Source organism: Schistocerca gregaria, chromosome 2 (genome assembly GCF_023897955.1).
Source record: "Schistocerca gregaria isolate iqSchGreg1 chromosome 2, iqSchGreg1.2, whole genome shotgun sequence".
NCBI lineage: Eukaryota > Metazoa > Arthropoda > Insecta > Orthoptera > Acrididae > Schistocerca > Schistocerca gregaria.
The window spans coordinates 748,201,687-748,273,775 of record NC_064921.1 but is presented as its reverse complement, the minus strand read 5'-3'; the positions used below and the strand labels follow the sequence as shown (position 1 = coordinate 748,273,775).

The window sequence follows — 72,089 nt, the reverse complement described above, 5'->3', positions numbered from 1 at the left end:
TTGTCCTTAGCGTAAGTTAGTTTAAGTTAGCTTAAGTAGTGTGTAAGCCTAGGGACCGATGACCTCAGCAGTTTGGTTCCATAAAGCTTACCACAAATTTCCAATTTTCTTACAACTGGCCCCCTCATAATGATGCCCGTTGGGAATAGTCTCAAGCTGCTTGACCGTAGCCACCACCACGTGGAGCTGTGAACAAAGGGTCACAAACTTAGCTCGCATCCGAAAACAGCATTCACATTCCGTTTCCACACTAAGGACGGTGGAAAATTTCACTACACAGACACGAGAGAAATTTAGGTGTAAAGTCAGAAGCACACAGACAAATCAAAAAAGTAGCTCGCTTCTGCGTAGAAGATCGTAAAGTGAACGCACAAGCGAACTACCCAACTAGCGCAGCTTGCATGAAGCAGCTACTGACTACTAGTTCTTCGACTCTAATCCTCCTGGCATCCGTCAGTGTAAGACGTCGTGCAGCATCCTACAAGAAAGACCCAACTCCTGAAGTGGGCAGTGAGTACGTGGCAGACCGACTGGGACAAAAGTTAAGTGGGCCAAGGAGTCCACCAGCTGTTCCCTTGCATTCACAAATGCCTAGCCCTTGGTCATATAAACTCCAGTAGGGTACGGTACATTACCTAACGAGTTTTGTCTCATTTCCATTTAAAACGTCTGCTCCTCTTTGCAAAGCTTGATTTCACGCACATGTCTTCATTGTGTAGAGCATACTTTATTGCCTGTGGAGTTGATTATCACCTTGATCACCGTCCGTGAGGAGTTTGGCGATCAGGTATTATGTTGACTGTCTCCATCGACGGATCAACAAACCATCTTCAGTTTTCATTATGTTTAGAACGATAGGAGTTTTGATTTTCTCTGTCAATCGGTCTTTAGCTGGTTTCTCAGGTAGTTTTTTTAATGCGCCTGTCTGTGCTGACAAAGCAATTCTCGGTGTTGGGACTTAAAATTTCTATGAGGAGTGTGCAAGAGAAAAGGTACGAAACAACACTCTGGATATAATTGAGGTTTTTATTCAATAGTAATCACCAGCGGCCTGACCACTACTGCCCCACTGTTTCACGAGCCAAAGAACTCGACGTTCCCTGAATTCCTGTGCCTGTGACAGGAGCCAGTCCTCCACTGTGGCCTTCAGCTCGTCGTCCGAATTCAAGCACTTCACTTTAAGGTTGTTTTCTCATGATGGACTTGCGCACCTTCAGAATTAGTGTGCTGCCTCGGTTGTGGGGAAGCTAGACCGACTGCCCTTTTCCGTGGCCTGTTCTTGTTATGTATCAGAGAGCGAAGTGTATGATACTATAGGTGCCTGCGTTGAGACCCCTACCTTTGTCGGGCTGCCGGATCGTGGAATACGAGGGGCAGGCCGGTTGGTGTGCTGGGTGTTAATAATACAACATTAGCAGAACTATAATTTACTAGCTTAACGCCCGCTGCTTCTCTGGCGAAAACTGTGTTGCCTCCAGAGATTTTGTTTTTATTTAATCGAATTTTTATGTTGCCCACAATTTTCAACAACTTCTAGGCTCTTCACGCTAGTTAAGGCCATATAATCATTGAACTTACCGAATGTACTTCTGACCAAAAAGCGATTTTGGCAGCTCGAGTTCAACGTTTTTATTAATAATTCCCTTTCGGTTCTTGTGGAGATATTCCCATAGCAACTCCCATCCTCCAACATATATATTTTTATTTCTAACCGAGAACTAAAATACCAAATTTAGCTTTAAATATTTTCTTAAAAATTATTATCCCCTGTTACACTCCCTTGGGAGCTGAATTTCCAGATCGTTTTTTTTCTCCTAACCGAGAAGTCAAATACAAATTGTCATAGATGTAGCCTTAAAAAATCCTTTAGTAGTTCTTTTAGTAATTGTTTATTATCAAAAAAAGCTATCACCCACTGTTTTACCCCCTTAGCGGTTGAATTTCCAAAAATGCTGAAACACGTATATTTTTATTTTCCGCTGAGAAATCAGATACCAGTTTTCGTAGTTTCTAGGTTCAAAATTTCCTTACTAGCGACATACTTTCAGAAAGCCTTTCATCCTATATTTCATCCCCTTAGGAGTGGAATTTCCGACAATCCCTTTTTTAAACGATGCCTACAGTGTAAGATCCACACCCTCTCCAAACTTCAAGTATCTATCCTTAGTGGTTTGGGCTGGGCGCTGATGAGTCAGTGAATCGGTCTTACACTATTTCCAAAAACAGTGAATCACGTATTTTTTCTTCTCTTACCGAGAAGCCGAACACCAATTTTCAAAGATTTAGCTTTATAAATCCTTTCACAATGAAATATTTTCATAAAACGTTTCATACCGTATTCACCCCCTTACGGGTTCAACTTTCAAAAACAGTGACATGCGTATGTTTTATTTCTAACAGAGAAGCCAAATACAAAATTTCATAGATTTAGCATCAAAAATGCTTGCACAATGAAATATTTCCATAAAAAACTTTCATCCCCTATTTCGCCCCCATAGCGGTTGAATTTCCAAGAACAGTGAAACACGTATTTTTTCGTTTCTAACTGAGAAGACGAATTTAAATTTTTACAAAATTCTTTTTAAAATTGTTTTCATAATAAAATATTTTCACAAAATATCTCATTCCTCTTTCATCTCTAAGGGGTTAAGTTTCTAAAAACCCAGAAACACGTATTTATTTGTTTCTCACCGAGAAACCAAATACAATTTTCGTATATCTTGCTTCAAAATTGCCTTAATAGCGACATTATTTAAAAGAAACTTCCATTCTTTTCTTCACCCCCCTCCCCCTTAGGGTTGGAATTTCGAAAAGTCCCTTCTTAAACGACGCCTGCACTATAAGATCCACACCTTCTCAAAATTTCAAGTCCCTATCCTTAGGGATTTGGGCAGGGCGATAATGTGTCATTCAGTCAGGATATCGCCTTTTATATGTAGGGATTATGTTAAAGTTCACAGCCGTGTTTTTTCTGCACGGCGATGCCCAGGCCAGCGGTGTGGTAGTGCACGGCCTCGTAGCATGCTGACACTGTCACGGCAATCTCGGGTGACATAGCTCCGGCGGCGTCCGTTCCCATAAACACCGTGTCAGGCGAACGGCACGTCTCGCTGGCGGCCAGCGTAGCCCATACAGCAAGCGTTGCTGCCCGGGACAGCGACTGTGTGTTACCACAGCAGTCTCGTGGCCAGCGAAGGGGTGTACTCGGGTAATATCTCAGCAGCTCTGCAGTATGGAGATGAATAGTAGCATAGCCCTTCCACCAAGAATGGCCGAGGCTGTCGGTGACTGCTTACAGCTAATATTGGTGGATGGGGTGCAGCATGGGTTAGCACACCTCCAGAATATTGCGACAGGCTGACGGTGTGCGAAACGCAATCAGTTCGGCTCACCAAACCTCTCTCATCACCAACTTGCGTCTCCAAGTCTTCTCGCAAGTGGTTGAGAGGTCGGCAGATCTCAGCGACCAGGTATAGCAGACCGGACAGGTAGCAGTTTCGAAGGCCCAAGTCATCTTGGCGAACAGTAGCAGTGGATTACTAGTTCGGCCTCGTAGCCTGTGTACTGCAACGCAATAAGGTTATGGAAACCCGAGTGTTTATTACTGTTCATCTGAGGCAATGACGCTGAAAGGTTACAAGCCATTTTTCTTGGCTCCTTTCATTTACATGCTAAATTCATCTGCCTCTTGTCACGACTGTCAACAGGCAGGACACTTTAGTTTCATCATGCTCAAAGTCTCATGACGTTAGTTAATGCTGGGGAACGTACTGGGTGAGTATAATTAAGCTTTCCTTACTTGAGAGGGCCCCCATGGCAAAAGAGTGATGGTAGGACATTGAAACTATGTGAAAACATTTGTAAGGACATTCTGAAGAGCAATATCGAATAAACCATTCAAAGAAACACATTTTAATTTCCACATGGGTGGCATTTGTTAAATGCATACCGTGTTTACTTTCCAGGTTACAAACGTTGCTCAATGTGACGAGCATTTGCATCCGCGATAGCCTGGAACCGCACTAGAGATTGCTCTACTGTTGCCCGAAACAACGGTAGATCATTGAATGAATGTTCAGCTGTCTTGACACAACTCGTGGACTGCCTGAAGATTACACATTGCGTCCTGCATTCAGAGCAGTGACAACACTATCAACAATTTGTGGCGCATTTGGTAGTCGGCCTCTGCCTGGAACAATTCCCGTTTCAGCAGTTAATTCGAATATATTCTGCTCTCAAACATAATGGCATATCTCAAGCAGAATAATCTCTCTATGCCAACCACCTTCGGTTCCGAAAATACTGATCAGGCGAAACTCAACTTGCGCTTTTCTCGCATAACATGCATGGATAAAGGCAGTCATGAGGATGCAACATCAACTATTATTGACAAAAGCAGGATTCTATGAAGAGTAGAACAAAGAGGATTTCTTGGTAGAGCGGAGGCAGAGTGCTATGTATGATGCAGAGTCACCTGACAGAAGCGGAAGTAACATCAAGTATATCCCAATGAACCTTTTGGAAGCCTTGCTGTTATTGCGTTTGTCCCGCATCTACACAGGTCGGCATGGTTACTATAGATGTGGCACGATTAAATTAACGAGTGGCCTGATACGCTTACTGCCGCCACCTCCTTATCTCCCTATCCCATCCGTCACACCCCTGGGAACGAATATGTGTACATCAAGAGCCTGAGTGCACTCACATCCATGAGAAAGAGTGTAAACTTTTATTTTCGTAAATGTTTGCAAATCGTGTAACTTGTTGTTCATGTTCTACATAATGACCTGGCAGCTAATGTTAATAGCAATTTTTTGTAGATCATGCAGTTATTTGTAATCAAATACTATGTGCAAAAATCCTTCATGTGGATCCAGTCAGGTTTTTGTAAGATTTCAAAACTGTGCTAAGATTAGTGGCTTCCTTTAAACACGCAGAAATTTAAAATTTTGCACTTGAAAAAACGCAGGAAAATATAGTCTGGTCACATTAGTGTGACCATCTATCAAAAGCCTAAATAATCACCTTTTGCAGCACAGGCCTTTGCGAGAGGTACAGGAAGAGAGTCTTTGAGGTTCTGGAAGGTACGTACAGGGACATGGAGCCACGGCAACTGCACTGCCGTGACCAGCTCAGCTGGGTTCCTCAGTTAGGGAACAGCACAATCGAGATGGTCTCATAGATTCACGATTGGGTTTAAACCTGGGGCCCGGGGAGTACGGTGAACTCATCCTGGTGTTCTTCGAACCACGCATGCATACTGCGAGCTGTGCGACACGTTGCACTTCCTGCTGGAAAATACCATCACGCTGAGGAAAAACCAACTGTATGTAGTGGTGGACATGGTCCCTGGATAGATGCATACCTGTATTGGTTCATTGTGTCTTTCAGAATGACGAGATCATCCAAGAAAATCCACATTCCCCAACACTATAATGCTCCACCTCCAGCCTGGACCCTTCCGACAATTGTTGCAAGGCCATACTTGCCAAATCCCATCGGTCCGATAGAGCATAAAACGTGATTCATCTAAAAAGGCCACCAGTCGTTGTTCAGTGGAAGTCCAGTTATGGTACTGGTACACATATTCCAGCCTTCGTCGCCGATAAATAGCAGTCAGCATGGGTGCATGAACCAGGGCCCGCTGCAGAGGTCAATACGCAGCAACATTTGCTGAACAGTTGATGAGGAAACACTGTTGGTAGTCCCTTGGTTCATCTGGGTAGCCAGCTGCCCAAACGTTGTATGTGTATTCGCCCATACTCATTTCCACAGCCGTCGTTCACCCCTGTCATCTCTTGTCGGTGGTGCGCCACAGTTGCCTCGGCACCGGTATTGGATGGTGCGATTTTGCCGTGCACCATATACTTCAATGAAGGTGACACATCAACAGTTTACGGACTTAGCCGTTTCGAATTTTCTCCACCTTTGGCCCGAAATCTAATGATCATGTCCTTTCGGACGTCATATACATCTCTCTGTTTTCGCATTACGACAACGACAGCACGACAACACGCTTTACTTACCCTCTACTGCTGGTGCTGTCACCTGACGTATGTGTGTGGTTATTCCACGATGACGTCGAGCATAAGCGGCGGTCACATTAATGTGAGTGGACTGTGACTAAAGAATCAGTCATAACTGGAATCAGTAAACTCAGGCAATAAATGTGGCATATTTCGGTTCATTGACAGAACAGTTGAAACGTCCCCTTAGAAAAATTATTGAATTACTGTGCCGATAAATCTCTTACATTATTTGATTTTCATATAGCTGAGCAATACTGAACGTACTCAGACATTTCGCTCTTTACCTATTCGTTACTCGAACTACTGGAATACAGCGAGCGCCACTACTGCCAGCTAAATAAAAGATTCAAACTACTGAAGGCACTAACTACTGATAGGCATAGTTAGCAAATAGATTTTGATAGCCGGCCGCGGTGGTTTCGCAGTTCTAGGCGAGCATTCCGGAACCGTGTGACTGCTACGGTCGCAGATTCGAATCCTGCCTCTGGCATGGATGTGTGTGATGTCCTTTGGTTAGTTAGGTTTAAGTAGTTCTAAGTTCTAGGGGTCTGATGACCACAGCAGTTGAGTCCCATAGTGCTCAGAGCCATTTTTTTAGATTTTGATAGAGAACAAACAATGTATTTACCTTAATAGTGCTCAAAAGTCATAAATATATAGCAGTTCATGACATCCAGTCTTACAAATGTACTGTTTCTGATGGACACACTGTAAGTAGGCTGTTTAGGTTTTTTTTATTGGTAACGCCACATAGCGCTCTTTATGAATCCCGCCAGTTCTGCTGCAATTCAGGTCTGTCGTTGACAAGACTGTAAAATTCAAGTTGTTCGAAATGTTTCATCATTATGATGCTATGTTTTACTTGGTCTTGTGTAGCTTGAGACCAATATGCTGAGAGGAAGGCATGATAAAATTCTCCTTCACTGTGACAATCGTGAATGACCGATCGCATTCTTACAGCTGGCTCATTCTCCAAGTAGCCACACATAAATTCTAATCTGTGCTCTAATGATCAGTTAAGAGGAAAACAATGAGAGAATTGATGGAGCCACGCTTGTGGATGAATGTCGTTGCCAGAATTCTTAAACGTTTTGAATTTACTTGTAGTAATGAACAGCTTATAGTCAAAATCATCGTGTCGGCGAGTAGCATATCGGTCATTGTTACGTCGTGTCGGCGGTTCCATCTCAAAATTCAGTGCACCTTGCCAATTTCTTTCATGATTTCCGAAATGCCCTGTGTTATTATTTTGTGGCTTTTCCGTATTTCTAAGTTCCTCTTCCCGTGTTGGAGCGCGAGTGTCCTCTGAAATATGTAATTTTTGTATTACCTGCGTCAACTGATCTTGTACTTCCCGGATTTCTCTTTTGTATTGCGTGTTAATTTGATTCTGATTTTGTTTGAATTTCTTAATTTGTTCATACTCTTCTGTGTCAGTGGTGGCTACAGGTCATGTGTCATTCAGATCATCATCTACCTAAATTAGTGAACTGATCCGAAAGTTCGGCTACTTTCTCCGATAGTGAACACATTTCCTCAGTGTGTTTTTCTGAACCAAGTTTCAGAGTGTCCATTTGTGTTGAAATCGAATCTACTGTGTCCTTTAAATTTCCTGAGTTCTTGCCAGTTGCGTAACCCAATCGGTGGATGCAACTGAGTCCATTTTAGCTTGCAAGGTGTCGTGATTTTCACGAACAATAGTTCGCAGTTCTTTTATGGCTGCTTTGTGATTCTGTAATGCATTTTCATGCCGCGAAAAAATAGGTTGAAAATGCTCACAAATTTGTGTTTTTACGTCATTATAGATTTTTGACATTTCGATTTAATGTTATGTAACTCAGTAGTTAAATCTTCACGTGTTTGTTCAAGTGTGGTGTCTAACTTCCGAAGATTTTGTTCCATTGTGTCTAACTTTTGAAGATTTTGCTGTGTTTGTCTCTGATTTTGTTGCATTTGTTGCATTAATTGCAATAATAATGTATTAGTGTCTGGAATCTGTTCCTCTATGCTTTTCGGCAGTGCATTTGCACCGGCAACATTCACATTTTGACAAGCAGAAAATGTGTCTTGACTTATTTGAGAAAACGGTGAGGACGCAAAACCTGAATGTACAGTATTTGCAAGATTGTGTCCTGTCATTTCGGATTCCTGACGCGAGCTGTTGCCGACCGATCGATCGATCATGCTTCCCTGTTCACTAATTGTTTCACTGCCTACACCATTATTTGCATCCTGCTCCATTTCCCTATGCACTATTACCAAATTACTACTTTGAACATTAGTTAATTCCTTACACGGTGGCGCTAACACACTGCTTTCATCTTCACTGTCATTTCTCAGTTTACTTTGGAGCCTAGTATTACGTTTTTCACACGGCATTATTGTCACAATATTTCACACGACAACACAGAAAAACACAATTTGAAGAGCAAAAATAAGAGAACACATTAACATAGCAAATAATATCTAGTTAATTGCAAGCGCAGCTGCGAAATACTTGGTGCAAATCTACATGCATGCCACAACTGTTTTACTGTACAACAGTGAAAGACTACAACTACAAAGGAGATTCTCTCTACAATTACGCGCCACCAATAAACAAAATCTACACTAATTACACAAACTAAAAGAAAATATCAGAAGATTCCAGTGAGATATCCTCGGCTAAAGGTCGACATATGAAGCGTCCCCTTAGAAAAATTATACAAAACTGTGCTTAAACTGACACACAATGTTTTTAGCGCAACGCAATCTGACTTTCAAAAATCCCTACAAAAGAATGGCCCTGACTAACATTAACCTATACGTTTCACATATCACTTACCTCACACAAATCTTGGTTACTCGAACTACTGCAATACAGCCAGCACCACTACTGCCAGATAAATAAAAGATTCAAACTACGGAAGGCACTAACTACTAATGGGTATAGTTAGCAAATGAAAGATTTTAATAGAGAACAAACAATGTATTTACCTTAATAGTCAAAATACATATAGCAGTTCATGACATCCATTCTTACAAATTTCAAAACTCCGCCATCTCTCTCGCCACATCCACCACTGCTGGCGGCTCACCTCCAACTGCGCAACGCTACGCGCTGTTAACATCCAGCTGCCCAACACTACAATGGCGAGTATTACAACAATGCCAACCAGCCACTGACTGCACACAGCACAGCCAGTGATTTTTCATACAGAGCGCTATGTGGCGTTACAAATATAAAAACCTAAACAGCCTACTTACAACACGTACAGATCATCCGCTCTCAAAACTCCTTTATCTCACTTCCCCGCATCCACCACTGCTGGCGGCTCACCTCCAACTGCGCAACGCTACGCGCTGTTAACAGCCAACAGCTCAACACTACAATAGTCAACAACAATGCAAACCAGCCACAGGCTGCACACATCACAGCCAGTGATTTTCATACAGAGCGCTACGTGGCGTTGGCGTTACCAGTATAAGAACCTAAACAGCCTACTTACACAGCATAGGAATGCAGTCAGTCTACATAATGAGGCTACCTACAAAATATTCGTGTGACCCATTCTACAATGTTGATCAGTTGTATGGGATCTACACCAAATAAAACTAAATGGGACAATCTGGCGTACAAAGAAGGGCAGCACGAATGATCAAAGTCTGACACATGGGAAAACGTCAAGAGAAAGTTGAAAAACTTGAGTTGGTAGACGCTTGAAGACAGACACCAATTATCTCTCGAAAACCTACCTACGATATTTCAAAAATCTGTGTTAAATGAAGAAACTAGGAATTTATTGCTACACACTACGTCTGTTCACACAGGGACCATGAAAACAAGACTGCACTAGTTGCAATGCGCACAGAGGCACAGAGGCACTGCAACCCTTCTGCCATGAACTTGACAGAGGTTTGCAGAGTATGTTTGTAGATGTATGTCAAGTGTTTTTAAGTTGTTCATTCCCAGTTGAGTCGTCATATTGTCACCATCACACTGTTTTGCTGCATACCTCGAAGATCTAACTTACGGACGATTGTAATGGCACCAGTATCCTCACAAAAATTTGGCGTGGCTGAGCATATGTACATGAAATGAAAGAGTTGTGGAAACGTCCGAGTAATACTGTAAGGATATGTACTGTGCTGTATTTATGTGTCATAAATCACCAGCTGCCCTGGCCCCACCTATAGTCTCGTTATCAGTACGTCTCCTACCCCCTCCACGTCTTAACTCACTGGACCACGCTGCAGAGATGTGTGGCTGCCTTGTGCGTACCTGTATACCCCAAGGCAGACCGCACTGAAATTGTCTTGCGAATCTTATTATCGAGTGCAAAGGTTATCTGAGAAGTCTACATTAAAAACATTACAGTGCTTAAACTGCACAAGCATTCATTAACACTTTCACGGGCCGTAATGCAGTAAGACTAGGTTCTATTCTGTTACAAGGTGAAACTACCAGCTACATACGTGAAGCACAGGCCAATAATTTGTGTACCTGCTAGAGTCCTTCGACAGTATGCCAAGGCGAATCGTGAACGTGCCCGTATATGAAGCACCAAGTCGTGCGGAGAGCTGAGCGTTTTCAGCTCCATCTGAATTATTGAGTCTGGGGCAGAAAGCTATTTTTATTGTATCATGTATTAGTAGTTGCCTCCTATTCCATACCCGGACACATAATAGAAAGAATACCAGCTTACACGAGCAAATTTATGTGGTAACATTCAGTGGAATACACTATTTCGATTTCTTTAAGTTAACGCGGATAAAATACAGCGTGCGGAACGTTATCTACAACTTGTACGGAAACCAGACTGTACATCTAGGAGTCGAGGACACAAAAGCGGGTGAGGCAAGATTTCAGCCTACCCCGTGTTATCCAGTCTGTAAAGAAAATAAGCAGCAAAAGAAAATAACGAGAAATTCCGAAAGGAAATTGAAGTTAAATAAGAAGAAATAAAATCGTTTAAGTTTGGCGACGCTATTGTAATTCTATCAGAGACAGCAATTCACTTGGAAGGTCAGTTAAACGCAATGGATAATATCTTGAAAAAAACTTGCGAAACGAGTATGAACAGAAGTGAAACCAGAGTAATGGAGTGTAGTCGAAAGAAATTATGTGGGGCTGAGGCAAATAGACTGGGAAAACAAGGCGCTCAAATCAGCAAACGAGTTCTGCTCCTTTTACAAAAACAACAAAAAAACTGACAACAGCAAAAATAAAGTGGGTATTAAAATGTACACAATGACAAGGCAAGGTAAGCTTCCCTGAGAAAGAGAAATACGTTAACAATGGAAATCAACTTAGATGTTACGAGGCATTTCGTGACAGTAGATCTTTAGAGTTTGATTTGTGTATAAGTAAAACGTGGACGACATACAGTACAGAAAATAATATGGATGGCTCTTTTGAAATTTGATGCTACAGAAGAATGGTGAAGATAAAATGTGGATTGAATAATTAATGAAGAAATAATGAATAGAGTTATAGAGAAAAGAATGTTATAGCACAACCTAAGTAAGAGCTGAGATTACTCGATAGCAAAAACCTTTGAAAACAGGAAAAATAGTTAATCGGGTAATGTGTGGGGAGAGTGGGGGAGCAGGGATTGTAATGGAATACTATAGAGGTATACCTCTAGGAAGCCTGAAAAATTTTTTTCCTTAATTAATTTGTTTCATTCGTTATACGAGGGCGTGGTGAAAAATAATGCCTAAGATTTTTTATGTGAAAATTCTTAAAGATTTTTAAATAAACAAACTTCTTTAACATTCTACTTATTATTCTTAACGTATCACGTTTTTCTTAACATAGTGACCCTGGCGGCGAACATATGTCACCCCTCGAGAGACCAGTTTGCTGATACCGTCACTGTGGAATGTTTGGCTTTGTTGACAGAGGCGCAGGTTCACCTCTGTTTACACTGCTTCATCACTGTTGTTGTTGTGGTCTTCAGTCCTGAGACTGGTTTGATGCAGCTCTCCATGCTACTCTATCCTGTGCAAGCTTTTTCATCTCCCAGTACCTACTGCAACCTACATCCTTCTGAATCTGCTTAGTGTATTCATCTCTTGGTCACCCTCTACGATTTTTACCCTTCACGCTGCCCTCCAATACTAAATTGGTGATCCCTTGATGCCTCAGAACATGTCCTACCAACCGATCCCTTCTTCTGGTCACGTTGTACCATAAACTTCTCTTCTCCCCAATCATATTCAATACTTCCTCATTAGTTATGAGATCTACCCATCTAATCTTCAGAATTCCTCTGTAGTACCACATTTCGAGAGCTTCTATTCTCTTCTTGTCCAAACTACTTATCGTCCATGTTTCACTTCTATACATGGCTACACTCCATACAGATACTTTCAGAATTGACTTCCTGACACTTAAATCTATACTCGATGTTAACAAATTTCTCTTCCTCAGAAACGCTTTTTTTGCCATTGCCAGTCTACATTTTATATCCTCTCTACTTCGACCATCATCAGTTAATTTGCTCCGCAAATAGCAAAACTCCTTTATTGCTTTAAGTGTCTCATTTCCTAATCTATTTCCCTCAGCATCACCTGACTTAATTCGACTACATTCCATTATCCTCGTTTTGCTTTTGTTGATGTTCATTGTATATCCTCCTTTCAAGACACTGTCCATTCCGTTCAACTGCTCTTCCAAGTCCTTTGCTGCCTCTGACAGAATTACAATGTTATCGGCGAACCTCAATTTTTTTACTTCTTCTCCATGAATTTTAATACCTCCTCCAAATTTTTCTTTTGTTTCCTTTACTGCTTGCTCAATATACAGATTGAATAACATCGGGGAGAGACTACAAGCCTGTCTCACTCCCTTTCCATCCACTGCTTCCCTTTCATGCCCTCGACTCTTATAACTGCCATCTGGTTTCTGTACAAATTGTAAATAGCCTTTCTCTCCCTTTATTGTACCCCTGCCATCTTCAGAATTTGAAAGAGAGTATTCCGGTCAACATTGTCAAAAGCTTTCTCTACGTCTGCAAACGTAGGTTTGCCCTTCCTTAATCTATCTTCTAAGATATGTCGTAGGGTCAGTATTGCCTCACGTTTTCCAACATTTCTACGGAATCCAAACTGATCTTCCCCGAGGTCGGCTTCTACTAGTTTTTCCATTCGTCTGTAAAGAATTAGGGTTGGTATTTTGCAGCTGTGACTTATTAAACTGATAGTTCGGTAATTTTCACATCTGTCAACACCGGCTTTCTTTGGGATTGGAATTATTATATTCTTCTTGAAGTCTGAGGGTATTTCGCCTGTTTCATACATCTTGCTCACCAGATGGTATAGTTTTGTCAGGACTGGCTCTCCCAAGGCCGTCAGTAGTTCTAATGGAATGTTGTCTACTCCGGGGGCCTTGTTTCGACTCACTTCTTTCAGTGGTCTGTCAAACTCTTTACGCAGTATCGTATCTCCCATTTCATCTTCATCTACATCCTCTTCCATTTCCATAATATTGTCCTCAAGTACATCGCCCGTGTATAGACCCTCTATATACTCCTTCCACCTTTCTGCTTTTCACTATCAAAGTAAAATCTTCAAAGTTTTGGAAACAGATGAAAATCGGATGGGACCAAGTGGGAACTGTAAGGAGGATGATCGATGAAGCCATGGCGTCGGATTCTTGCAGCTTCCGCAGCACTTGTATGTGGTGTGGCGTTGTCATGCTGAAGAAGACGGTGCTCCATGTATGAGCAGACTCTTCTGCGATTAGAAACTCGAGTACTGCATGGCGTTTCTCACACACTGACATAGTTACATAACGCACAGTCATGTAGCACACTACAGTTCCCGTCTTCTAGCGGCAGAGAGTTGCAACTTGCGTCATAAAATCGGGAAAGTCGACCGAGTAATATGTGTGACATGTAGGAAGAACACCTACCGAAATCTTTTCCCGAAACAAAAAGGTTTATGGTGCCAGTGCTATGAACAGAACGAGCGTGTTGAAGTATTGCTGGGAATTTAGAGGGGGCAGAGAAAATATTCATGACATGTAGAGGAGTAGAAGACCTTCCGTTATGACAGACGAATTGGTGCAAAAAATTGAGGGAACTGTTAGTGAAGAAATTTCTGTTATGTTTCCACAACTCTCCAGAACTCTCTTACACAGGACACTCACAGAAACACAGAGATGCCGGAGACTTGTGCAAGATGGGTCCCAAAACAACTGACAGAGTAGCACAAGACAAATCGGGTCAATAACATCTGCCGAGTTTCTTGAGCCACTTGAACTGGAAGGTGAGGACTTTATGAGTTCTATTGTGACTGGAGATGAATGTGTATGACGCATTACACTTGACGCAAAGAGACAGTTGTCACAGTGGCGTCACACCAGTGCTCTATCTGCCAAAAAATTCAAAACCACAATTTTCGGCAAAAAATCGTGGCCTCAGTGTTTTGGTACCGTAAATGTATCATTTTGTTCGAATTTATGCCTCAGGGAAAGACTTCGGGGTGCAACAATAAGGAAATGAGACTGATTTTCTTTGCAAAATGTGGCAACCCTGCAGGCTTGCTTAGGCACAATATCTTTGACCTTGGTCTATAAATTGCTTCTAGTCCAAGCGGCACATCGATGCAACTGCTCAGTTGTGAGTTGTGCTGTAATAAGTTAACACTTGTTTGTGTCTCTCGTCACGGAATTGGAACTGCATAATATTGTGCAACGGTATGCCATTTCTTTTTGCATTAAATTGGATGAACACGCGACGACAACTTATGGTAAGCTTGAGAAGGCTTTTGGAGAGGAGGTTATGTCAAGAGCTCAAGTTTTTCGTTATCATAAAATGTTTAGTGAAGGCAGACCAGAAAAACGCTCGCATGTCAAAGTCAAAAGTGAAATGCATGCTTGTGTGCTTCTTTGATTCCAAGGGAATTGTTCATAAAGAGTGGATGCCTCCTGGACAAACAATTAACCAATATTAGTACAAAGAAATTTTAGAAAGACTTCGTAAAAGAGTTCTTCTTGTCTGTGCCAACATTACTCATAATTGGATTCTGCATCACGATAATGCGCCATCCCATACTGCTCTGTCAGTACAGCAATTTTTAACCTCAAAACAAATTTCAATACTACCACAGCCACCTTATTCACCAGACATCGCTCCGTGCGACTTTTTTATATTTCCAAGAGCCAAAACGACGGTCAAGGGACACCATTTTCAAACAACACAAGATGTCCAAAAAGCTGTGACGAGGGTCTTGGAGGATATTACAGAAGATGAGTTCCAGAAATATTACCATCAATGGCAGAAGCGCTGGAAAAAGTGTGTGCAATCCGAAGGGAACTACTTTGAAGGAGACGACACTAAACTTGACTAAAACGGTAAGCAACGTTTTTTTTTTCACATCACCTCGTATCAATGCACAACTATGTTGTGATACCCGAAAAAAGAGCGTTGAAAACGGTAGGCAGGGTATATTGACGAGTGGAGTGTGCTTGTTTCACGACGACACCCGTTCTCAAATAGCCTTAGCCAACAAGGCGCTCTTGGGCTCATTTGGTTGGGATGTTTTGAACCACCTCCCGTATTCCCCTGATTTTCCGCCTTCAGATTATCATTTTTCGCCTTCCTGAAAGCATTCAAGAGCGGAATTAAATTTTCAACCGGCAAATAAGTGCAGAAAGAGGATCCAAAGTCGGAGGAGGAAATGGCGGGAGAGTTCTTTCTCGAGGGCATAAAAAAGCTTATACCACAGCTCACAACATGCATCGAATGGGATCGTGTTTGTGTGGAAAAATAGTTAACAAATGTGTGAATAGCATCTCGTAATTTTTTTTCAAATACACTTTATCTAAAGAATAGAAAATAAAAATCTAATACACTTACTTTTTGAACATGCTTCGTATCTTCTGCGATATTCATTCTTCCTCTTTGGTTGTATTTGGCACGTGCTCCTACTGCGATATTCTGCCGTTTCTTTTAATTATATTCATCTCCAGGCCTTATTATTTTCTATTTCCACTTCTGTTTGTTGCTAACGTCTCGTGCCTTTGGGTTATAGGGAGTAATTTCCTCAATAAATGTATACGGTGTAACAGGCCATCAGGCTACACTTCATCACACACACAAGAAGAATATATGTTACCCGGACATGGGCCCAGACACGCTGTATTGGCATGTTAGGACTCACTGTCCACAAATCTTAATAGTTTTCTTTTCATGCGGCACACTCAGGAACAGAACACTCTAGAGTGCCACATGAAAGTTACTCACTTGAATTGTTCCATTAGCATTTATACATGTATCAAGCCGCCGTCGTGTTGAATCCAGAGTGTACTGATGTAATTATGAAGGTATAAGCTGACCTTCGGACTCATCCGTTTGAGTTCTAGAGAAATGTACGAACACGACATGCCATACCAATCCTACGTCTTATCTTAGAAGATAGCTCAAAGGAAGACAAAGCAGTCTTAGAGAAGGGTTTTGACAATGTTAGCTGGAGTACACTCTTTGAAATTCTGAAGGTAGCTGGGATAAAACACAGGGAACAAAAGGTTATCTGCAATATCTACGGTCGCAGGTTCGAATCCTCCCTCGGGCATGGATGTGTATGATGTCTTAGGTTAGTTAGGTTTAAGTAGTTCTAAGTTCTAGGGGACTGATGACCTCAGAAGTTAAGTCCCATAGTGCTCAGTCCCATTTGAACCATTTTTTGCAACATCTACAGAAACTGGATTGCAGTTAAAAGAGTCGAAGGACATGAAAGAGAAGAGGCGCTTGAGAAGCAAGTGAGACAGTGTTACGACCTATTCCCGATATCATTCAGTCTGTACATTGAGCAAGTAGTGATGGAAACCGAGAAGAAACTGAGACACTGACTAAACTTCACATAGAAGAAAGAAAAACTTTGACGTCTGAGGATGACATTACACGAAGGCACTTCAAAAAGCAAGCCAAGTAAATTTAATATAGTGCTACACTACACTTCAAAATGTAGGAGGAAACAAGATGAGTTATACAAAATTTGTAGTTGGTGTGATGAATGGTAGCTAGATATAAATGTAGGAAACGGAAGTTGATGCAGATGAGTAGGTAAAAAAAAACTCGTAATGCCCTAATACAGCATTAGTAGCGTCCTGCTTGAGGCAGTCACGCGGTTTAAATATTCGAGTGTAACGTCACTAAGCTATTTACAGGGTGTTACAAAAAGGTACGGCCAAACTTAAGAAAATACGTTATGTGGACATGTGTCTGGAAACGCTTACTTTTCATGTTAGAGCTCATTTTATTACTTCTCTTCAAATCACATTAATCATGGAATGGAGGTACACGGCAACAGAACGTACCAGCGTAACTTCAAACACTTTGTTACAGGAAATGTTCAAAACGTCCTCCGTTAGCGAGGATACATGCATCCACCATCCGTCGCATGGAATCCCTAATGCGCTGATGCTGCCCTGGAGAATGGCGTATTGTATCACAGCCGTCCGCAATACGAGCACGAAGAGTCTCTTCATTTGGTACCGGGGTTGCGTAAATAAGAGCTTTCAAATGCTCCCATAAATGAAAGTTAAAGAGGGTTGAGGTCGGGAGAGCGTGGAGGCCATGGAATTGGTCCGCCTGTACCAATCCATCGGTCACCGAATCTGTTGTTGAGAAGCGTACGACCACTTCGACTGAAATGTTCAGGAGCTCCATCATGCATGAACCACATGTTGCGTCGTACTTGTAAAGGCACATGTTCTAGCAGCACAGGTAGCGTGTCCCGTATGCGCTCATGATAACGTGCTCCATTGAGCGTACATACTGACGAAACTAAAATGAGCTCTAACATGGAAATTAAGCGGTTCCGGACACATGTCCACTTAACGCCTTTTCTTTATTTGTGTGTGAGGAATGTTTCCTGAAAGTTTGGCCGTACCTTTTTGTAACACCCTGTATAAGTACACTGAAGAGCCAAAGAAACTGGAACACCTACCTAATATCGTTTAGGGTCCCCACGAGCACGCATAAGTGGCGCAACACGACGTGGGATGGGTTCGACTAATGCCTGAAGTAGAGCTGGCGGGAACTGACACCAATAATGCTGCAGGGCTGTCCATGGAAATGGAAATGAGCGTTTGGCGTCATAGGCCGGGAGGCTTCTTGCGGGGCAGCTCCGGCCGCCCATGTACAGGTCTTATTACATCCGACGCCTCCGACGCCACATTGGGCGACCTGCGAGCCGGATGGGGATGAAATGATGATGAAGACAACACAACACCCAGTCCCTGAGCGGAGAAAATCTCCGACCCAGCTGGGAGTCGAACGCGGGCCCGAAGGACGGCAATCCGTCACGCTGAGGTGATGGAGATCTCATCTGAACAGTTCGTTGTAAGGCATACCAGATATGCTCAATAATATTCTTGTCTCTTTGTGAGCAGGTTCTCGGTATGTGTCGTATGCCGCTTCCGCCACAGAACACACACGTAATCTTACATGCCACTTAGCTCGTTCAAACAGGCAAACTATTCAAGATAAAAACTGGCATCAGTGTGTTCTGGAGGAGACGCACCACATTTCGATTTTAGTTTTACGCGCGCCAACAAATTATTAAGGCGATTACGGATAGTTTATGAAAATGCGTTTTCTGATAATAGGGGTACTCACATGTACCGTTATAACCGCACGACCGAGCGGAGCAGATCTGCGTGCGAAATCGTGGCACTCAGGTGCGTAGAGAGAAGTCCCGGCCACATTCCTACCGCGCTCAAGTCGCCGATCAAAAGTGTCACGTGCCACTGCTTGCGGAAACAGGGAGCAGGTGCAGCGTGTAGAGTTTGGTCAGTTCTAAGAACTTGCGTGACGTGTACGCGGCGTGTGCATTGGTTGCATCAATGTTTCGTGCCGAAACCAAACACATATTATTATCGCTGCTACAGCAAGAGGTATTGTACCTATGAATATGAAAAAGAAGGAAAACATGGTACTTGGGTTAAAGAGTACAGGTATCGTCACAATCACGCTTCTTTTATTAAAGAGGAGCCACAGAATTACCCAGATAACTATCAGAGTTTTTTAAGAATGCACAATGAAACATTCGATGTATTACTGGACACCATCCAGGACAGAATAAGCCCTAGCGACACAATAATGAGGAAGAGCATTTTTGCAGGGGACCGTCTTATGGCTACTATTAGATTTTCAGCAACACGTCGCTCCATGAAAGATTTAAAATTTGTGAAAGGGATTTCTGCGTTGTCGCTGTCTAACATCGTCCCAGAGACATGCAAACCACTTTATGGTGCGCTACAGCCAGAGATTATCAGGGCAAACAATTTAAAGTACTGTTTATTTTATTAATAATTATTATTTAATAAATTGATCATAATTACACTGAAAAAACTCAAACAGCATCAAAATTATAGTGATGTCATTGCTCAAAAACTACAAAAAATGCTTGTTATTGTTATTACTCTGTTGTTGTTGTTGTCTTCAGTCCTGAGACTGGTTTGATGCAGCTCTCCATGCTACTCTATCCTGTGCAAGCTGCTTCATCTCCCAATACCTACTGCAACCTACATCCTTCTGAATCTGCTTAGTGTACTCATCTCTCGGTCTCCCTCTGCGATTTTTACCCTCCACGCGGCCCTCCAATGCTAAATTTGTGATCCCTTGATGCCTCAAAACATGTCCTACCAACCGATCCCTTCTTCTAGTCAAGTTGTGCCACAAACTTCTCTTCTCTCCAATCCTATTCAATACCTCCTCATTAGTTATGTGATCTACCCATCTAATCTGCAGCATTCTTCTGTAGCACCACATTTCAAAAGCTTCTATTCTCTTCTTGTCCAAACTAGTTATCGTCCATGTTTCACTTCCATACATGGCTACACTCCAAACAAATACTTTCAGAAACGACTTCCTGATACATAAATCTATATTCGATGTTAACAAATTTCTCTTCTTCAGAAACGCTTTCCTTGCCATTGCCAGTCTACATTTTATATCCTCTCTACTTCGACCATCATCAGTTATTTTACTTCCTAAATAGCAAAACTCCTTCACTACTTTAAGTGTCTCATTTCCTAATCTAATTCCCTCAGCATCACCCGATTTAATTTGACTACATTCCATTATCCTAGTTTTGCTTTTGTTGATGTTCATCTTATATCCTCTTTTCAAGACACTGTCCATTCCGTTCAACTGCTCTTCCAAATCCTTTGCCGTCTCTGACAGAATTACAATGTCATCGGCGAACCTCAAAGTTTTTACTTCTTCTCCATGAATTTTAATACCTCCTCCAAATTTTTCTTTTGTTTCCTTTACTGCTTGCTCAATATACAGATTGAATAACATCGGGGAGAGGCTACAACCCTGTCTCACTCCTTTCCCAACCACTGCTTCCCTTTCATGCCCCTCGACTTTAATAACTGCCATCTGGTTTCTGTACAAATTGTAAATAGCCTTTCGCTCCCTGTATTTTACCCCTGCCACCTTTAGAATTTGAAAAAGAGTATTCCAGTCAACATTGTCAAAAGCTTTCTCTAAGTCTACAAATGCTAGAAACGTAGGTTTGCCTTTTCTTAATCTTTCTTCTAAGATAAGTCGTAAGGTCAGTATTGCCTCACGTGTTCCAACATTTCGACGGAATCCAAACTGATCTTCCCCGAGGTCTGCATCTACCAGTTTTTCCATTCGTCTGTAAAGAATTCGCGTTAGTATTTTGCAGCCGTGGCTTATTAAACTGATAGTTCGGTAATTTTCACATCTGTCAGCACCTGCTTTCTTTGGGATTGGAATTATTATATTCTTCTTGAAGTCTGAGGGTATTTCACCTGTCTCATACATCTTGCTCACCAGCTGGTAGAGTTTTGTCAGGACTGGTTCTCCCAAGGCCGTCAGTAGTTCTAATGGAATGTTGTCTACTCCGGGGGCCTTGTTTCGACTCAGGTCTTTCAGTGCTTTGTCAAACTCTTCACGCAGTATCGTATCTCCCATTTCGTCTTCATCTACATCTTCTTCCATTTCCATAATATTGTCCTCAAGTACATCGCCCTTGTATAAACCTTCTATATACTCCTTCCACCTTTCTGCCTTCCCTTCTTTGCTTAGAACTGGGCTGCCATATGAGCTCTTGATATTCATACACATGGTTCTCTTCTCTCCAAAGGTCTCTTTAATTTTCCTGTAGGCAGTATCTATCTTACCCCTAGTGAGATAAGCTTCTACATCCTTACATTTGTCCTCTAGCCATCCCTGTTTAGCCATTTTGCACTTCCTGTCGATCTCATTTTTGAGACGTTTGTATTCCTTTTTGCCTGCTTCATTTACTGCATTTTTATATTTTCTCCTTTCATGAATTAAATTCAATATTTCTTCTGTTACCCAAGGATTTCTAGCAGCCCTCGTCTTTGTACCTACTTTATCCTCTGCTGCCTTCACTACTTCATCCCTCAGAGCTACCCATTCTTCTTCTACTGTATTTCTTTCCCCCATTCCTGTCAATTGTTCCCTTATGCTCTCCCTGAAACTCTGTACAACCTCTGGTTCTTTCAGTTTATCCAGGTCCCATCTCCTTAATTTCCCACATTTTTGCAGTTTCTTCAGTTTTAATCTACAGGTCATAACCAATAGATTGTGGTCAGAGTCCACATCTGCCCCTGGAAATGTCTTACAACTTAAAACCTGGTTCCTAAATCTCTGTCTTACCATTATATAATCTATCTGATACCTTTTAGTATCTCCAGGGTTCTTCCACGTATACAACCTTCTTTCATGATTATTACTCTGTGGTCACATAATTATCACGCTGGCGTTATACTGTAGTGAGAGAATAACGTCTTTATCAGGAACTAAAGTGTGGGATTCCGTAGGCGAAGAAGGAGATGGGGGAAAAGGTGCTGAAGCATGGCAGTGCGCTGACAACAGTCTGACATTACATCTGTTATTATCACAGAAATCAGTCTGCGAGTCAAAGTTTTCAGTAAACTTCGCTTCAGTACTGTATTAATTAAAGATTCAGCATGTATTGCCTGTGTAGAGTCCATACGTTGTAATTTCTTAGCCACATTAATTCCAGTAGCTTCAAATTCGTCCAAATCATCTCTTCTGAGCTGCTGCAGAGCACTGGTGCATGTTTTCATCATGTCGAATGTAGCTGATATCATGTTACGCTTTCGTTTCTTCTTTTTTGGAGGCTCTGACGAAGACACATGTATAGGTTCTGCTTCTTGATGTTCTCCCTGTTAAAGGTGAAATATTACATTACTTTTGTTTTCTTTTTGCATCGGTTCCCTACAACAAAAGAGGAATGGATGGACATTTCCAAATGATTCGCATATAAGTGGCCATTTATAAACAACGGAGGAGCATTAGATGAAAAACGTATATGCATTGTACTATCAAATCACTCTGGAGACCATTATTTCAATCGCAAGAATTTCTACAGCGGGTTTTACTCTGTTTGTTGAATGCACTTTACGAGTTCATATTTACAGATGTAGGGAAAAATGGAAGAGTATCTGATGAAGGAATCCTTTAGTACACAGAAGTTTTTCACGCACTGAAGAAAGCACGATTAAATTTGCCAAGTAACAATGAAACAATAAATAATATGACTTTTGTTGTTTTTTCCGTGGTAAAGCTTTTTCATTGAAAGAAAACATTTTACAACCTTGTTCTCACGAGAATTAGATCACGACAGTAGAATATTTAACTGCAGATGCTCACGTGCTCGAAACGTAGTGGAAACTGCTTTCGGTACAAGCGTTGAGGCCGCAGGGAAACTGTTTGCGTGGCTGTTGGCCATACTGTTGTTTCCCTTGATCCCTCCCAGGAGCACCGGCAAGGGGGGGGGGGCGGGGGGGGGGGGGGCAGTGAGCTATGGGGGCTATAGACCTCCCCCCCCCCCCCCCCGCCCCAATGGAGTATCATATTACAATGGATAAAATGACTTCAGAAAGCAGCGAATATATTACTTCAACAGATTCAATCATTTTTTATAATTATGTAGCAATATAGGTCGCAATGTATTTCAAACACATTTTAACAAAAGAATAAGAGCAGCTTATAGCTTACTGTCTAAACCAATAAATCATTTAACTTAAATGGGCGTCTTATTATTTATTAACATACACTGGATGTATATTAATGTACGAGTACCACTTACAATAACCAAGAAAGCTAAATATACCGCGTATGCCTACCAACACTTAAATTGCTGATCCCAGAAAAAAAACTTCGAAATCGCCGGACATCTGGGTCAAATCGTATTATTTTCCCGGGCACACTCATTCTGTAGGCACGTTTTTTACCAACAGAAACCATTGTACATCTTCTGGAGATTTCACTCTTGGCTTGGCAGCCAATTGTAACGAAGCTCCTGTTAGGATTTTTGATTGCAAAAGGCATTAAACCAATCGACAGTTGACGGAAGTTCATGGAGAGTCGTGCACGGGTGTCAAAAATGTCTGCAAGTGGTGTAGAGAGTTTGCAGGTGGTCGTACTTAAGTTCACATCGAGGAAAGAAGCGGAGACCGCCAATTCCCGAAGGGACAATCGCAAAGGTTGAAAAAATCGTACTTCAAGATCAGCGGATCATTCTCGATGAGTTCTGCAATGTTGCTCGTAAAGTTTCTCTAAGCACCATTCGCCGGACTTTGAAGTACTGGAATTTCGGAAGGTGTGCGCAAGACTGGTCGCAGGTATGTTGACAGAACATCATAAATGGCAATGCGTTGAAACTTCCCACAAATTCTTTCAACGCTATGCAGATGAAAAGGACAACCTTTTGGATACAATAGTCACAGGTAATGAATCCTGGGCTTTCCACTCCACACCTGAGATCAAACAACAATCATCTGAGTGGCGGCATTCTGATTCACCCAAGCAGCGAAAATTCTAATGAACACAGTCTGCTGTCTGGGACAACAATAAATGCTGGCCGGGGTGGCCGAGCGGTTCTAAGTGCTACAGTCTGGAACCGCGCGACCGCTACGGTAGCAGGTTCGAATCCTGCTTCGGGCATGGATGTGTGTGATGTCTTTAGGTTAGTTAGGTTTAATTAGTTCTCCGTTTTATTCAGACGGCCCATCGCAAAAATCTTCTTCATGTACTGGGCAGCCTCAGAAGGACCGCGGAAGATTGGGACGGGCTTAGCCAGCAATCTCGATCGTGTTGTGACCATCATGCCAAGGGGGATCAAAGCGTGTTGCAGTCAGCAACCACTGCACTGAATGTTACTCACAAGGGAAACTGCCCATCGCACCCCCTAAGATTTAGTGGTAAGTTGGCCCATTGGGTAGCCCGTCTAAAACTGAACACAGAACAAACACGAAAACAGGAAGGAGATGTACTGAACTGTGGAAGAAAGAAGCAAAATAGAAACAGTGAACGATCCATATTTAATATGTGCAATGTCGAGAGACGTTAAGTGTGGTCATTTTGTTGGACTGTGTAGAGGAAGGTGGTTTCAACTCTCCCTCGTAGCCGGCCGGTGTGGCCGAGCGTTTCTAGGCGCTGCATCCTGGAACCGCGCGACTGCTACGGTCGCAGGTTCGAACCCTGCCTCGGGCATGGGCGTGTCTGATGTTCTTAGGTTAGTTAGGTTTAAGTAGTTCTAAGTTCTAGGGGACTGATGGCCTCAGATGTTGTGTCCCATAGTGCTTAAAGCCATTTGAACCATTTTTTTCTCCCTCCTACTCAATTTTTTTCCACAAAAGTACGAACTGTCCGTGCGATCTTCGACGTGTTTGTTCGCTGCATTCAAATCTGTGCATGTGTCATGGTATAATGTCCGTTAGCAACAGCGACGTGTAACGAAATGACCTCCAGACGTTACGTATCTCCTATTAGTTCCACACAGGTACCACGTGTTATGCTTTTGCCTTCCGTTTTGGAAGTTTCGACTCCTGAATTCCTTCGTTGTAACATAGTTCACACCCGTTTATTCCTTGTTTTCATTTCTGTGAGAGGTCTGTGCAGCATCTCGCCTGCTATCATTATGTATCACCGAATATGAGTCACGTGGTAAGAATATATTAGCGTCGCAAGTATATGTGATGAACAGCGAGAGCAGGCAAGATGCTGTATACACTTATCTCAGAAATGAAAACAACAAATAAACTGGTGTGAACTATGTTACAACGAAGGAATTCACAAACTTCCAAAACGGAACGCAAGATGCATAATATTTGGTACCTGTGTGGAACAAATAGGAGGTACGCACGTCTGCGAGGCCTCTTCGTTACACGTCGCTGTTACAAAGTGACATTAATACACGACATGTGAACAAATTTGAATACAGCTAACAGACACGTCAAAGACTGGACGGACAGTTCGTAATTTTGTGAAAAAAAAAAAAAAAAAAAAAAGATAATGGACACGAGGGAGAATTGAGCTCTAACCCCCCCTCCCCCCCTCCCCCTTCGCAGTTAGACACCATGACTACACAACCACAACACGACGCTCATTGCCGGCCGCGGTGGTCTCGCAGTTCTAGGCGCGCAGTCCGGAACCGTGCGACTGCTACGGTCGCAGGTTCGAATCCTGCCTCGGGCATGGATATGTGCGATGTCCTTAGGTTAGTTAGGTTTAAGTAGTTCTAAGTTCTAGGGGACTGATGACCACAGCAGTTGAGTCCCATAGTGCTCAGAGCCATTTTTGAACGACGCTCATTAATGTCGCTCGGTATTGCACATATTAATGTGAACCGTTCACTGTTTCTATCTTGTTTCTTTTTTCCACAGTTCAGCACACCTTCTTCCTGTTTTCATGCTTGATTGCATTCAGTTTTTGACGGGCTATCCAGTGGGCCAAATTACTACTAAATGTGAGGGGGAGCGATAGAGAGTTTCCCTCGTCAGCAGTAGTTTTTTATATCATATTTGTTCAAACACGCCCACTTTCAAACAGACTGCGTTTATTATGGGTACTGTTCTGCTTGTAGTTCACATTTAAGCTTTCTTTGTTATAGTTTCGTGATGCTTATTGTTCCATTCCATATGCCCTTTAATCTAAGCCCAAACACGTCCACATACATTGCGCGCTCTGCAAAACATTTTTTGAGCAGTTATCATTCACTACTCAACGCCATTTATTACGGATTTGCTTCACCAAAAATCATTAAGTTGTTGTACAAATTCCTTGCTTAACTCATCCGACGTCCTATATCATTTTCTAAATCTGAATGCTTCGAGGAGGTGGCGCAGTGGTTAGCACACTAGACTCCCATTCGGGAGGACGACGGTTCAATCTTGCTTCCGGCGATCCCCGATTTAGGTTTTCCATGATTTCCCTAAATTGGTTCAGGTAAATTCCGGGATGATTCCTTTGAAAGGGAACGGTCGACTTCCTTCCCTAGGCCGATGAGACCGATGACCTCGCTGTTTGGTCTGTTCTACCGAAGCTTATTAAACACAAGAGTCAAGATATCGAACTTCTTAAGCCTTAACATTTTGTCAGTGTCAAAATCTTCTCCCTTACATTCTTCGATCTAATATTCTCTCTAAAAGATTTGTTTCATGTTCTCAGCTACATCACAAGTCGCAGAGAGGTGACGGCAGCAAAATTGAGTGTAGGAAGTGAGAGAGGTCAGAACAGAGAAGCGCTAGAGTCGAGCACAGAGAGGACGACTCCGAAAGTGTAGAAACTGTCTCCATGATAGACTACTAGCGAAATTTCGCACGTCCTCTGTAATTATTGAACTTCGTTCAGTACATTAACGAAGAGGAGCTAGGGAGGGCGGAAGTGGTGGCTTGCCTGTCGAGCTAAGCAGGAGGGGAAGGCAGTGTGGGTGGAGGTGGAGCAGAGCAGAAAGGTGCCGAATGCCACTTCCCCTATGCCGCCCGCTGTTAACAACAACACTCCAGCGCCACGTAAAGAAAAGGCAGGCGTGGCAGCGACAGGTTCCGAGGGAAGCCGAGCGCCGCCGAGGAACGCACGCTCGTGGCGACCTTGGCGACTGGCGCGCAAACTACGCAGTTACAAACTGGCTAGCTCCTCGTTTATTGATAAAACGGCTACCGAGCGTGCGCACAGCTAGACAGTTACACGCCGAGCTGTGGGGTTGATCCGTGTCGCGAGAGCCCAGCGTACAGTCGATACCGACCGATCTGTTCTCGCAGCAGCCTAAGTGGAGATCACGGCGGCAACAGCCTCCTGTCCCCCCTCTCGCCCCGCGGAGCCTTTGCGGTGTTGCCAGTGGTGCGTCCTCGGCGGGAGACGCTGCTAAAAAAGATCGAGGCCCAACAGTCAGTGGAGTTGTGTACGCCGACGGGAGCTCGCAAGACGCGCTGTAGCCACTCTGCGCCTTAGCCCTTCCCCCTCATAAGATGTCCGCGTCCCCCGTGGCCAGACAAGCGACGCAGTGCCAGAGCATCCCTTCGAGGAGGGTCGTTATAAACGACGCATCTCAGCTGCCTGCAGACTACTCGTCCACTCCAGGAGGAACGCTGTACTCGACTACACCTGGTGGTAAGATATTTCATAACCGGTCATCAGATTAGTAGTCACTAGCACGCACAATCATTGCCTTTGCTGACACCTCCTTCCCCACACCCCACCCTCCCCGAACTCTTTTGCTGGAAATCTTCAGTGATAATAGTGCCATCCAGAACTTATCACACCTAGATTTGATGGCTACAGAAGGTTTAAACGTCGGTGAAACTCTGAACAGCAGAACAAATGCCAGCATTTCATAGCTTGCACGGTTTACTTGCAACTCACTAATCTATCAACAGGCAAAGACAGCTTAGTTAGTACTCAAAGATTTGTGTGTATACATCTTAAAAGCTTTTTCCAAATGTGATAGGCACGGCAATCATTCTTTACCGGTTGGATAGAGTATAACTACTACGATGCCCTGGTTATTTTCCTCTGCGGTTTAATGTTGTTGACCAATAGCCTACTTCTCGCGTTCGGGTTCTTAAATTCGTTCTAGTATTGTTACTCACTCTCAAAAGAGATAACGTATTCAAAACATATACTCCAGTTTATGGTAGACGATGGAAATGTACTTTTTTGTTCTAACGTGTTATGAAAACTGTATAGTTCCATTGATGGATGAAAGTACGTGCGAGTTTCTGATTTTTCGCATTACCGGTTACTGTGAACAGCGCTCGCTTTACAAGATATAGCCTCGACGCAACACGTGGCTGGCGGATTAATGTGTATGAGCCAGTATCTGTACTTAGTTCTGAATTTAGTTCTTGTAATAAAAGTGTAATTTGATGCGTGATCGAAGATTAAGGAAGGAAACCAATTGCTTGGCGATTTAGCACATGATTTAGCGTCGATGCAACACGTGGCTGGCGGATTAATGTGTATATATCTATAATTTGTTCTGCATTTCGTTCCTGCGATAAGGGACATCACTTGCTTGGCGATAATATTTATGTATCGTTGTTTTCATTAGTTGTTGGTGTCTGTTCACAATAATTATAAAGGAAACAGAATCGGCCAGTATTTTATATGTTTATACACATTTTCCTTACGGGCTACACTGTCGCCTGGAGATGAAAGTTTCAGTTTATTACATCAGTAATAACTCAGTATCTCAAGCGGCAAGATATTACGTGTGTTTTTGTTCGTTTTGCATTTTTGTCAAGGTTTATGGCAAAATATCTGAAGTGTAAATAAAATTTCTATACTGATAACTCTTATTTACAATTCTATTTGGACAAAAGGTGCGTAGCTGCCATTAGTACACATGCGCTACAAGCTATATGAAACGCTATAATTTCCATCTGAAGACAGTGGGTCAGGTTCTTGAAACATGTGTGGCAACTAAAGTTGTGAAGCGACATATATTTCGCCCACATGATTGTATCATTTCTCACGGCGTTGTTGCTATTGTGTTGCGTGACTGCAAACAGCTGTGGGAGTCTGAGAGAAGTGGAAGGGAGCTTTGTCGATTTATAGCAGCGCCACGTGACTGCGTGACCCGACCTGTGGATACTTATTCACCCGACAGTTTCATTCTGTCCCCTGCTGTTGCATCGTGTTTATTTACTTCTGCTATTGCATTAATACTTTGGAGGTTACAGGTGTGCCTTTACTCCTGGGACACTGTGAGGCGCCTCATGGAGGTTACATATTTATTATTACCACTACCGTTGGGTTTGATCATGCGCGTATTTGCAGATGAATTTTGAAAAAAAATATATTTATGTAAATTCTTTTTGTATATAATTTTTTCGGTTTCTAACGGTGTCAGGCACTTCAGCGGCTGCAGACATTGCTCCTCATGGAAATCGAATACTGGTCTTATAGTCTATATGTGTGCCAGTTTAAAGTAAGAGGGAGTGCTGAAAAGTAACTCCTCAGAATTTTTCAAGTTCTTTTCTCAATATCGGTCGGTTGAGGTATTACTTGTCATGTATTTTGCGCAGTCGATTTAACTTTCGCGCTTCGTCGACGCAAGTTGCAACACCTGCCGCTAGAGCGCTCCGAATTGAAGCGTGTATAATAACCTTATGTGACGTGGCGATGTTTATTATGTCGGTGCTTAAACAGCGTGCTGTAATGGAGTTTCCAAACGCAGAAAAGAGCCTGCAATCAAATTCCACAGCAGATTGAAAGCTGTGTACTGTAATGATTGAATCGACATCAGTAATATGCGTCGTTGGAATGTTTGCGCTCGTCATGAAGAAAAGTAATATAGTACGTAAGCACCAAGTATTAACTTTTCAGACGGTTAGGTTTACATGGTTGGACTGTAGCGAAGAACGTGAACAGCGTATTATTCAATTTGCAGTATTCTTTTATCATCAGTTAGTAAACATCCCACAAACAAGATTTGACTGAGGGCACGAGTTACGGCTAATTCATTGCCTTTTCTCTTGTACCTGCTACTTTGGCTCTTACTGATGGGAGCAGCAAATGTTTTGTAGATCGACTGTATGTTACAGCCATAGGCCCCCGCCAGGGGGAGGAGCCACTTGCCCTCTATTCCCCCCCCCCCTCCCCGGTGTCTGATGTAAAGAGCTAATATTCATTACAGAATCCCTAGACACTGTGGATAACCATAAATTCTCTCGACCATAATAGGTTCTTTGTGCCATCTGTAAAATTTAGTTCATGTAGTATGAGCTCAGTTACTTATATAAAAAAATGGCTGTATTACAGTCTTGCCACCCGTCGTGGATAAATTTCTGTGAACGACCATGGTTGGATAAAGCAAATAGAACTTGCTGTGATGTTCAGGAAAATTCGTGGACGCTGTTGCGACGCTTGAGTAACTGCAAAGCTTCTCCTAGTAAGTCAGATCAATAGTAATGGCAATCTTCCGGCGTCAACAAAATCCACTTTCTTGGATAAGTGTGTAACAATGTGCACAAGAGATCTGTGCCCATTCATCAAAGGGGGCAGATAATGCTGCACAGACACTGCCACAAATAGAAGCAGAGTAACTCACTGCAAGTGCAAGAGATGTGCTTCTTCACCCCACCAACAATTTCTTGCAATGAAAAAGAAACAGCAACCGAATACCGTTGTACCCCAAATGCTGCAGGGTATGGAGGATGGTGCGAGCGTATGTACAACTTGAACATAGGCGTAAACTAAAGGGCGTATTTTACTCTTATAAAGCATATCGTCTGAGTTGCTGTGCGAAAATCGGGTTGTGCTTGCTGTAGAGTCCCTGTTGTTGGAGAAAAGTGCCACAAATGTACTGGACGAAAGTAGCTGACAAAAGCAGGTTATGGACATTTACAAGCCACCTATTGAACGTTTATTAGCCACTTACAGGAAAGTCCGTCAGAGGAAAAATGGTTGCAGGAATATTGTAATGTTCACCCATCGTTGGAATCAATGAAACAATGTCCGTAACTTATTTAAAAAGGAATGAACACGTGCAGGACTCACGGTTGCAGTCTACCACCAAGCAACACGTTGAGACTCGCTGGAATGCTTCGTCTTTCATGCAAAAATCCGTCTGTATGCATCATGAACAAACTGCTGAAGTTTTACGTGAATTCGGAAACTGGGAATTTGACGATTTATTTTCTCGAAGCATTTCAAGGGGATACCAAGGCTCTCAGGGCTCGCCGCGAAACAGGCTTAGGATCCGCCCGAGCATATGGCTTGCGTGGCTCCGGCTGTCGTCGGTAAATCAAAGGGATGCGCGGCGAGCTGCGCGAGTGGTGCGGACAACTTGCATTGACCAGTTGGCTCTCTGCACTCGTGCAGCTTGGTCTTGGTATTATTCATTTTCTGTGTTGTGGACATTGGTTTTTCTTTTAAAATGGATTGGACCGACGATTTCACTATTAAATTTATAAATATTTATGAACAGCATCCTGTGTTGTGGGATGCCACAACTCCCATTACAAAATCAAATCCAAAAAAAGTGAAGCGTGGGATTCCATCGCGACAGAACTTTGCGTGGATGTGGCCGAATTGAAAAGGAAAGCACGTGATGGAAAAACAAATTTCAGTTGTGACAAATTGTATTTCGAATCTGCTTTGAGTTTACTACTCGTCGTTTCAGCCATGAGCTATTATTCCACCCCATAATTCCATCAAGGGAGAAATTTCGCCAAATATTTCAAAAATGAAGACGAATGTAATTGCCTTATGTTTTCTTCTGAGGCCCTGAATAAAATTTAAATTGCTTTGAGTCTGCATGCATTTCTCGGAGACTCTCCAACAATTCTCCAGCCAAACCGAAACATCACACTGTTGACACGGATCTTATTTTCCACTTCGTACAAGGACAACAAAAGTTGACGTTCTTCGTTTTTCAAAAAATTATTTCTGTATTTGAGACTCATATCGCCAGAACAGCAAGTTTTGTCAGAGATGTTTCGGAATGTGAAGCAGTCCAGGCAGGTAAAGACGATACTGGGTTCTGTTTTCTCCATGGAAAACATATTTCTGTTCTTACAGAAGAAGTACGCTTCTCTATCGTCATGAGATGTCACATCTTCATCACTATCCGTTTCCTTCTACTAATTAGCATCGTCATCACTAAATAATCGAAGTCAGGCTCATTATCACCGTCGTCAAAGTCATCTGAGAATTCTCTGAGGCTTTCTTGGACACCCACATCAGTCTCGCATAGATAACGTTGCATAGAAGCTCTAGCTTTCCTAACCACGAAGAAACGATAACGTTCAACAGAAACACGGTGCACAAACACTATGGTACGTCTATGAGACCTCTCAAGGTCCAAAAATAAGAAAACATTGCAACAACGTTGCCACATTTCTGGCACGTGTAGTTTGCCATCCAATAGTAAGGTCTACTACATCTCACAGCGGTGTGTGAAATATCGCAAGACAAAAAACTGTCGCTGTCTGAGACCATCCGCAGTAGTTAAGGGCTAAAGGTCCCCCTAATAGTTACTGAATTTGTGGTATATTGTATGAGGAAATGACAAGTATTTCAAAGTTTTTGTTGGCACCCACTGATATCTGACGGCAGAACTGTTCTCACATTTACAGGTTTTGAAGGCGCCGATAGACATCGTTCTCTGTACGTTTTGCACATAATACATCGTGCCAGCAAGGAGGACAAATATGTTCGATCGCTTAGGGTTAATAAATTTGGTGCATTGTTCAAATAAATTTCCGTCTTTTCACAATTACATGATCAGGGCGTCAGTACTGATTAAATATTTACTCAACATAACTAATTAACATCCCAGTTACCTCGTAGGGCAGCTCACTGGAACGTGCAGAGGCATAAACTTTCTCTCTCTCTCTCTCTCTCTCTCTCTCTCTCTCTCTCTCTCTCTCAAGTTATCAGTAGTTGCTTTAGATGACACCTGTGGTACTAGAAATAATGCAAGCAAATTCATTCCCTTTATTTCCAATTTTTCGCTTAGGGGGTTTCGGGCGCCTGCTTTCAGTAATGCTGCTTCGCGGTAAATCTTTGACAATACTGAGGCACATCGTCTTCTTTAAACACGATCTCGTATCCAGTGTTTAAAATATGTAACCAAAATATAAGTTTCTTTTATAAATGCGTCGTTTTGCATATTTGGGTGTGCTTGTCGTACTGCCCTCACAACACAGTGGTCCTGTAGCTGGTAAACCCATGGCACAAGGAACTGCAGCATCGAATCACTGTCAGCTTTCACAACCTTGGTATCCCCTTGAAATGCTTCGAGAAAATAAATCGTCAAATTCCCAGTTTCCGAATTCACGTAAAACTTCAGCAGTTTGTTCATGATGCATACAGACGGATTTTTGCATTCCAGCGAGTCTCAACGTGTTGCTTGGCGGTAGACTGTAACCGTGAGTCCTGCACGTGTTCATTCCTTTTTAAATAAGTTACGGGCATTGTTTCATTGATTCCAACGATGGGTGAACATTACAATATTCCTGCAACCATTTTTCCTCTGACGGACTTTCCTGTAAGTGGCTAATAAACGTTCAATAGGTGGCTTGTAAATGTCCATAACCTGCTTTTGTCAGCTACTTTCGTCCAGTACATTTGTGGCACTTTTCTCCAACAACAGGGACTCCACAGCAAGCACAACCCGATTTTCGCACAGCAACTCAGACGATATGCTTTATAAGAGTAAAATACGACCTTTAGTTTACGCCTATGTTCAAGTTGTACATACGCTCGCACCATCCTCCATACCCTGCAGCATTTGGGGTACAACGGTATTCGGTTGCTGTTTCTTTTTCATTGCAAGAAATTGTTGGTGGGGTGAAGAAGCACATCTCTTGCACTTGCAGTGAGTTACTCTGCTTCTATTTGTGGCAGTGTCTGTACAGCATTATCTGCCCCCTTTGATGAATGGGCACAGATCTCTTGTGCACATTGTTACACACTTATCCAAGAAAGTGGATTTTGTTGACGCCGGAAGGTTGCCATTACTATTGATCTGACTTACTAGGAGAAGCTTTGCAGTTACTCAAGCGTCGCAACAGCGTCCACGAATCTTCCTGAACATCACAGCAAGTTCTATTTGCTTTCGTTATCGTGAAGGAGTAGACCACATCGAAAACTTATAAAATTGTACGACAAAAAACGTTCTTTGTGAAAAATCACCCAGGAACTGTACACGAAGACGAATATAAAAAGTAGGGTGTACGAAGTGTGTGTTGAAATATTCCTAGACGATATAAAACGGTGGAGCAAAGTGTAACAAAAACTTAACTACAAAATTTGAGATCAAGTTTCATAAAAGAGCTCAGAAAGGTAGAGGCTTTAGAAAGGAGCAGAAAAAAGGACGAATTGTATAAACCAATAAAGAGTTCCATGTACTATATTCATTATTGTATTACTTATTACTGTGTTACACCCCTTACTTTACATTTCGCGTTATTCTTCTCTACAAAGGCTCAATAGCAGCCTCTTACTAGCACATCGAACCTTCACGATTCCCAGAGGAGTGCAGGCGATTCACAAAGCCGTTACGCTCGCGTGTGGTCCGTCATTTCCGCTTTGTTTCTGCTGTTCGTTTCTTTGTTGCACCGACCCTTTGACACTCGGTCTTGGCCGGGTACCCGAAAGAGCCGTGGGTCTTGAACGCGCTGTCTGCTCCCGGTACAACTGAGCTCGACTCCCCTCGTGTGCGGGCAGCAGAATGGAGCGTTGGGCCGCAGGCGGCCTCGGGCGAGCAGACGTGGATCCACACTTGATGGAACTTCACCGTCACTTCAAAAGATTCTCCTCTGTAGTTCAAATTACGGCACTCACACGCGCCGTCAACGGAACGTCATTGACACGTCACGTCAACGTTCCACGGGAAGAATGTTTCGACGAGCCATTCACGGAGTCACGTGATATTTCTCAGTTGCTGCCGGCAAGTAACACCCCCATATTTGTTTTGTTTAGTTCAGCAAAACGGTCCATGTAGACATACCTTAGGCAAACCAACAACTTCTGCCATGATGATATTGAACGAGTAATTCTTTCATTTCCCTTCGTAATTCTTTTGTATCTTGTTTAATAGGTAAAAAAAAAAACGTTGTTTATACGTTCTGAAATATTTATAGAACGATGACTCTTAATCTTCCAGCCCCTTGTAAAAAGTGTGGAATTCCCCCTCACAGTCTCGGTTTTTAACATATTTTTAAAACTCAGACTCTTATTGCTCGTTGTTCCTGTTCCTCATCATCGAGTGCAATAGCAATCATTGCGACCTGCTTTAAACTAAAATTCGACATTTTATTAGGATCTACCATGATCTACGAAATAGTGCCTCTGGTGGGCATTTCATGAAAACGTCACGACGTTCATTCGACGTTGACGTGCCGTGAAGTCTGAATGCTCAGGAATTCATCTGACCCTTGACGATTACGTGACGGTGACGTTCCGGCAAGTGGAAATCAACCTTAAATGTGGCGCGATGCACTGCTCTGCTCGCAAGTCTCACAAGCAATGTGGATGCACCTAGATGTTTACATCAAGTGTAGTCAAACCTTCTTTGCCTATCGCCCACCTTTGTATTTTTGTTAGCAGTAAAATTTTTAACTGTCCATCAGTTCTACAGTAATGATGACTTATAAAGTAAGAAAGTAACTTTTTGTTACAAAATTTATAAAGCATAGTTGCAGCAAGTAAAGCAAATAATAATAATAATAATAATAATAATAATACTTGCCGTACCAAGTACTTCGTCAGTATTTTATGAAACCCTAATTAAAATATCTTTAATATCGTCCATCATAAAAGCTAGAATGGCCACTGGTGGGCGGTAGGTTTACATGAAGACTGGTGTTTATCATGCCACTGTTATCCATAAACTGCTTGAAAGCACACAAACAGAAGACCAGCTTAAAAGTAGCCTTTGTACGTAACCAATCGACAATGACAGCATTATTATGGTCAAGAAATCGTCAAGAATCTGTCTCACTGGTAGTACTACATAAAACTGAATTGAAAAAAATTATTCGGTATGCCATCTTTAACCAGCTGCAAGTAAAATATGAAGAAATAGAATTATGGAAATGTTATGCCTTTAATAATAAATTATAGCACCACATACGCAGCTTCCTGGGTAGTTGGCTACAACTCGTTTGAGAAGTTCATGTGTGTCTAGATATACAGATACTTGGCTCCTTTTTCGCGCAAACAACGTACTCGCTGATATTAACAGCAGAAAATTACAACTCGCGCAGCATTCGAAAATGGGAATAATTTCTGAAACACATCGTGCTAAGCTCGAAACATGTAACTTGTGCAGAAACTTATTACTGTATTTGAATCATCACTGATTCAATTAAAAGATTTCCAAAATAAAGTTACAGATGTCTACTGTTTCTAATAAAATCAGTTCGTACAACGTTTGAAACAATTGTTGCATTACGTGGTAGCGTCGTTTTGCTCATAGATAATTAGTCATAAACAATGTGTCGTGTACTGCTTGTTTCCCGTCGACACTTTTGTCAACCGTCTAAGTGCTTATTCGAAGGGTGTAATTGAATACGTTCCTCATATAACACGCCATGAATTTTCCACTCGACATGGAGGAAAATTTCATTTATGTCACTGTTGTGCTTACGATAACGCAAACACTAATTGGTAATCCGTGTTTCCATTATTACCGTCAGCGGCGGGACAGTAGTAAAACGAAGACACGTGTGAAAGTGAGGATACGGTGCGATTCTGCGGAATCGTGCCCAATCGAGGCTACACTCGACCTTGGGTAAATGTCGCTTAAGTGCTGCTGTTTCAGCAAGAGTTACGGCACGCACTAGCCGTTGAGATCTCACAGACAACACGTGTTTTCCCTTTTCGGATGGGATGTACTAGACTGTGGTGAGAATTTCAGCTCTTGCTCATCAGGCAGTAAGTATATTTATACTGATTTTAGGAAATTTTAAGAGCATCATATACACTTCGCTAAAAGAAGTTTGACGGCGCAAACGTAGCTTACTGAAACTTAACCGTAAAAGAGGAAATTTCTTCATAGATCATCTTAGTTAAAGGCTACCAAAAGATGTTATATCTTTTACCTTCCTTCTTTGAGAAACAAAGAAAAGGTTATTATTGGTTTTTAAGTTTGCCCTGTTGAGTTATTCGTTACTACATATGATACAATCTAAAGCAAAAACATCGCGCATTAATAACTATTCACTGATTGGAACATTCTGTATTACTACAGCAGGAGAAAAACAAACCCGATGCTAAATGCCGAACCCGTATGTCTTTGCTGTCGATCGCATACGATTGATGGAATTCTTCGGTATAGTTTATTTATGTTAAGTTACATAGGCTGTATCGACCGCGTGAAATATAATATCTAAGTAAATATAAGAGCATTCTCAGAATCCTTATTTGTAGCGACTAGATTACCTACCTCGTCATAGGGCGTAAGATATTGGAAAAACTTTTGCGAAGTAAAGCTATTGCACATTAGTATTCCAAGTCACGAAAGTCTTCAGTACCGTAATCAAAATTAATATTTCCCGGCTCAAGCTATCGTTCGGTCTCCTCTGTAAACCTACAGTACTTTCTTGTGAACCGAAACCTTTGTAGTAATACTCTGAATGCAGCGAACATTATACCGTGCTAAACGGTACTCTTGTTAAGTGGACGACTGCAAAATCCTTGATAAACAGGATACTCTTAAGTACGTTTGCTCCTGCTCTCTGCCTTTGACCTTCGCGCAACTGCGAGCAGTAAACTGCGAACAGTTAGCAAACCAACACAAACAACGACCTTGGGATTACTCGAATGTTCTTTTTTGGTGGGAGCGGTAAACAAACGCGGAGACAGAAATAAAACTTGCAGAGAGAGAGAGAGAGAGAGAGATAAACGAAACGAAACGGAACAAACATGGCGCGATTCGAGGTGTAGCTTTGACCACGTGGCCCGAACCGAAGCGCTCAAGCTAAAATATAAATTCGTATTGATCGTTGCCTTATGTTCCTTTACGACAATAATAATTTAATGCGCTTTTTTTCATTCTGTGACTCAAAATGGAAAAAAAATAATTTGGAAATTATTGTGCGTAACTTGTAGTAGTGTACGTACACTTCACCTTATTGTATGCGAAAGATGTTTTCGAGTTCTTTGCTTTCGTAAGGCAGTGCATTATACACGTGGAGGCTGTTTTCTAATGCGCAGACTGAACTGGTAGAAAAATGATGTAATTATAGGAGAAAATTTCTCATACTTTAGACTACACAGAGATTGGGGAGGTATTTGCCGGAGATAAACCGTGTGTAAATTTTCACTGCATTTATTTGACTTAGTATTACTTTAACTCGTTTACCCACATAGGTGCAATAAAATTTTCACACTTGCGCAAAATTATAACAGCAGCTAATAAATGATTTAGAAAAACTTAAACCGTGTAGCTTAGCAAAATCAGTCACATGTTTATAAATACAAATTAACAACACCTACGGTATTTATTAATTTTTAAATAAAATATTCAGCTCTCACAGTAATGCTTCCCTGTGATTATAACGACGTATATAAGCCGGATAGAATAGGAAATCACATTCTACAATTGGTGTGTGACATTCAACACAGCTGCGGATCTTTCATATTCATGGCTAAATAGAAATGTAATGACTGCTCTAACTGTTTAGAAGCCCTTTTCCATTTAATTTTTTTTTCTCTTTCCTATGTCCTGTTTCCATCATGCTTTTGAAAAGTGGATTTGATTTTTACAGATTAGATATGTGGATTCATGGGAAGAATGCCGCATATTTTGGTGTTAAAGCAATTACCTTAACAAAACCAATAGAATCACTTGGCTCAAGAATCATAACAGCTTCTGTAGTCCATGTGGACAGTACTTCTACACAACATTTTTTTTTGTGAACACAATAGAGTACATTCCTCATAACCAAAGTGATTTGCGTTTATTTTGCCACTTTAGAAACTAGGTTGAGGACAGTCATCAACATCAATTCTTTCCCTGAAGTGATTCTGACTTAATAGTGGAGCAAATACCCACAGCACAAAATTCCGAACATTGTATCACATCAATCATTCTCGTTGGTTGTAAAAAATGTCACCACACCATAGATTCATTTTGACACAGCCAGTGAACCCAGATGATTTTCATGGGTGATTTGTGCTGTGTGACGCAACCTGATGATGAATATGTATATGTGGGCAGTATGTGCTTGCATTTTAATCATGGATGAACATTGTGCACAACTGCTTCACAACCGGGGCAGGAGTGAACAAAGCCCAGAACACTCTTCAATACTTAAATATTTATACAAATGGTAATACACGTTTCAGTTCAGTTTCATCAATGTACTCATCATTACACTTGCAGTGTCATTTGATTTTAATGAAATATTGTTTTGTAGGATGCAGATGAAACTACTAAAATGGAAATTCCATCAAAGATGTACCACACCATCTTAATTTGGCTAATATAGTCATATGTTGAATTGTCCGGATCTTAAAATAACACTTTACGAATTGAAAATGTCATGCATATTTGCTGACATATTGCCTGTAGGTTTCTGTCTTAGGTTCTGAGACCAAGGTTTGTTCAACTATTTTCCTCATATTTCACCAGCACATGTGTGGCAAAGTCTGCCACCAGCAATGTAGGATTAACCTTTAACAACGCCAGCCACTTTTGCTGATGAAACGTCACAAAAATTGTTAAACAGATGTCAGTCGAAGAAACAGAGACAGAAGCCAGCAGGCAATACATCAATTTTCGAAGAACCTTATTTTTGGAAAGTAAGTCGCTTACTAAAACTAGATTACTTCTGAATGTTCCTACTTTCAGAAATTCTAGATTCAGTAAAGTTTTAGAACTGTAGTGTGTTTGTAATCTAGTGAAAGTCTTTGGAGACATGCTGCGTGATGCCTTTAGTCACCTTTGCACATACATGAAACTGCTTCACTCAGAATAGCCAGCCAACCCTTAAATCGCATTTTAGCCATAATACTCTTAAAGCATCTGACAATCACGTAGTTCATGATGCCCTTCATATAGTTTGAAAATGCAGAGTAAAAGAAAATCACATCTATTATATCTGCTGTTTGTTTCAGGCACAAGAATTGTGTATGACAGGGCATTCCTGATGCAGCTGAGGAACTCCCCATTGGCGCGCACACCACCAAAGAACCTCTCAAGTATTCCAAGTGACCTCATCAAGGGAGCAAATGTCCCTAAGGATGACATCAAATCAGGTTTGTGATAATCTCAGATTTATGTACGTACGAGTGTGTAGCATGAATGGTTGAATTATGCTTTCATGTAAGAAGTGTTTAAACATTTTCACTTATAGATTTAAGTTACACTGTGTTGTGGAACACATGGAAAACGATACTAAAGTATACTGCCAACTGTTCTTTCAGTTCATATCACATCTACAGTGTGGTTACAATTTCCACTTATATAGCCCTCTATGTGCTGTAACTCATAGTTTTATACCAATGAATTGTGCATGAACTGTATGAAGGACACTACAGTATGGCACAAGATTTCTCGCTGCAAACCATTTCTTGTAAGCCTGTAAATATTTTTTCTAATGAAATTAATATTACAGTAGTTCTTTGTCAGTGATTGTCTTTTCAGATTTTCAGAATTTTCCTAGTAAATTCTAAGGAGTTAAACATGTCATTGTCTGGGATACCTTGACCCAGGCACATTTGAGATCCATTGTTAATGCTAACTGCTATAAATTCCCTTCCTTTGCCCCCACTACCCACTCTGAGTATTATTCCAAGGTAATGTCTTATAAACAACTCTTGTTTTTGATAATATTCTTCTCGGGTGTGCAGCTGAATCATAACGTCACCTTGACACAATATTTCAGCGGTCCACCTGGCCACCATCTTCAGGTGAGAGTGCTGGAACACGATCTCGCGCGAACTGTATGAATCCTCCGGCGAGATTGTTACCAGCACTCTCACCTGAAGATGGCGGCCAGGTGGACCACTGAAATATTGTGTCAAGATGACGTTATGACCCGGCTGCACACCCGAGAAGAATAGTATCAGTTATTATGCTTGGAAAGCCTTCATAATCACAACTCTTGTTTTTCCTCTTTCTTATTTATTTTCATGCTTCTTCCACTCTTTCACTTTGTTCCCACCACCACACTCTGCTCCATCTCTGTACTACACCCCCCCCCCCTCCCCCCACCTCAAAGAGGTACTCTGGAGCTGTTAGTGTAGTAGTCCAGTCAGTGAAAGGAAATTAGTGAAAAATTGGCTTAGTTGCAGGTTTATGAATAAGTGTAGGGGGAAAGCCTGGCCAGTGGGTATGTTAAAGGTCAGTTTCATAATTTTTTGGAGGATAGAAGTGTGGAGGAAGATATGCCACTTGATTGTGGTCATGTAGTGTACTTGCCTCCTCATAGGTGTGCAACTGGAAGAGCAAGCATATGATTTCCTACTCTTATCTACCCCACTATGTCACAAGAAGCAACTACAGGCTGCTTAACAGAGTTATACCGATCCTCCATTGTGTACCTTTGGCAATGTAGTACACAGACATACCTGGGGATGTTTACTTTCCAAAAAATGCATTAGGACTACATGCTATACAGATACTAACACAAGACACACATATGATGGACAGAATCCATAAACACTGTTCTACACTGCTAGAGGGGAAATCGATTCATAGTCATCCCATACAACTATTGTAGGTTTCTTTCAGGAAAGCAACTTCTCTTTCCATAAGTGCTGCTTGCTTTTCATTTTGCAGACACTATTAACTATCCAGCATTTCCTGTCCAGTTCTATTATGTGAGTAGATAAAATAACACCACTGAGCTACTGTTAATCTAGTGGAGTTATTTTCAGTCTATTAAATAAATACTTATTTACAGCTGGTAAGTCAGCTTTTATGCAAAATGTGTTCCTGTAAACAATGGCTGAGAGAAGTGTGTAATTTGTAAGGATCATGTTGTGTTGGTGGGAAAAGGATGGGATTGGTAATTGTAGCACCTCACTGCTGTCTATTATTGAGAGCATTTTGTGAAGTCATCTAATGTTTTTGTTGCTTGATAGTGAATTAATGTTTGATCAGGAAGATACTGCACTTCTCTCACCATTAATTGTGTTACTGGTAGACTGTATAAATCTCTTCCATTCAGTAGTTGTGTGCACTTTAAATATGGCTACACTGAGTGGAATCACTTATTACACATGCACAGTATATCTTCCAAGATGGGGTGTGAGTATATCTGGTGGAATGGGACTGATTATGTTCGTGTCTGGAACAATAAACTGCTGGAAAGCATTGTCATGACTTACAGTGATACAGCTGAAGTTATTTAACACCTAGGTGACCTACATCTGCTGCAGAGGGAGACAATTTAAGCCTCTGGGCCTCTTCAGATGTCAGGGAGTGCTGTGAAAGTATTCCAGCCAGTGGTACTGGAGACAATGAAACTGACAGCATGTTACACTTGTGACAGGCTCTTCAGTATGGTAGACAGTTGACAGCTCCAGCTATTCTCCTTTTTTACATAACAGCTCATTTAACAACTGCAAATAAGTACTAATAAACTGAAAGTAACTTCACTGTACAAACACGAGCTTAGTGAAGTTATTTTTATCCAATCAGCTAAAAGATCTGCACGTAAATTTTGGGGAGGTATAGTCTGTGTGCAAAACAAACGGTCAGCAGCACTTTTGGTGGGGGAAGTTGCTACAGCTGCCACACTGGATAACTAAGAATCACTTTCCTCTACAGCAGTGTACAACAGTGTGCATAAATAAATAAATAGTCTGTCCTTATGCATTAGTATCTGTGTTCCATTTAGTGTTAATGCATTTTGTGTAAAATAAATACCCCCTGGGCATGTCTGCACATTGTGTTGCCAGTAATTCCTAAGGCCCGTTGCGGAGGATCAAGGTTCACTGCAGAAGATCAGTATAACTTCGTGAAACACCCTGTAGTTCCTACTTGTGACATAGCAGGGTAGACTGTGGGATCACCTTCTTGCTCTACCATTTACAGACCTACGAAGGAGCAAGTACATGACAACAATCAGGTGGCCTACTTTCCCTTGCATTTCTACCCTCCCCCCTCAACGGTGTTTCACCATCAAAACACATTTTATCCCTTAATATGGCACTGCTGCACTTAGATGTGGTACACACAGTTAATATTTGTTCTTAACCTACCACCTACTTAACATTAATTTTATGCCATTAAAACTGTCTTTAATAATATGTACTTTTTCCATCACTACAATGCAGAAACTATTAATTCTAGAGAAAAAATAAAGAGGACCCTTTTTTTCTAAGATAGTTAATGCAGTTTAATTTTGTATTGGGAAACATTTTTGTTACAATCAGTGGTTTTTGAAATATTAAAGAAAATGATAAAAAGTTACCTTCAAACAACCTCCTACACGCATGCTCACATACCACTGGACAGGATTTACAGTATGTTGCTCATGACATTCTCTCCTACCACTCCACCAAAATTTGGAACTACACGTTTCTCTGTTTCCTGATACAGTGTTTAAATGTCTTTTCCCATTCCATATTATGCACGGCATAGCCTTTTACATTTTTCTTTTCATCGCAACTGAAAGATCAATCATATGTTTAAATTTGTCTTTCTTGAACCTATTCCACCTCTGTTTCCATGTATGCATATATTGGTAGATAGTCTCATCTCTTCACAAATATTGTTCATGCGAAAACAGTTTGTGATGATAAGACGCCACATTCAGATGGATTACATTACATTAATACTTGTTCCATAGTTAATGAATATGACATTTTGTAATGATGTAGAACATGTCAGTTTTTCACACCTTTTTGCTTTGTGTGACCTACATCCTGCTTTGGGTGGAGTAGTTATTTCAGCTCGTGTTGAATTAATTGTATTTCCAACAGAGTACTAAAAGTTTGTTCCCAACAGATAAGTACGATTCTCAGCCACATACAGCCCCCCTGCGGGTCCGGGGGTTAGAATAGGCCCGAGGTATTCCTGCCTGTCATAAGAGGCGACTAAATGGAGTCCCTCCCCCTCAAGGGGGTAGTTAGCGCCTGCGTCCGGAGACGGACGGTTTCACGACCTATATTTGCGTTCATTTTGGTTTTTCACTTCTTCTGGTTTCTTCCTTCCTTTGGTTGGTTCCTTTCTTTGTTCTTCTCCATCTCGCTGTATTACTTACTCTTCTCTCTTGCCTTCTCCTCTCTTGCCTTCTCCTCTCTTGCCTTCTCCTCTCTTGCCTTCTCCTCTCTTGCCTTCTCCTCTCTTGCCTTCTCCTCTCTTGCCTTCTCCTCTCTTGCCTTCTCCTCTCTTGCCTTCTCCTCTCTTGCCTTCTCCTCTCTTGCCTTCTCCTCTCTTGCCTTCTCCTCTCTTGCCTTCTCCTCTCTTGCCTTCTCCTCTCTTGCCTTCTCCTCTCTTGCCTTCTCCTCTCTTGCCTTCTCCTCTCTTGCCTTCTCCTCTCTTGCCTTCTCCTCTCTTGCCTTCTCCTCTCTTGCCTTCTCCTCTCTTGCCTTCTCCTCTCTTGCCTTCTCCTCTCTTGCCTTCTCCTCTCTTGCCTTCTCCTCTCTTGCCTTCTCCTCTCTTGCCTTCTCCTCTCTTGCCTTCTCCTCTCTTGCCTTCTCCTCTCTTGCCTTCTCCTCTCTTGCCTTCTCCTCTCTTGCCTTCTCTGGTCTCCGCTTCGGTGTTTGAGACAGTATGTCCTTTCTTTCCCTCTCTCCTTTCTTTTTCCTCTTCTTCCTTCCTCCCTGTGCGTGCCTGAAGGCCGACCCACACGTTCGCACGCGTAGCCGGTGACGGGGTAACACGTAATTCCCCGCCCTGGGTAGACAAGTAAGGCACGCACGTACCCCCTGGTAAAGGCCAGGCCCAGGGAGGGGTGATTGCCTGAGCTGACACCTTCCGACCGTGCCGATTGGTCCCTCCGTCCGTTCCTCGGGAGGTGTGAACAATCACCTAAGGCGGGAGTGCCCTCTGAGAGGGTTCCCACAAGGAAGGAGCACGCCATCGGAGACGCTGGCAGTCATGGGGGATTCCTCCGCAATGGATTTCTCTTCTTCTTCTCTCTCGACTTCTGCCCACAAACGGAAACTTGACCAGCCACCAGTGACAAAAGTACTACCGCCTGCCCCACAGTTCCTCGTAGTTTCTCGATGTGAGGACGGAAAGGATTTTTCCTCTGTCAACCCTTTGGTTATCCAGAAGGGCGTAGATGCCATAACCGGATCTGTCAAGTCTTGTACCAGGTTGCGTAATGGTACCTTGTTACTAGAAACTGAGAGCGCCTTTCAGGCACAAAAACTGCTTTGGACCACACTCCTGTACACGTTCCCTGTCCGGGTGGAGGCTCACCGCACTTTGAATTCGTCTCGTGGAGTGGTCTATACTAGATCACTCGACGGATTGAATGACGAGGAGATTCAGTCTTTCCTCGCTGAGCAGGGCGTGACGGCTGTCTATAGGGTCATGAAAAAGGTCAACAATGACCTTGTACCTACCCGGACACTTTTCTTGACCTTTGACAGTGTTCAACTGCCGTCACGCATCAAGGCGGGCTACGAGGTTATTTCTGTTCGCCCCTATGTCCCGACACCTACGCGCTGCTACCAGTGTCAGTGTTTCAATCACACTCGCCATTCTTGTTCCAATGCGGCAACATGTGTGACTTGTGGCAGGGCTGCCCATGAGGGTGACTGTCCACCTCTGTCTCCTCGTTGTGTGAACTGTTGCGGTGACCATGCAGCGTCCTCCCGCGACTGTCCCATCTACAAGGAAGAACGCTGTATCCAAGAAATTCGGGTCAAAGAGAAAGTCTCCACCTCTGGTGCTCGCAAGCTATTCGCTAGCAGGAAGCCCACGTTGCTCCCGGCGAGGAAGTACAGTACTGTCCTCGCCTCTCCTCGGACTACCAGGGAGGTGGCGACGCAGACATGCGATCTGACCTTCAGCACTACGGTCGTCCATTCGGCCAGTGCTAAGATCACCCGGTCGACGTCTCCTCTTCCTCCCGTTGCCCGTCCGACACAAGCACCTTTATCAGCTTCTGCCAGGACGAAGGCCCAGAAGTCAGAAGCATGGGCCTTCAAGAAAGAACCGTCTCGTGCAGACCTTCTACGTACCTCGAACCCTCAGTCATCGACCAATCCTTCCACAAAACGGCCTTCCAAGGAGGCTCATAGGAAGCACAGTTCTCCTTCCCCGCCACGGCGCATTTCTCCTCCTGTGCCCCCCAGCGGTTGCCGCCCCAGGCCGTCATCCGTTTTGCCTGGCCGCACCGCTGGTAGCCGAACATCAGGCCGTTCACCAGCAGAGGAAGCTCCCCCTTCTGGCCATCTTCACAAGATGGCCGATGAACCTATAGAACAAATGGACGATAACTGTCAGCCTCCTGCTAGTGGCGGCAGTGCTCGCTCGAAGCCGGGCCCTCAGCGCCCTTCTCGATGACCCCTTCTTGCATCTTCTTCTTCTCATGATGCACTTATTCACTGGAATATTCGCAGCATTCGTTCCAACCGAGAGGTCTTGAAATTGCTGCTCCGCTCGCACCGTCCTCTCGTCGTAGCCCTCCAGGAAACGAAGCTACGCCCATGCGATCAAATTGCCTTGGCACACTACACCTCTGAGCGTTTTGACTTACCCCCTGTGGCAGGTATTCCGGCTCATGGAGGGGTTATGTTGCTGGTCCGGGATGATATTGTGTTATCCTCTCCTGCATCATACCCCCTCTCCGTGCTCAACTAGTTGGAACATCTCCAAAGCAGACTGGGGGCTCTTCACTTCCAGGGCGACCTTTCAGGATCAAATCTTCACAAGCTGCGATAGTCAGGCCGCACACATCACGGAAGTCATTCTCACTGCTGCTGAATATTCCATCCCTCACACTACTTCTTCTCCACGCCGCGTACCGGTCCCCTGGTGGACCGCAGCATGTAGAGATGCCTTACATGCTCGTCGACGTGCTTTACGCACCTTTAAACATCACCCTACAGTGGCGAATTGTATCACTTACAAACGATTACGTGCGCAGTGTCGTCGTAGTTTTAAAGGAAGCAAGAAAGCCAGCTGGGCTGCTTTCACAAGCACGTTTCAACAGTTTTACTCCTTCTGTTGTATGGGGTAGCCTGCGCCGGCTATCTGGCACTAAGGTCCACTCACCAGTTTCTGGCTTGACGGTCGCGAATGACGTCCTTGTGGCCCCTGAGGATGTCTCCAATGCCTTCGACCGCTTTTTCACAGAGGTTTCGAGCTCCACTCATTACCCCCCTGCCTTCCTCCCCCGAAAGCAGGCAGAGGAGGCTCGGCCACCTAATTTCCACTCCTCGAATTGTGAAAACTACAATGCCCCATTCACCATGCGGGAACTTGAAAATGCACTTGCCCGGTCACGGTCCTCCGCTCCGGGGCCTGATTCTATTCATATTCAGATGCTGAAGAACCTTTCTCCTGCGGGTAAAGGTTTCCTTCTTCGTACTTACAGTCGCATCTGGATTGAGGGACATGTTCCCACATGCTGGCGCGAGTCTATTGTTGTACCGATTCCTAAGCCGGGGAAGGACAAGCACTTGCCTTCCAGTTATCGACCCATCTCGCTTACCAGCTGTGTCCGTAAGGTGATGGAGCGAATGGTTAACTCTCGGTTGGTTTGGCTGCTCGAATCTCGACGCCTACTTACCAATGTACAATGTGGATTTCGTAGGCGCCGCTCTGCTGTTGACCATCTGGTTACCCTGTCGACCTTCATTATGAATAACTTCTTGCGGAAGCGGCCGACAGCGGCTGTGTTCTTTGATTTGGAGAAGGCTTACGACACCTGTTGGAGGGCGGGCATTCTCCGCACCATGCATACATGGGGCTTTCGCGGTCGCCTCCCTCTTTTTATTCGTTCCTTTTTAATGGATCGACAGTTCAGGGTACGTGTGGGTTCTGTCCTGTCAGACACCTTTCGCCAGGAAAATGGGGTGCCACAGGGCTCCCTTTTGAGCGTCGCTCTCTTCGCCATAGCGATCAATCCAATAATGGATTGCCTCCCAGATGATGTATCAGGCTCCCTTTTCGTGGACGATTTTACCATCTATTGCAGCGCGCAGCGTACATGTTTTCTGGAGCACACTCTTCAGCGTTCTCTTGACCGTCTTTACTCCTGCAGTGTCGCCAATGGCTTCCGTTTTTCTGCCGAGAAAACTGTCTGTATTAACTTCTGGCGCTACAAAGAGTTTCTCCCACCTTCCTTATGACTCGGCTCCGTTGCTCTGCCATTCGTGGAGACAACAAAATTTTTAGGTCTTACTTTTGACAGGAAACTTAGTTGGTCTCCACATGTGTCATATTTGGCTTCCCGTTGTACCCGTTCTCTAATTGTCCTCCGTGTTCTCAGTGGCACGTCGTGGGGAGCGGATCGAACCGTCCTACTTCGCCTATATCGGTCGATCGTCCGCTCCAAGCTGGATTATGGGTGCTTTGTATACTCCTCAGCACGGCCGTCCATCTTACGCCGCCTCAACTCCATACAACATCGGGGTTTACGACTTGCAATCGGAGTCCCGTCGAGAGTCTTCATGCTGAAGCCGGTGAATTGCCACTTACCTACCGGTGCGATATGCTTCTTTGTAGTTACACCTGTCGGCTTCTGTCAATGCCCGACCACCCATCGTATCGTTCCTTTTTTGACGACTCTCTTGACCGTCAATACGGATTGTATGTCTCTGCCCTGCTACCCCCTGGAGTTCGCTTTTGTCGCCTCCTTAAACACCTTGATTTTTCACTCCCTGCAACCTTCAGAGTGGGCGAGAGCCACACGCCACCTTGGCTCCAGGCTCAGGTTCGCGTTCACCTTGACCTCCGCTCGCTCCCAAAGGAGATTACCCCCGGTTCAGTATACCACTCCCGTTTTGTCGAACTTTGTTTGAAGTTCATTAATATGACCTTCATTTATACGGATGGCTCTAAGATCAATGACGGGGTCGGGTGTTCTTTTATTGTCGGGGCACAAAGTTTCAAATACCGGCTACATGGCCATTGTTCGGTCTTCACAGCTGAGCTCTTTGCCCTCTACCAAGCTGTTCTTTACGTCTGCCGCCACCAACATTCTGCTTATGTCATCTGCTCCGATTCTCTGAGCGCCATCCAGAGCCTCAGTGATCCGTATCCTGTTCACCCTTTCGTGCACCGGATCCAACGCTCTCTTCAGCAGCTGGTGGACGACGGGTCTCCAGTTAGCTTTATGTGGGTTCCTGGCCATGTCGGTATCGCTGGGAAAGAAGCTGCAGATGCCGCGGCCAAGGCTGTGGTCCTCCAGCCTCGGACGGCTTCTTGTTGTGTCCCTTCATCAGATTGTAGCACGATCATTTGTTGGTGCATTTTATCGCTGTGGCATGCCGATTGGGCTGCACTTAGGGACAAGCTTCGGGCCTTGAAACCTCTTCCCATAGCTTGGACGTCCTCCTCACGTCCTTCTCGGCGGGAGGAGGTCGTTTTGGCCCGGCTACAAATTGGACACTGCCAGTTCAGCCATCGCCATCTGCTGATGGCAGCGCCTGCGCTGTTCTGTCCATGTGGGCAATTGCTGACGGTCCGCCACATTTTAACGTCCTGTCCAGATTTTACTACGCTGCGTCTTGATCTTGGCCTGCCATGTACTCTGGATGCCATTTTAGCGGATGACCCAGGAGCTGTTGCTCGCGTTCTTCGTTTTATCAACTTGACACACCTGTCTAAGGACGTTTGATTATGCTCTAGTTTTTTAATCCTATGTCTGTTAATACATCTTTTATAGTGTTGTCTCTTTTAGTTGCTGTTTTAACCTTGTGCCTCGCGGTACATTCCTAAATTAGTCAGGGCGCTGATGACCATTGTAGTTGTGCGCCCTAAAACCACAAAAAAAAAAGCCACATACAGGGTGACAATTATTGAACTGTATGGAAAAGAAAACATAAATTAGTTACAAACTACACTGCACTTACCCTTCATTCAATATCTAAACGTCACTACAGACATTCTGATTTAGGTTATGACATGTTCGATATGCCTGGCATCATTGGCGATGATGTGGCGTAGATGAATAGTGAAATTCTGCATGACCTGCTGAAGTGTCGGAATATTGATGCTGTCAATGACCATCTGAATGGCTGTTTTCAGCTCAGCAGTGGTTTTGGGGTTATTGCTATATAACTTGTATTTAATGTAGCCCACAAAAAGGACTCGCATGTGTTCAGATCTGGAGAATATGGTGGTCAATTGAGGCACATGCCAGTGGCCTCTGGGTATCCCAGAGCCAGAATGCGGTCCCTAAAGTGCTCCTCCAGAATACCAAACATTCAGCTGCTTTCATGGGGTAGAACTTTGTTTTGCGTGAACCACATGTTGTCGAAATCAAGAGTCGTTTTGGAAAGTGGGGATGAAATCATCTTATTTCTTGACTGGATATTGCACACGACAGTAGCCCGTTAAGGGTGAAGAGTCTTCTCGATTGTGAAATGCGGTTTCTCAGTCCCCCAAATGCACCAATTTTGCTTATTGATGAACCCATCCAAATAAAAGTGGGCTTGATCACAAAACCAACCAACCATAAGCATACTAATTCCCATTGTGTCCCATGGCCAACTGCGCATTTTGAATGTCCTAACGCAAACCGTTCAAAACTTATGATGATTTTATGTCATATATTTCAATAATTGGGACTCTGTATGTAGCAGTTCACTGAAACAGGACACTTTTCCGGATAGGCTGTTCAACCATTGCACAGAAAGGGAAGTAGGTCTGATGCTAAAAACTACTTCCCCAATCTTACTTCTGACAGCTTTATTCAGAATTCTTGAAATAGCAACATATTCAAGTGTAGCTTCCATGTTTGTAAAAATGAAGTACTAACAAAATGTCAGTTTGGTTTTCAGAAAGGCTTTTCAACAGAAAATGCTATATATGCTTTCACTGGTCAAATAGTAAATGTTGTTAATAACTGAACATCACCCATTGGGATTTTAGTGATCTCTCAGAGGTTTTTGTCTGTGTGGATCATGAAATTCTTTTAGATAAGCTTAAATATTGTATGAGTGGGACTGTGCATAAATGTTCAGATCATATCTAATGGAAAGAATGCAGAAGGTTGAAATTAACAGTACATGTAACATGTAAAAATGGGCAGAGTCCTCTAACTGGAAAGGTATCAAGAATGGTGTCCTGTATTCTTAATACACAGGGTGATTCAAAAAGAATATCGCAACTTTGAAAATCGAAAACTCTGTGGAAGAAAAGGGGAGCTGCACTCTTTCTGTTGTCAATTGAGGGAAGCTCTGAAGTTTCATTTGGTTGCTCATTTGCTCACTAGGAGCGCTGTCAGCCACATAACCTTCATTTATGTTGTTAGTGCAAGGATGGTAACTGCTCAACAAAAAGTGTTTTGTGTTATTCAGTATGGCAGAAGTGAATCAATTACATTTGTTCAGCATGCATTGTGAACCAAGTATGGTGTTCAACCTCCTGATAGGTACTGTATTGTATGTTGGTCTAAACAATTCACAAAGAAAGGGTGTTCGTGCAAAGGGAAAAGTTCTGGACAGCCATGCACGAGTGAAGAAAATGTTGGCTTTATTCAGAAAGCATTTGCTTGCAATCCAGGAAAATCAACCCACTGAGCTAGCAGAGAACTGAAAATTCTGCAACCAGCCATTTGGTGGGTCCTAAGGAAAAGATTAGTGATGGAAACCTTATTGTCTACAATTGGTTCAAGACTTTTCCAAAGCTGATAAGGTGGAAAGAATCTAGTTCTGTGAGTTTGTCCTTGAGCAAATGGAAACAATTGACCGGTTCATTTCAAAGCTAGTGCTTAATGATAAAACATTTCACACATCAGGGAAAGTCAGTCGGCACAGTGTCTGTACATGAGGCACTGACAACCCATGGGACAGAAGCCACCATGAATGTTGTTCATCTAAGGTTAATGTTTTCTGCACCATTTCAGCCAGTAAAGTTTTTGGTCCTTTTTTCTTTGAAGGTACCTGTCTGGGAATGTTGCAGAATTGGTTTTTCCCTCAACTCGAAGAAGCAACAGGATATTGCAACAGGATAGGGCACCAATCCATTGGCACTTATCTGTCCGTGCCTATCTAAATGAAAGGTACCCACAGCAGTGGATTGGCCACTAGGCAGCTCATGACAGAAAACTTCACCACTGATCTCCAAGAAGCCCTGACCTCAGTGTCCTGTATGGTGTTTCTTCCCCCGCCCCCATCGAAAGTTAAAGATATGGTGTTTCAACCACCTCTACCAGCTAACATGGAGGAACTAATGCCCCTATTACATGATGCGCCAAAACCGCACACTTCTGCACCAGCGCCCCAAGTGGGCATATCTGTAACTACATACTGGCTCACTTAGACCTATCACACCATCCACTTGGGATATACCTGGTGCACATGCGCAGTAGACGGTAATAACATGCGAAACGCAAACAGAACTGTCTGATCTCTTATAAAGTTTTTCGTTCTACCGTGCGAAAATCTAGGCCGTATGATATATTGGAACATCATTCCTTCAAATTATTTCTGTGAGCTCAATGTTCCTATTTAATAAGAAATTGTCGTTTATTATCATTTATTAAGTAATTGTTATTCTCTTATTTGGGTTATTACTTTTCTGAATTACAGACTCAGCAGTTAATTTTATATTACGGTGCTTGGTTACACAGGTATATGTGTATCTAAATTCTCATTTAATACAAAATTTTGCACATGGAGGACCCACTTGTTTTTGGATATTTTACCCGGACAGTGACAGTAAATCTTTGGATTAGGGCAGAACTATGACGAAAATGAAAAGCCAGACATTGCTGGGTTCGACCCTGGCTGGAAAGAAGGAATGAAGACAGGAGAATGTATTCACTGCTTGTAAAAGAACTGAAGCTCGAAGATCCGCAAGGATTTTGGAATCCTGTGAGGATGGACATGGCCTGTTTCGAGAACCTGCTGTCTATGATAGAAGATGGAATTAGCAAGTGTGGCACATTCATGAGGGAGGCTCTCTCACCTTCTCAAAAGTGGGAATTAAATCATATGTTCATGTGTTTTGTGACCACACCAATAACATACCGGTACATGCCCTGTTATGTTGCAGACTGGTTGTAACATTACGTTTCCTGGTGACTGGGGAATCTTTTAAGTGTTTGGCTTTTAGCCACAGAATAGCACAGTCCACCAGTTCAAAAGTTGTTGTTGATATATGCCATGCAATTTGCAAATCTTTAAAGGCTCAGTACTTAAAGGTGCACTTGCGTTATTTTTCCGAGTTTGGAAATTGTGTATGTGCTACTCATCATTTTGCAGTCCTTATCTGTCGCACAGACGTTCTCACATATCACTGCCAGTTTCTCTTTCCGGCATGCTAAAATAAAGCAACAGATGAAATCAAATCAAACATGAGCCTTCATAAGCTAAGGCAGTACAATAGAAATCGAAAATCACCATTTATCATTATAAACAGCCAGTATAAAAAAAAAGCCAGCTGCGAAAAAAAAAATTTCTGCATTTATGAAAATCTACGTACTGAAAAAATGCGGAAAATCCCCAACCTGAAAATCTGAAATTAGCCACTAGCCACCTAACAATAAGCCAACAGCAAGCAGAAAGCACTACCATACTCCCTTCTGTGCATGTGTGAGTTATCGCTACCTCGTGTGCATACGTGGATTGATGTCAGTTTTGTTCTGGTGCATGGATAATGTGTGTGCTAATTTTTGCAGTTTCACCTGTTCTACCACTAGATGACCGTCGCGCTAGACCAGTGCTGTTCACACCAGATTGTCATGTAATACCCACTTAAACGAAAGAGTAACTCTAGCTATCCGAACTGTTACTACGGAAATGCTACCAGAGAGTGTATAACGAGATTGAGTATTGGGTTGATGTCACTCAAATGTCTGCACAATGATTAATTGTCCAAGATTCCATCATGTTTGTTTGATTAAATACAGATTTTGGAAGTTGTGGTATTCTTTTTGAATCACTCTGTATGTTAATGACTTGCCACTCTTATCTTCATGATGATACAAAGCTAGTTATTTTTTCTGATGATGATATAAGCATAGTAATCGCATCCAACAATCAAGAATTAGCTGAGGAAATTGTAAATAAAGTCTTTCAGTAAATTTCAAGAGGTTCTCTGCAAATGGTCTCTCACTAACTTTTGAGAAAACAGAGTGTATGGCTTAACACCTTTGATAAATATAGCCTTTGAACAGAAGTCTGTTATTAAGGCAGAATATTAAAGATATCTGGGTGTGTGCTTTGATGAGTAACCGAACTGGAAGAAACATATTGATGATCTGCTGAAACATTTGACTTCAGCTACATATGCTATTAGGGTTTCAAATTTTGGTGGTAAACATATATCAGTATATTAGCCTACTATGTCTATTTTTGTTCACTGCTTTCATATGAAATCATATTTTTGGGTAATTTATCCTTAAGAGAAAGCTTATTCATTGCACAAAAGCATGTAATCAGATGTTGGCTTTTGTCAGATTTTGTGCTGGATTTTTCCCCCCCAAATTGCGTTTGAGCCTCTCCCTCCCGCTACATTCCATGGGTGATGTCAAATTTGTTGTTAGTTTTTTGCTGAATTTGGTTTTGGTTTCTTGCCAAAATATATGTTGTTTTTTGGCTAAATTTAGTGCTGAATTTTTGGCCAAATTTGGTGATATTTTCATCGTCATGTCAAAGTTCTTTACATGTGAAAAGGACTTTTTTTTTTTTTTAAGATGAATGTCAGCCTCGAGAATAGAAACCATTTCAGCATTCATTAACCACTGTTTACAAATATTAAATAACTGCCATCCTCAGTATAAGATTTTTATTGGGAAAGTAACAGATTTTTGCAAAATCATATTAAAAAATTTGCCAATTTCATGTTATTTCACCAAAAAACCTGTATTTTCTGCTTTATTATTTTTGCAATATTTTCCTGTCACTACTAAATGAAATAATACTTAAATGTAAATTTATTCATTCCATATTTGGTCATTCTCATGTTTATAATATTCCTCACAAGTGCTTTCAGTATTACCAATGAGTGTAATTAGAAATATGTGAAATTGGAATTTTTTGTTATATTGTTTCAGAGGTGGAACCCATTCTGGAGGAACCCCAGGACCAGTTTGCCATTGAGTTGTAGTGCTCTGTGGACATAGTGGAAGAACATGACAGGCAACATCCTGCCAAGTGCCATATGCTATTTGCACTGAAACAGTTTTCTCCCTGTCTGTCTATAGCACTGTCAACTTGCTACTTTGCAATCAACTTTCATGATCAGGGATTGGTACTGGTATTCTGATGGAAAGTATTGTTCATGTGGAGTGCCCTGCTTAAGTCAGTTTATAGTTGGGGTACAGTGTGTGGCTTTTTATTACAGAATTTTGTAATACCTTACTGTTTAATCTGTTTACTTACTTTTACGTCTACTTTAAAGAAAGCACCAAGAAAAAACATAAAAATGATATAAGTGCAAAATAGGTATATTAATTGTGAAGCTTGTGTGGTAGCAGGAATTATCTGGATAATGAATGTTTGTATTGCAGTTATATGTGAGTGCCCTGTTATGATATGAACTGCCAGTAGGAGAATGTGTCACTGTTGTAAGACTGCAATCTTTCTCCATCCTGGGAACTAGTCCCTAAGTGTATGCACATGTTCCATCTTGCCCTTCAAATTTGGAGGTTGTAAAATATTTGGTGCACTGGGTGCATTTAAATACAAATTGTGTGATAATTGAGATTGTAGGCTCAGCCAGATCTCAATAAAGCAATTTTTAACAGAACATGTAAATGCCTTATTGAATTATTATTACCCAAATCTCATTAGAATTGTAGATGTTCTACTTGCCCTGCCCATCTAGATCCTCATTTCATTTTATATCCCAAATTGTTCAGGTGATGCAAAAAAAAAAAAAAAATACAAAAAAAACAAAGAAAAGAGAACAAGAAATGTTATCAACATGGCATGAGGAACATTCCTGTATACTATTTCAAAAGGAGCTTTGTACTGTCCTGATAAATGTAAATTAATTTCTTACACAAGAGAAAGTAAATATTTGTTGTCATAACAAATTGAAGCCATTAGATCAGGACCAGAAACAGGCAGATAAGTAACTGGACAGCCTTCGTTCATTACTACTGCACAGACGAGAGCCTGTTAGTTGCAGCTTACAAATTGTTTACTGTTTCAGATTCAACATTAAGGGTGATAAATTTCATTTTTAAGATGGATTTGATACCATATAATAGGTGGAAGTAATATAATTTTATATTCCTGTTGTTGCATCACTTTATCATACCAGCATGTATAGTACTCCCAAGGAAACAGATTTCCCATCATTACTGATTTTGTATAAACTTAAGTGAAAAGGGCATTAAATAATGTCTCAATCACACAGCTTTTTGAATATAATTACTGGTTTCAGCTATGCATGAGCTATCTTCAAACTCTACAATAGAAGTAAAAGGAAGTAAGTTACTAGCTATTACATTAAGAAATTAAACACGAGTGACAGAAGTTGTAACAAAAACACAATATACCTTCCATTCTGGTGTACTGCAAAAAGTCAAAACATGTCAAAATAACCAGAGCCAAAACTGCAATGCCTGCTTCAACTGATCATATATAGGATGCACAGCAATTTAAGAGTTGTTCATGCAGACATAACATAAAAACAAATGTAAAAAAATTAAAAGGAATTTCATTTAAAAGTACAATTCTTTAAAATATTCTCAGTTGTACTCATTTTCTGACAGTTCAGAGTGGTCAAAATTTAACATTTTTTTTTAAGTAAAAGGATTACAGAAATCATTTTAAAATTGAGTGTATTGTGAGGGTTAGAAAAAACAGACCTTATAAAGGCAGAAGATGGCATACACTTTGAGAACATGCAATTGTCCAGATTCTCATATCCCAGTTTATATTTTGATTGGGACAGTTAGTAACAAAAGTGAAATGAGGACGGACCTAGAGTAATGAAAAGAAGCAAATTATGGAAATACTTCAATAAAATAGCAGATAGCATAATTTATAGTGAGAAGATAGTGAAGTGCAGCAGTCGTTGCTAAATGGCGCAAGTTACTCATAGGTAAGTTTTACTTCAACTTTTCTGCAGTTCTTACGTTATTCAAAGTAGCAGGCTTTCCTCCAGGGAGTAGTGCACTGCTCCATATGCTGTGCATTCACAATAGGTGCATAGATGATAGCAATACTGTTGATCTTTCCAAATCTTCAATGGTACCTGGTAATACTTCTCACTAGCAACACAAATGTCAGGGAATGAGTTCTTCAGAGATTTGGTTGAAGACACTTTACTTGTTAAGAACATGGTCAGGATGCTGTCTCTCACTAGCAAACAGGTCTAGTTCCTCCAAAATGTTGAGGTATCTACTTTTGGAAGCAGTATGTAATTCTGCAAATTATTTACTATACCTCATATTCTGTTTCAATTTTTTAAATACTCACCAAAAACTTGTTTTATTGCAGGTATTTGTGTGTTCTTCAGATCTTGTTTCAAAGGCACTTTCCATGTGTCCAATATAAAAGCAATGGCAACCATTACAAGTAATTTTATAAATTCCTGACTGTAAAAATTTACTGTGATCCTGGCCAATCTTATGGCAAAGACACAGTGACAGTTCATGGATTTTTTTGTGGGGGTTCACAGGAAGATGAACAACAAAATTTCATATAACTAACATCAAAAGGCGAAAACTGAATGACAAAATAGTTTCTAGAGGAAAGATGCTTATCTTACAATGAATGTTCGTAAGAAAACTCCATTCTCCTCTCCTTAGAAGCAGAGAATCTGTCAACAACGCGTTCACCAAAATTGTCAATGCTGTGAATAAAGTCCTTTTTGGAGATTGCTATCAGCCTATCTTGACTCGTTACTCAGCAGAAAAGTTTTTATTCTCTTCTGGGTAGAGAAAGATCACTCCGCTTTAGACATTGTCACCACTAGGGTAACAATCACTTTTAGGAGTTTCATTGTTCGTCTGAAAGGCTGACTTTCGCGCAGTAATTGCAGAACTGGAACAGTGCCTGCGAAATTTCTAAACTTATTCTTCTTGTATGGTATCTGAAGCTCCATTTTCAGCTTATTGCATTAAACAAAAATATATGTTCTCCAAGACCTATGCAGCAACTTTTGTGGAAACTGGCTTGTACTGTGCTGCACATGTTACTACTGTACTTAGACATATTTGTAATTTTTCCTTTATGAATGGTCAGTTTCCTTCATGATTAAAGTACTCAATAGTAAAGCCACTTTATAAAAAGGAAGAAGGGGATAATGTAGACAATTTTAGACCTATTTCTAAGCTATCAGCGTATGCTAAAGATATTTAAATGTACAGATCGGCTCTAGAAGTCATTTAACAACTGAAAATGCCATATTCTATTCTCTCTGTGAGGTACTGGATGGGTTAAACAAAAGGTTTCGAATGCTAGGCATGTTTTTTTTTTATTTAACTAAGGTGTTTGTCTGTGTTGATCACAAGGTATTGCGCCAGAAGTTGGACCATTACGGAATACGGGGAGTAGCTCACAATTGGTTCACGTCTTCCTTTAACAACAGACAGCAATAGGTCATTATTCAGTGTTGAGAATGATTGTGATGTGGGGTCTGTGAGGTAACGGGCAAATTGTGGCACCCTGAAAACATTCCCAAGTTAGCGTGGCCGGACATGCTGCTCGGCCGGCCAGGGCCCGTCAGCAGACGCGCCAAATGTTAGCCGGACAAGAGGGGTAGCCACAGCACATGGTCCAGCCGTGTGGTTGGGAATTCCATTGTGCCACTGGGAGTGCCAAAGATGGCGGACTTGTGAAACCTTAATGGCAGACATTTCACAACTTTTATAGAAATTAATAGTCAGATGAATCATGATACCTCAAAAAGAAACATGTACATTACTATTATTTGCACAATGATTCTGATAGTGTAATCAGATTTTCACTTTCTTTATCAGTTTGAAGTTCAGTATCTGACAGTAAATTATACAAGTAACATCCAGCAACGAGTTTCCAAATTATAAACACTTCATCTAATTTTGTCGATAGATGTCTTTAAAAAACTATAAGTGTAAATCGAAATTGGTATGAATTACAGGCATGTAACTTGAATAGTACGTGAGTTATTTGAGGTCAAAGTGGCCGATTACTTTCAATTGCGTCAGCCCATAAGTACTCCACAGTTACACGAAAAAATGGCTGGCCTACCTTTTTTTGCTACTCCTTTGATATATGTTTATTTAATTGGTTTATGTATTTAATAATGTGTGCATGTTTATGGTTCAGCCGTAGGAATAGTTATTTAATTTCTAGTATTTAAGTGTAAATCCAGTATTTGGTATGTGTTCAATATGTTTGTGAGTGCACGTTAGCTTGGAGACAAGGAGGGAGTGCTCTAGCCAATCACAGTGCTCGTTACTAAAAGAGACATATGGAGATTGGGGAGGAGCATGGTTTTTCGGAGAGGACACGAGGTAGTTTGGGAGAGTGTGGCACGAGGCAGTACGGTGCTGGACGCGACGGCGCGGCAGAAGCGCGGTCACGAGGGAGACTTGGAGAGTGTGGAGTGGTTTGTGTGTGGTTGTGAGAGATAGAAATACTTCGAAGTGACGACTTGTGAACTTGTGAGATTTCTGTAGCTTCTACAGTGAAGACATAGTTTGCATTTAGAAATGAATATCTCATGGGCTATGTCGTTGTTAATAGCTAATTACGTGCAGTACCAATCTATTGTTTCCTTCGTATTCAACTTATATTTTAGTTAATTGCTGGACCATCGACACCAGTAAGCGTTTTCCAGAAATATACCACATTTTCAAAAGTACTTCTACTATTGTACTCATCATTTAAAGTTGTTAAGATAGTACCAGCAGATTTTATTTAACTACAGTCTTTCATTTATTAATTTATATGTTACATTCATAATTCACAATTGCCGATTCATGTGTGTATTCTTATCATATACAGGTAGGTTAGAAAATTTAAAAAGGGAAATGGATAGGTTAAAGTTAGATATAGTGGGAATTAGTGAAGTTCGGTGGCAGGAGGAACAAGATTTCTGGTCAGGTGACTACAGGGTTATAAACACAAAATCAAATAGAGGTAATGCAGGAGTAGGTTTAATATTGAATAGGAAAATAGGAATGCGGGTAAGCTACTACAAACAGCATAGTGAACTCATTATCGTGGCCAAAATAGATACGAAGCCCACACCTACTACAGTAGTACAAGTTTATATGCCAACTAGCTCTGCAGGTGACGAAGAAATTGAAGAAATGTAGGATGAAATAAAAGAAATTATTCAGATAGTGAAGGGAGACGAAAACTTAATAGTCATGGCTGACTGGAATTCGAGTGTAGGAAAAGGGAGAGAAGGAAACGTAGTAGGTGAATATGGTTTGGGTCTAAGAAATGAAAGAGGAAGCCGCCTGGTAGAATTTTGCACAGAGCACAACTTAATCATAGCTAACACTTGGTTTAAGAATCATGAAAGAAGGTTGTATACATGGAAGAATCCTGGAGATACTAAAAGGTATCAGATAGATTATATAATGGTAAGACAGAGTTTTAGGAACCAGGTTTTAAATTGTAAGACACTTCCAGGGGTAGATGTGGACTTTGACCACAATCTATTGGTTATGACCTATAGATTAAAACTGAAGAAGCTGCAAAAAGGTGGAAATTTAAGGAGATGGGACCTGGATAAACTGAAACAACCAGAGGTTGTTCAGAGTTTCAGGGAGAGCATAAGGGAAAAATTGAAAGGAATGGGGGAAAGAAATACAGTAGAAGAAGAATGGGTAGCTCTGAGGGATGAAGTAGTGAAGGCAGCAGACGATCAAGTAGGTAAAAAGACGAGGGCTAGGAGAAACCCTTGGGTAACAGAAGAAATATTGAATTTAATTGATGAAAGGAGAAAACATAAAAATGCAGTAAATGAAGGAGGCAGAAAGGAATACAAACGTCTCAAAAATGAGATCGACAGGAAGTGCAAAATGGCTAAGCAGGGATGGCTAGAGGACAAACGTAAGGATGCAGAGGCTTATCTCACTAGGGGTAAGATAGATACTGCCTACAGGAAAATTAAAGAGACCTTTGGAGATAAGAGAACCACTTGTATAAACATCAAGAGCTCAGATGGAAACCCAGTTCTAAGCAAAGAAGGAAAAGCAGAAAGGTGGAAGGAGTATATTGAGGGTCTATACAAGGGCGATGTACTTGAGGACAATATTATGGAAATGGAAGAGGATGTAGATGAAGAAGAAATGGGAGATACGATACTGCGTGAAGAATTTGACAGAGCACTGAAAGACCTGAGTCAAAACAAGCCCCGAGAGGAGACAACGTTCCGTTGGAACTACTGACGGGCTTGGGAGAGCCAGTCCTGACAAAACTGTACCATCTGGTGAGAAAGATGTATGAAACAGGTGAAATACCCTCAGACTTCAAGAAGAATATAATAATTCCAATCCCAAAGAAAGCATGTGTTGACAGATGTGAAAATTACCGAACAATCAGTTTAATAAGCCACAGCTGCAGAATATTAACATGAAATCCTTGCAGACGAATGGAAAAACTAGTAGAAGCCGACCTCGGAGAAGATCAGTTTGGATTCCGTAGAAGTACTGGAACACGTGAGGCAATACTGACCTAACGACTTATCTTAGAAGAAAGATTAAGGAAAGGCAAACCTACGTTTCTAGCATTTGTAGACTTAGAGAAAGCTTTTGACAATGTTTACTGGAATACTCTCTTCCAAATTCTAATGGTGGCAGGGGTAGAACACAGGGAGCGAAAGGCTATTTACAATTTGTACATAAACCAGAAGGCAGTTATAAGAGTCGAGGGACATGAAAGGGAAGCAGTGGTTGGGAAGGGAGTAAGACAGGGTTGTAGCCTCTCCCCGATGTTATTTAATCTGTATATTGAGCAAGCAGTAAAAGAAACAAGAAAAATTCGGAGTAGATATTAAAATCCATGGAGAAGAAATAAAAACATGGAGGTTCGCCAATGACATTGTAATTCTGTCAGAGACAGCAAAGAACTTGGAAGAGCAGTTGAACGGAATGGACAGTGTCTTGAAAGGAGGATATAAGATGAACATCAACAAAAGCAAAACGAGGATAATGGAATGTAGTCGAATTAAGTTGGGTGATGCTGAGGGAATTAGATTAGGAAATGAGACACTTAAAGTAGTGGAGTTTTGCTATTTGGGGAGCAAAATAACTGATGATGGTCAAAGTAGAGAGGATATAAAATGTAGACTGGCAATGGCAAGGAAAGCGTTTCAGAAGAAGAGAATTTTTTTAACTTCGAGTATAGATTTAAGTGTCAGGAAGTCATTTCTGAAAGTATTTGTATGGAGTGTAGCCATGTATGGAAGTGAAACATGGACGATAAATAGTTTGGACAAGAAGAGAATAGAAGCTTTCGAAATGGTGCTACAGAAGAATGCTGAAGAATAGATGGGTAGATCACATAAGTAATGAGGAAGTATTGAATAGGATTGGGGAGAAGAGAAGTTTGTGGCACAACTTGACCAGAAGAAGGGATCGGTTCGTAGGACACGTTCTGAGGCATCAAGAGATCACCAATTTAGTATTGGAGGGCAGCGTGGAGGGTAAAATTCGTAGAGGGAGACCAAGAGATGAATACACTAAGCAGATTCAGAAGGATGTAGGTTGCAGTAGGTACTGGGAGATGAAGAAGCTTGCACAGGGTATAGTAGCATGGAGAGCTGCATCCAACCAGTCTCAGGACTGAAGGCCACAACAAACTGTAGACTCAGCAGTATTTGGCCTGTAATGCAGCAACTATGTATCCCACCCCCTAGACAATGAAACCAGCCAAAACTTTTAATATTTCAATGTTGAGTCGGAGGGGACATGAGGGCCACCACACCAACCGTCATTTCATTTATTGTTAAGTGAAAGCCCGCAGGTCTGAGTGGGGTACAGTCAAATAGGAGGTGCTACAGGGATCAATTTTGGTGCCACACCCGTTTTTTATTTATGTAAATGATATGACCTCTAGTATTAAGGGTAACTATAAAATATTTCTGTTTGCTAATGACACTAGCTTGGTAGTAAAGGATGATGTGTGCAATATTGTCCCGGTTTCGAACAGTGTAGTTCATGACATAAGTTCATGGTTTGTAGGAAATAAACTAACGCTAAACACAATAAGACAGTTTCTATAGTTTATAACACATAATTCAACAAAACCCGGTGTTCTAATTTCAGAGAATGGGCCTGTGATTACTGAAGCTGAACAGTTCAAATTTCTAGGTGTTCAGATAGATAGTAAACTGTCGTGGAAAGTCCACGTTCAAGATCTTGTTCGAAGACTTAATGCTGCCATTATTACTATTTGAACGGTATCTGAAGTGATTGATATGAAAATTAGTCTTCTTTGCTTATTTTCATTTGCTTATGTCGTATGGAATTATATTTTGGGGTAACTCTTCCCATTCTGAAAGGATATTTTTCGCTCAGAAATGGGTGGTTCGGGCAATAGGTGGTGTAAGTTCGCAAACCTCTTGACGACCCCTGTTCACTAGTCTGGGTATTTTGACATTGGCCTCTCAATACATATATTCTTTACCGTCATTTCTTTTCAACTGTATCAGCTTATTCCGAAGAATGATCAGCCTTTACACAGTTAATACTGTGCAGAAATCCAACCTGCATTTGGATCAGACTTTCTTAAATCTTGTGTAGAAAGGTGCGCAGTATACTGCTGTATCCATTTTCAATAAGCTACTACAAGAATTCAAAAATGTCAGCAGTAATCCACACACTTTCAAATCAAAACTGAAGAGTTTCCTCATAGCTCACTCCTTCTGTAACGTTGAGGAGTTCCTTGAAAAATCAAGCTGATTCTTATGTTATATTGTTGATTGTGTTTAGTGAAACTTATGGCTTGATTTGTTTTGGGTTCAAAAACACTTTATTTTTGTCTGTTTTTCCTTTTATGTTGTTATTTCATGTACTGATATGTTCCATAAACTTTGAGATTTGCTCCCCAATTTGGTCCTATGGAACTTGACGTGTAAATAAATAGATAAATAAATATGAAACAAACTTTTCAGCATTAGTTAAAATTACAGCAGTGATATGCCCTGTGAAGCCAAAGCATTCAGCAACTTGAATGGTAATTGTATCATATACTTCTTTTGCAGCAACATTTTTTGGAACTTTGTCTTCCTGTCTCCATCTTTTCACTAGATATAGCAACTCTTTGCACTTGAGAATAGAGTCAATGTTGCTTCCTCAGATATCCTGTATGGCTCTTTTCAAATGTTTTATCTTTGTTGTACAGTCAGTGGGCCATCTGCTCATTTTTTATAATTGACTGTGCAATGTGTCAACACGTGGCATAATATGATTGAATACAGATAACCAAAACTGAAATGTTCGGTGCTCTAATTTCAGGCGAAGCTCTCTCTCTTGAGTAATAGTTTGCTGAGTTGTAAGCTCAAATTAGCTACAGGCATTTTATAAGTGACTCCATAGGTGCACACAACTACCACAATTCTTGATTTAAAATTCCATCTCATGTTGGATACACGAGTCACTTTCTCATTTGCTGTGTCAGTTAACGTCATTGTATGCTGGTGTGAAATATGAAAAAAACTGGGAATCTCAATAAGGTAAGCAAAAAAATTCTGACGTCCATATTACGACTCATAGCTTGCTCTAAAATCCGATTCAACTTACAGGCATAACAATGAACAAAATAGACATGTGTAAAATGCTCTTGTAGAAGAGTCTGTACATCTGAACAATGACCACTCTCAACAGCTGTACCACTATAGTTCTGGAAAGTAACTATGTGAATCATCCACAATATACAGTAACATTTCTTTAAGTGATTCGGCTAACATTTCTGCATCTTGTTCATGAGAAGTGACGGAAGTCCTAAACCTTTCTATAGGTCTGCCACGAGACAAATATAATGACAAACTGTGAAATTGTTGAAATATCAGTTGCCTCGTTTGCAATAACAGCAAAATCAGCAGCAACAATTTCCTTCCTTACTCGGTCATGACAAACCTCCAGCATACAAGAAAGTAAACCATTTTGAACATGTTTCAAAGTGCCTTTGAAATTAGTAACCTTTGAAAGATGGTTGCTAAGCATGTTTAGTTCAGCAGTCAAATTTATAAGACCATGTGTAATTCCTGTAGCTGAGGAATCACTGCATTCGTCATGTTCATGAAGTATGAATGTACCACAGAATTTAATACTGTACACAATTTTAGAGAGTACATAATGATTTTTATGAATTTGAGTATTGTGCATTTCAGTTGACTGTCTATAAGCTCTGTCCAACTGTTGTCTAATATTGTGTTTCCCTAAAAGACTGCCCTAGCTAAACGATCTTATGTCATTTTAGGCCGCTTATGGTTTGTTACCTTCTGTGATAAATTTCCTAGATTTGAATGCCTCTTAGCATCCAAGTCATTTCACATCCAGTGTTTTCGTTCTCAAACAACAAACATGGAGAACAGTACAGTTTGTTCACAATATCACAACCACATATGCAATATACTTTCCCATAAATGTCTGGTCTGGACATCCTTACAGTTTCCCTACTTTTATTATTATTTTTCATAATTAACTTGATATCTGGTGTCCGTCTCGTTACATCCTTGATACAGATCTTGTCTTCAAGAGATGGGGGGAAGAGAAATTAGTTTCCCCTAATTCTCTGCACTGAATTATCACACATATTAATTTCACATTGCAGAGACTGCATGGCTGAGGACTCACATCTTCAAACTCACAACTGCTTATTGAATCCTTCTGTGTGATAAACTGTAAAGGCTGGTCTCAGTATTGGTATCTTCACTACTACAAATAAGAGAAAATTCCTGCCAACTGTTGCTACTTAGACTCTTATTATTGCAGATTCAGAAATATGACTCCTCACAAGGATAAAGGACACGTCAGATATAATGTCACAGAATACTGTAGATGTGAATTAGATTGAAAAATCTGCTATTTGTTGCATTTGGGAGGAAGTGGAACCACAACAGGAGGAGGAAAAGTGGATACACGGCAGAGCATTGATTTAGTGCTCAGACTAGGAGTGACCTGCTGCCCCTGTAACATTCTGCACCCCTCACTAATGAAGTCAGCTCTTGAATTTGGTCTTTGGGGTGCAGAATAGAATTTTACACCTGGGTAGAACTGCGCTTGTAAGAGCTGACCACCAGTTCCAGACATGACTGTAGATGTCAGTATATAATTATCCATCGTGGAGGCAGGAGAATTGATTCTAGTAAGTTTAAAATTGTTACATACTGTAAAATTTTCACTGATGTGAATATTTCTATTGAGGCTTATTGCTGCATTGCACCGCAGAATGAACCACCACTGCAAAGAACCATTTGAAAAGTGTGGAAGCCTAATTTGACATTGATTTGCGAAGACAATTTTCATTTTCTTTGAGACTCCTTGCCCTGATATTCCATTGTGACACATTTTGTTTTCATGCTGTCAAGGTTCTGAAGTTTGTTTCCAAGTAATGTCATTTGCTTTTTGGTCATCTAACAAATATTTATTACATATTTACTTCTACATCCTTTATCACAGGTTGTCTGTTTCAGGATGTTGAGTTCTTTATATAGTTCTTCTTGTGACGGAGGGAGCCATATCATTTGATAATGCCTTGTACGACTGGCTCCCTTTGTCACAAGAAGAAATAGATACAGAACTCAATATTACAAAACAGATAGCATGTGCTAATGGCTGTAAAAGTAAAGATGTAATTTATTACAAGATCATTGCTTGGAAATAAATGTTGTAAAATGACAGCACGAAAGCAAAATATCTCGTAATGGAATATCAGGGTAAGGTGTTTCAAAAAGTTGAAAATTATTTTCATGAATCCTATGTCTAATTAGGCTTCCAAACTAAAATTATGTGCAAATGTGTCTTTGCCATAAGACTGGCGAGAGTCACAGTATTTTTTACTGTCAGGCAATTCCAAAATTACATGTGATGACTGCAGTTGCTGTATATTGGACAGACATTTGAAACAAGATTTAAAGAACACTTACATACCTCCAATAAAACAACTTATGGATATCACTTAAAAAATCAAAAACACATAGTAATGGACATGGCAAATAATTGAAGATTTTGCATGCCTCTTCCAAATGTAGATATCTCAACATTTTGGAGGAACTACATTTGTGATGCTAGTGAGAAGTGTTATCATACACTATCAAAGGCCATCTGAGATCAACAGTGCCGCCATTATCTACAGAGCTTTTTGGATGCACACCACATAAGCCAGTGTGCTGCTCCCTGCAGGAACATCTGCTATCTTTAATATTATGTCTGCGGCTCATGGTTTAGTGGCTAGTGTTGCTGCCTCTGGATCATGGGGACCTGGGTTCTATTCCCGACTGGGTTGGAGATTTTCTCTGCCAGGGGACTGGGTGTTTCTGTTGCCCTCATCATTTCATCATCATAATTCGTGACAGTGGAAAAATTGGACTGTGTAAAAATTGGGACTTTGTATGGGCACTGATGACCGTTCAGTTGAGCACCCCACAACCCATCATCATCATCCTCTTGAATATTATTGAATATACTTCTATTAAATTAATAAGAACTTCCATAATCTATTCTATTCCTTTCTTCAATAAACAGTCTCTCCTCAGACAATGTCCAGTCCAGTTCCATTTCCTCTTTCTGATGACTTTCAGCATGTTTCTATCTTCTCCAACTCTTCTTAATACTTCTTCATTCATTACTCGGTCTTCCCATTTCACTTTTTCCATTCTTCTCCATATGTACATCTCTAGTGCCTCCAGTCTTCTTTCATCTTCCTTCCTCAATGTCCATGTCTCTGCACCATATAGTGCAACACTTCAGATGCAACATTTGGCAAGTCTTTTCCTCAGATCTTTGTTTAATGGTCCACAAAGGAATTTCTGTTTCCTCTTGAATCCTTTTACCATTGCAATTCTTTTCCTAATTTCTGTTGAGCAATACATATCAACCATTATTACACTTCCCAAGTGATTGAAGTTATTCATTTGTTCTATTTCCTCTCCCCCTATTTTCACACGGCATTTTCTCCCGTTTCCTCCAATTACCATGATTTTCGTTTTCTTCTTGTTGATCTTCATTCTATATTCTTCTAATTTTGTGTTTAGATCGTCTAACATTTGTTCCATTCTCTTGCACTCTCTGCCATCACAACCATGTTGTCTGCAAATCTTATACACTCCACTCTCTGACCCTCTCTCCTTCTATCAAAACTTTCACTAATAATTTCCTCCAGATATGTATTGAACAGTGTTGGTGATAAACAACAACCTTGTCGTACACTTCTTCCCAGTTCAATTTCTTCACTCACCGCACCTCCTATTTTACTCTTACTCTCTGGCTCAAATATAAATTTCTAATTAGGTGCCTATCCCTCCAGTCAATTCCATGTTTCCTTAGGATTTCCATCAGTTTGTCCCATCTGATATAGTCAAAAGCTTTCTCAAGATCAATGGGAAGAGGAAAAAGAAGATATCAAATGCTGGACAATATCAAAGGAGACAAATATTCAGAAATGAAAAGACTGGCTATGGACAGATAAAAGTGGAAGAGGCTTAACCCATGACAAGACCTGCTGTAAGGCAGAATACCAATACCATACCATGCCATAATCTATTACATTAACAAGAACATCCCAGAATCTCTAGAATCATGCTAAATGTTTTCCTTTTTGGAACAAGTCTTGACTTGTTGGCATCAGTAAGTCTTACTGACTATTCCCTTTTGCTTGTTGAAGCAAGTTTCACCTAGCTTTGTCAACTGACTACTCTTGTTGACATCTGCGCATTCACATTGATGCAATCTCCTTGTGTTTCAAACTTTGCGAAGTTGAGGTAAATGCACACTTGGGGTAACACTAGTCCCCATGTCAGTTGACTATTCTTTCTACACCCAGTAGAATCTAGGGATAATGGGGATCACCATATTGCCCCAGTTGTATTCAGGCAATGACATCCCATTTTTTAATGGTTAGTGTGAATTTTGATCTGCTCTATTCCTATCTATTCCACTCCATTCTCATCTATTATATTTCATTTTTTGAATGAAGTTGCATTCCATTCCATTTTGATCCACTCCACAGTTTATGTGAATGAAATTCCAATCTGCTCATTTCTGTTTTGTCATTACCCAGTTTTGCTTAACTAGGCGAGGTATGGACAATTTATTACAACTTTCTTTGAGATGTAAATGGAAGTGACATCACGATTCAACTTGCTGACATCTGCACATGTACAATGACACAATTTCCAAGTTTGCCATATTCACCTAGTTGATACAGATGCATGTGCAGGGGTAATGGTAGTCATTGTGTCAAATGTTCATCATTGGCCCATCTGTAAACTGACCATCATTGTCCTACCCTGTATCCGATCGCCAATGCCCAATTCTGAAAATTGATAATCATTGCACCACGGTAGACTGAACTATGCATTCGAGGTAATGGTAGTCACACTCAGCACATACATGGTGTCAGCTTTTGGTGTTACAGTACAGTTTTAAGAACCGTAGCTAGCACCCCCAGTAGCTGATACCCCCCAGTAGCTGACACCCAGCTGATCCATCCAATAACTCCCAGATTATAATGGTCACCCTGTAAACTGGCTGTCATTGCCCACCTGTTTTAATGGTGGTCACTTTGTAAACCAACCGTTTATTATCTCACCCTGTACATGGACCAACATCACCCCAGCACAGCTGGTAGTATCTGGGATAAAGGTGGTCACTCCATAAACTGACCATCCAGTAATAAAGGTAGTCATTTTACAAATTGACCATTCTTGCCTCCCAGACATAATGACTGTCACCTTGTAAACCATCATTGCCCCCTAGGGATAATGGTGGTCACATTGTAAATCAATCATCATTATCCTCCCAGGGGGTGATCGTCATCTACATCTACATAACACTCTGCAAGCCACCTAATAGTGTGTGGTGGAGGGTACTTGTAGTACCTCTTCCCTGTTCTATTCATGAATAGCACATGTGAAGAATGACTGCGGTAAGTCTCTATATTAGAACTAATTTATCAAATTTTCTAGTCTTTGGTCATTTTGCAAGATGCTTGTGTGCTCTCTTGAAATGTCCCTCGCAAACCTTTCTGTGATACACAACACCTTTATTGTAACATCTACCACTGAAATTTGTTGAGCATGTCTGTGACACTCTCACACCAACTAAACAATCCCATTATGAAACACACCACTCTTTGTTAGATCTTTTCCGTCTCTTCTATCTGTTCTACCTGGTAAGAATCCCAGAATGATGAACAATACTCCAGAATCAGTCAAACAAATGTCTTATATGCCACTTTCTTCATAGATGAGTTACATTTCCTTAAGAGTCTTCTTATGAATCTCAGTCTGATGTCAATTTATCTGCTATTTGTTTTATGTGGTCGTTTCACTTAAGGTTGCTCTGGATAGTTACTCCTAGATACTTTATGATACATACTGTCTCCAGTAATTTGTCATCAACAGTGTAGTTGTAGAGCAGTAGGTTTCTTTTCCTATGTATGAGAAGTATTTTACACATATCTATATTCATGGTCAACTGCCTGCACAATTCATCAATCCTCTGCAGGTCACTCTAAAAATCGATACTGTCTTCTGCATTGCTACTTTCTTATAAACAACTGCATCATCTGTGAACAGTCTTAAAGAGCTTCTGATGGTTTCTACTAGATCATCTAAATAAACTGTAAACAGTTAATGGACCTGTCACAATTTCATGGGTTAATCCAGAAATTACATTTACATCTGTCAGTTTTGTTCCATTAAGAGTGACATTTTGATTTCTATTTGCAAGGGAGTCTTGAATCAAGTCGGAAATCTCGTATGGTACTCAGTAAGCTTCTACTTTTTTCACTAAATGCCAGTGTGGGACGGTGTCAGATAACTGTCAAAGGAACATGGCATCAACCTGAGCACTGTTGTCTACAGCTCATGGATCTCATGGGGGAACACAGTGAGCTGAATTTCACAGCATCTCTGTTTGTGGAATAATAACTAACCTAAGGACATCACACACATCCGTTCTTGAGGCAGGATTCGAAGCTGTGAATGCAGCAGTAGCGCAGTTCCAGACTGAAGCGCCTAGAACCGCTCGACCGCTCCGGATGGCTTGCGGAATCCATGGTGATTTTTATAGAGGAGATTTTTGTTCTCCATTGTTGTTGTTGTCTTCAGTCCTGAGACTGGTTTGATACAGCTCTCCATGCTACTCTATCCTGTGCAAGCTTCTTCATCTCCCAGTACCTACTGCAACCTATATCCTTCTGAATCTGCTTAGTGTATTCATCTCTTGGTCTCCCTCTACGAATTTTACCCTCCACGCTGCCCTCCAATACTAAATTGGTGATCCCTTGATGCCTCAGATCATGTCCTACGAACCAATCCCTTCTTCTGGTCTAGTTGTTCCACAAACTTCTCTTCTCCCCAATCCTATTCAATACTTCCTCATTACTTATGTGATCTACCCGTCTAATCTTCAGCATTCTTCTGTAGCACCATTTCGAAAGCTTCTATTCTCTTCTTGTCCAAACTATTTATCGTCCATGTTTCACTTCCATACATGGCTACACTCCATACAAATACTTTCAGAAATGACTTCCTGATACTTAAATCTATACTCGATGTTAACAAATTTCTCTTCTTCAGAAACACTTTCCTTGCCATTGCCAATCTACATTTTATACCCTCTCTACTTCGACCATCAGCAGTTATTTTGCTCCGCAAATAGCAAAACTCCTTTACTACTTTAAGAGTCTCATTACCTAATCTAATTCCCTCAGCATCACCCGATTTAATTCGACTACATTCCATTATTCTCGTCTTGCTTTTGTTGATGTTCATCTTACAGCCTCCTTTCAAGACACTGTCCATTCCGTTCAACTGCTCTTCCAAGTCCTTTGCTGTCTCTGACAGAATTACAATGTCATCGGCGAACCTCCAAGTTTTTATTTCTTCTCCATGGATTTTAATACCTACTCCGAATTTTTCTTTTGTTTCTTTTACTGCTTGCTCAATATACAGATTGAATAACATCGGGGAGAGGCTACAACCCTGTCTTACTCCCTTCCCAACCACTGCTTCCCTTTCATGTCCCTCGACTCTTATAACTGCCATCTGGTTTCTGTACTAATTGTAAATAGCCTTTCGCTCCCTGTATTTTACCCC

The 72,089-nt window shown here is 41.5% G+C and overlaps 1 protein-coding gene across 1 annotated transcript; it reads left to right on the top strand.

Annotated features, from left to right (window-relative positions):
• The first annotated feature begins 26,807 nt into the window (after window positions 1-26,807).
• Window positions 26,808-55,619, top strand: LOC126334929 (eukaryotic translation initiation factor 4E-binding protein). The gene is made up of 3 exons (XM_049997662.1): window positions 26,808-27,442; window positions 39,905-40,045; window positions 54,925-55,619. Exons 1-3 carry the CDS (start codon window positions 27,301-27,303, stop codon window positions 54,975-54,977), a joined length of 336 nt encoding a protein of 111 aa, XP_049853619.1. The 5' UTR covers window positions 26,808-27,300; the 3' UTR covers window positions 54,978-55,619.
• The last annotated feature ends 16,470 nt before the right edge of the window (window positions 55,620-72,089 follow it).

Coding starts and splice junctions, on each gene's coding strand:
- LOC126334929 (XM_049997662.1), top strand. CDS start 27,301: ATGTCCGCGTCCCCCGTGGCCAGACAAGCGACGCAGTGCCAGAGCATC. Junction 27,443..39,904: donor GTACTCGACTACACCTGGTG/GTAAGATATTTC, acceptor TGTTTGTTTCAG/GCACAAGAATTGTGTATGAC. Junction 40,046..54,924: donor TAAGGATGACATCAAATCAG/GTTTGTGATAAT, acceptor ATATTGTTTCAG/AGGTGGAACCCATTCTGGAG.